Source organism: Bubalus kerabau, chromosome 17 (assembly GCF_029407905.1).
Source record: "Bubalus kerabau isolate K-KA32 ecotype Philippines breed swamp buffalo chromosome 17, PCC_UOA_SB_1v2, whole genome shotgun sequence".
NCBI classification, from domain to species: Eukaryota; Metazoa; Chordata; class Mammalia; order Artiodactyla; family Bovidae; genus Bubalus; species Bubalus kerabau.
The window spans coordinates 48,914,722-48,980,326 of NC_073640.1; the positions used below are offsets into that span (position 1 = coordinate 48,914,722).

The window sequence follows — 65,605 nt, forward strand, 5'->3', positions numbered from 1 at the left end:
GATCTCCTGGAGGAGGGCACAGCAACCCACTCCAGTATTCTTGCCTGGAGAATACCATGGATAGAGGAGCCTGGCAGGCTATGGTCCATAGGGTTGCAAAGAGTCAGACACAACTGAAGTGGCTTAGTATGCATCTTTTCTTACACCAGGTCTTGGGTTCCCCTTCTAGTTTTCAGGGTGGGAATAAAGTATATAAAATTAGAAGGTAGAAGGGGAGAATGGATACATGTATATGTATGGCTGAGTCTATCTGCAGTCCACCTGAAACTATCACAACTTTGTTAATTGTCTATACTCCAATACAAAATAAAAAGTTAAAAAAAAAAGCAAACAGAAAAGAATTCCAAAAAAATAAAAAAAAAAAAACTATTTAGAAGGCAGAACAGAAAAATAGGTGCTAGGCAGGAAGTTGGGAGAAGGAAGAAACCCTTGGGAGGCCCAGTCCTTAAGGCTCTAGTTGACAAAACATAAAATGTCCATCTTCTTCCTTCCTATCTTGTCCTTGTCAAGGTTCTGATTCCTTGGGAACTCAAGGTCCACCAAGCTTCCTCCCAGATAAACCCAAGTTTAAGGGCAGGAAAGATGTGGGCGTCTTTGCTCTGACAGCAGCAGCACCAACACGACCCAAGATGGTGGCAAGACAAAGCAGAAGTGCAAGAGAAAGAGATGCTCCGACACAGTGTGGGAAGTCAGGCAGAGGGCGGCTGGGAGGGACTGTCCAGCCTGCCCCACAGATGACCAGTTAGCACCTCTTTTGTTGAAATGCAGCTCAGTCTAGCCCAAAGGGAGAACTCTCGATATGCAAACAAAGAACTGAAGGGGAGAAGACCAGATACTTTGGGACTCTCCAGGGTGGAGGCTGTGGGAAGGAATTTGTTAAAATCTCACACACTTGGGGGAAGATACCCTGCATATACAGAGGGAGTGGGTGAGATTTGGTGAGAAGTCAAAACTTAACTAGACCCACGTGGATACACTCAGAGAAGAAACCCGAAGTCACGGTTCATTGGAAAGAGTTGGGAAATCCTGAAGTATTTGGGGAACAAAAATATCACTTAATTGCTTATTATGTGTCAGAAACATGCAAGCCTCAGAACAACTAAGCCTGCTCACTGAAGCCTGCATTCTCCAGAGCTCGTGCTCTTTAACAAGAGAAGCCCACCAACTGCAACTAGAGAAAGCTTACACACTGCAACAGAGACCCAGCACAGCCAAAAAAAAAAAAAATTTTTTTTTTAAATCCACTTTTTTTTTAAAAAAAGAAACAAGTGATTTTCAACCCACAGTGTTTTTCCAATGGGGAAACACAGGGACCTTCACATGGGAGCCTCATGTGGGGTGTTCTTAGGAAACCCTGATCTGTTTGAGATTTCACTTCTGTACGCCAGCCCTTCCTGTGTTTCCAAGGACATTAGGTGCTAATGAGTTTCCTTCTCCCCACAGTCTGAACACCAGCCATGAACTTCCCTCAGAGACCTGTCTGCAAAAGCAGAGATCAGAAAAGATAAAGCCCAGGTCCCCCACATTACTCAACCCCAAAGAGGGAATGTGGGTCAAGCTCAGTGTTTTCTGAAGACAGTGATCTTGTGCAGGAAGAGAGGCTGAGTTCCGGGACCAGATGCACCAGGGGAGTGGAGGGACATTTTGATGCCAGGTGTCTTGGGGTGGGTGATCACATCACATGCTGGGGACTCCCCGGGCCAGCCCTGAGCTGTTTGTCAGCTGCCCACTGGACTTCCCCATTAGGAGCGTCCATAGGCATCACCAACAAGTTGTCCTAAATAGAATTCTTGATGTTTTTCTGCAAAGCCTTTTCTTATTTTGGTCATCCTCTGCCCCCTCAGTTGTTAAACCACAGGCTGATCCCCACTTCTAAATATGAAACAAGGATAATGCACATTTGAGGAAAGCCTCTAACATGAAAAGCCAAGAGACGCTTAGAGAAGAGCAAAGTGGGAAGATTTACCATCCCAGATATCAAGACTAGTTGTAAAACTACACATGTGTATATATATATATATATATATATATATATATGTGTGTGTGTGTGTGTGTGTGTATATATATATTTAGTATTTTTGTATGTGTTTAGGGATTTACAAATGGACCAATGAAGTGCTCATGGATGGAGAGATGGACAGATGGGGATGGGTGGATAGATAGACACTTGCTGTGTGACAGAGAGGAACACAAAAACACATGTAAAAAAGTATTCACAGCAGTGCTATTAAAAACACATTTATTTATTTGGCTGCACCAGGTCTTAGCTGCAGCATGGGAACTCTTAGTCATGGCATGTGGGATCTAGTTCCCTGACCAAGGATTGAACCCCCGGGCCTCCTGCATGGGGAGCATGGAGTCTGAGCCGTTGGACCATGAGGGAAGTCCCAGTAGCACTATTTTTAACAGTCCAAACTGGGAAGCCCAGAGACACAGTTTCAATCCCTGGGTTGCATGGCAACCCACTACAGTATTCTTGCTTGGAGAATCCTATGGACAGAGGAGACTGGCTAGCTAAGCTCTTTGCCCACAGGGTCGCAAGGAGTTGGATACGACTGAAGTGACTCAGCGCCCACACACATACACACACATGCACACATACACACACATGCACACACACACACACACTGGGAAGCCCTCAAATACCCATCAACATAATCAATAAGTAAATAGTAGTATTTATCTCCAATTTATTTCATCAGTGGAATACTGTACAATAGTAAAAATGAACAAATTTCAGCCACACACATTAAAGTAGATGATTTGCAAACAAAATGTTAAAAGGAAAAAGCCAAACACAAAAGACTTTGAAGTGTGCGATTCTATTTATATGACATTCAGAAACAGGCAAAACTAAATGAGGATTTTGGAGAATATGTGCTCAGGTAATAAAACAGCAAAGAAAAACAAAAGGAAAGAATTAACTTAGAAATAAGGGCATATTTATCTTTGGAGCGGAGAGAGATTTGGTTGGGAAGCACTCGGTGGCATCTGATGGGGATGAGATTGGGTGGGGGGAACAACATGCTTTTTCTTGACCTGGGTGGTGGGTCCATGGGAGTTTCCTTTATAATTATATTAAGTCATTTATATTTTATGCCATTTCTTGTGAGTAATATCTGTCACAGAAAGATTTTTAAAAACATAAAATACCAAAGGAAAAAAATCTAGGAAAAGATTTAAAAGAACTTTACATGAAACATTATTATTATTATTATTATTTTGGCCACTCTGCATGGTATGCAAGATCTAAGTTCCCCAACCAGGGATTGAACCCACCCCTCTACAGTGGAAGCATGAAGTCTAAAACACTGGGCCGCAGGGAAGTCCCAAGAAACATTATGTTTCCAAAGTACCTTAACATATGGTAGTTGTGTTTGCAGAACAATGTGAATGAAAATGATACTGTATACTAAGACTGACAGTAACTTTTATGTGCATTTTGCCACAACTTAAAAAAAAGAACCTAAACACTCAGAGAGGAACATTAAGACATACCTAAATACATTCAGTGTAACCCCGTGTGAAAATTTTGGAAAACTCAGTGTTGTAAAGATATCAATTGTTGGTTGCTGCTGCTGCTAAGTCCCGTCAGTCGTGTCCGACTCTGTGCAACCCCATAGAAGGCAGCCCACCAGGCTCCCGTCCCTGGGATTCTCCAGGCAAGCATACTGGAGTGGGTTGCCATTTCCTTCTCCAGTGCAGGAAAGTGAAGTTGCTCAGTCGTGTCTGACTCTTCACGACCCCATGGACTGTAGCCTGCCAGGCTCCTCCATTAGAGCATAACAATTAAACTCCCATTGTTGATTTTTTCCCCTTGGAATCTGACAAGCCAACTCTGATAGAAGAAGGACCAGATAGAAAGACTTGCTTCACCACATATCAAGACTTACTTTAAAGATGAAGCAATTGAGGGAATACCTCATAGATTCAGAGTTAGGCAGATCCACAGAACCAGCCTGGGCATTTAGAGGCAGAGCCACACAGGTGAGGCACAGATGGCCAGGCAATCGGAGGGATGCTGGCTACCCACAAGATACCCAAGAAGCATATCCAGGAACATTTAGGGTAGCTCAGCTGCTCCTTAGAGCAGAGAGCTGGAAACAACTCAGGGTCTATGGACAGGAAAACTGGATAAATATATTGTGGTGTTAATTCCACAAGGGACCCTTGTGCAGCAGCAAATATAACTACCTACTTCCCTGGGAGGAATCTTAGAAATAAAGCTGAGGGAGAAAAGCTAGTCATAGAAGATGACACACAGATGGTTGGATGGCATCACCAATTCAATGGACCTGAACTTGAGCAAACTCCAGGAGATGGTGAGGGACAGGGAAGCCTGGCATGCTGCAGTGCATGGGGTTGAGAAGAGTCACGATTTGGCGACTGAACAAAGAATGTTCCATTTTATAAAGCTCAAAATCGAGTAAAGCTAAAATTATAATAGTTAGGAATGCATGTCGATCTGATTTAAAAAATAAACTATTAAAAGAGGGACTGATAACTGATAAATGAGGGGTGATGGAGACTTCTGGAAGGGAGGCAGGGTGGGACTCACAGTGACATGCTGGCTCTCAAACTGGGTCTGAGGGGTTCGTTTTACTGTTAAACTTGCTACCTCACAACTAGGCTCCAGACAGCCTTTAGCATGTGTCAATTATCATGTAACGAAATTGAAAAAGAGCTAAGCTGTGGGGAATGCCAGCTTTTACCAAGCGGGTGGAGAAGACAGAGCTGTGCGGAGTGAGAAGGAGCTGTCAGTGGGGTGCCCTGGAGTGCCAAGAGAACCCACCAGAAGGAAGGAATTGGAGTCTCGAAGGTTCCCAGCGCTAAGAGCAGGATGGGAGGATGAGGATGGGGAAGAGTATCAGACCTGGCCGCCCGGGGGTGACGTCTGGGCTTGGAGGAGCAGTGCTGGGGGAGAAATGGGGACAGAAGCTACAGTGACTGGCTGCAGCCAACAGGAAAGATGGAGCCGCAGAGCCCCAGAACAGAGTCAAGAGGGAAGGGCCTCCTCTGAGGTCGGAACACCCCCACCCCCACTCAGCCCTTTCTCCCTGGAACAGTTGGCCAGAGGGGAATCTGACTCCAGCCGGATACTCTATTCCGCCTGACAAGGTCGTGACTCCCTGGCCCAGCCAGGACTCCCGGGGGGGAAAGAATAGGGCCTGGTCACCTGCCCTAACCACACGCTGTGAGGACAGGACGAGGAAGCCATAAGGTAGGGGCATTGGGGTGTCTGGGAAGGCCTCTGGGGTCCCAGCCTGGCCTGTAAGGCTCAGGTTCTTCCCAAACCAGGGGAAACCCTCTCTGGGTCCCATGGGTCATCCTTCCCTGTCCCCACCTCCTCAGCAGTGGGGTGCCAAGAAGCTCTCACCGTGTCCTGCGGTGAGGACAGACAGACACTAATCTCATCTCCCCAGACCCATGTGGCCTCCAGTATCATAATCACAACGGCAGGAACTGGCCTCGTTCCCTCCCTTTGTTTGTCTTGGGAGGGGCAACTGCTGAGCAAAGAGAGAAGGGAAATCCTGGCCTTAATCAGCCGTTACTCAGGCCCCTGGGCCTCTGGGGCCCTCTCAGACCTGGCTCCTTCCTGGCCCTGTGTATGGGGAAGGGAGCTGGGGTGGCGGGTGTATAGAGAACCCAGGGCTTGACCGCAGTGCATTCACGCTAGAAAAAAATAAACCTCAGTCCAGGGGCACGAACAGACCACTTGCCGTGTGCCAGACCCCGGGCTAGCCCTCCACTTGTCAGAGCTCCCTGACACTGCCCGGCCACCCTCGGAGGTCGCTATCAGGCCCTCCAGCTTCCAGAAGAGGAACCAGGGTCACAAGGGAGGATGTTGGCCGAGATGGGAAACCCACCCAGATCTCTCTGACCCCCATGCTATGCTCTGAAGCTCAGCTGACCCCTCCTCCCACTGGGGAACAGGAGGTGGTGAGGGGCAGGGTCTGCACGGGAAGTCTCCCCTTCACCCCTTCACCTCTTCTTTCTCCCCCAGAGGCCACACCACAGTCCAAGACCCCCGGCTGGGTGGCAGAGCCATCCCCATGGCTGAGTTCCTGCCCCTGCTGCCTTGTACACCCTTGCTGACCCAGGATGCCTGTGCCCAGGACTCACGGGTGCCCCCAGCCGAGGAGCCGAGCCAGGAGGCACAGGGTGGCAGGGTCCAGGGCCTGGCCCCTAAGCGCTGGAAGCTCCTGGAGGTGCCCACCATTCAGATAACACCAGCCAGCAATGAGGAGTCACCCCCTTGCACTCCACCTGCCCAGTGCCTGCAGCTGCCGAGGACCCCATACCGGGAGAGTTCGCCCCAGGACAGGTCAGACCTAGGTGGTGGGATGGGAAAGGGGTTCTCTCTCTCAGGACTCAAGCTCGAGGGTGGGTTCCCTGTGGCTGGCACTGTCCTGTTTGGGGGTTGAAGGTCAGTTAGAATGTGGCTTTAGCCCCACAGGGGCCTGACTGGAAGTTGTAAAATATATGCAGATAAAAACTGGAATATGTGTTGGGATAATCAGCTATGCTCAGCTGAGCACTGCTTACGAAGACCAGAGGCAAATACTCACCAACTGGTGTTTTTCAAACTTTGGGTCATGACCCATTTAAGGGCCATGAAACCGATGTAGTACACTGCAGTGAACACTTTTTCCCCCAAATAGAATCAGGAGAGAACTGAACATAACACAGTGTAAAAAAAAATAATAATAATAAAAAAAATAAATAAAAAGAATAAGAAAATAACACAGTGTAGCAGGCAGTGAACAAGTGTGGTTTCCTAGCAATTTTGTGACATTACATATACAGCAGACCCTCCATACCTATGGGAGTATTCTAAGACCCCTGTGGATAAACTCTGCAGATGCTCAAATCTCTTACATAAAATGGTGTCGTATTTGCATATTAAACTACTCACACTCTCCTGTTTCGAATACCTCTAGGTTACTTACAGGTTTCTGTGCTGTGCTGTGCTGTGCTCAGTCGCTTCAGTAGTGTCCAACTCTTTGCGTGTGGCCCCGACCGTGTGGCCTGTAGCCCGCCAGGCTCCTCGGCCCACAGAATTTTCCAGGCAAGAATTCTGGAGGAGGCTGCCATTTCCTACTCCAGGGGAATCTTGCCAACAAAGGGATTGAACCCCTGTCTCTTGCGTCTCCTGCTTTGTTGGCAAATTCTTTACTGTCTGAGCCACCAGGGAAGTTCCAAATACAATGTAAACAGTTGCCAGGCAGCAAACTCAAGTTTGCTTTCTGAAAAAAATTTTTTTAATTGAAGCACAGTTGATTTATAATGTGTTAGTTTCAGGTGTACAACAAAGTGATTCAATTATACATACATATATATATCTATTCTTTTTCAGATTATTTTCTACTACAGGTTATTTATCTTAAGATGTTGAATATAGCTTCTTGTGCTATACAGTACATCCTTGCCATTTATCTTTTTTCTTTTTGGCTAAGCCACAGGGCTTTCGAGATCTCAGTTCCTCAACCAAGGACTGAACCCAGTACCAGCAGTGAAAGCGTGGGGTCCTAACTGGACTGCCAGGGAAATCTTAGACTCCTAATTTATTGCTTTCCTGTTCTGGAAAATTTTTATACAAAAATTATTATGCTATACACCTGAAATTAATATAATATTATCTATCCAGTTTTTAAAAACTGAAGTATAGTTAATTTACAATGTTGTCTTAGTTTCAAGTGTATTCCTCCCAGAATTAAAAAAAATTCTGTTCTGATCTTTGATTGGTTGAATCCATGGACGTGGAACCTGCAGATATGAGGGCCTATTCTATTTCTAATTGTGTACTTGGAGACCAATATACAAGGTATTTCCTGTTGCAGCTTATGGGCAAAAAAAAAAGTTTAAACAAAACTTCTACAAAGAAACACTACCTCTGGCACAAGGAGACAGAACAAGGAGGTTGAAGGCTGTAGGAGGAAAGAACTACATTGGCCTTTAACAGAAATGTCCATTGTGGCTTTTTCCAACAAAGAACATTTGGATAAGAGTTAAAGTTTATGAAGTAGGGCTCTGTGTGTTAATGTGGAGAAATCTCAGAAATAAAGATGATGAAGAAAAACAGGTTGCAAAATGATAGTAGGAGCCTAATTCTGTATCTTTTTAAAAGATTTTGAACAGGATATATTGTTAGTGGATGCATCTTGATGGAGAAAAAGGATAGAAAAATGTACAAAAATGGTAAAATATCCACATCTATTATATATGCTTGGTGGGGACCAAGATAACTCTTGTATTTTTCTTGTTTGAAATAAACATTCCCTAATTAAAAATTTTTTAAGTATTTCATAAGAAGAAACAGGCCAAGAGAAATACAAAGAAAGAGAACAGTGAGACAGAGGGAGATGGTGGGAGGAGGGCCTCACTGGGATCTGACCCTGAGATCTGACCTTGAGAGGCAGTTGTCCAAGAACTGAGCTTTCCTACGGAGGGAAAGGCCTGGGGGCAGGAACAGGAACTGGGGAGTCAGAGTAACAGCAGGGAGGCTGGGTAAGCTAGAGGCAGTGAACAAAAGGGAGCCAGAGAAGTTTAGAGTGGAGTCTTTGGCAACTTTGCTTTTAGCTGGACTGAGGTGCAGCCAGAAGACTCTGTACAGGAGGGCTTCGACCTGACAGGCTCCTTCAGGCTGTGTGTGGGGGGGTAGCAGGCTGTAGGGGTTGGGAGGGAGCAGGGAGACCAGGGAGGAGGCTGTGTGATGGTCCAGGAGGGAGAGGATGGAGGCTGGGCCAGGGTTGGGGCAGTGAGGGAAAAGAGTTTAAACTGGATAGATTTTGTAGGAGGAGCCTACTGGGTTTGCTGAGAGACTAGAGGGAAAGAGAGGGGTCAAGAAAGGCTGAAATTTGGGGCATTCCACCCACCAAAATGGGCATCCCAGGCAGAGATGTTGATCAAGTCTCTACCTGCCAATGCAGGAGATGCAAGAGTCGTGGGTTCGATCCCTGGGTCGGGAAGATCCCCTGGAGAAGGGAATGGCTACCAATTCCAGTGTTCTTGCCTGGAGAATCCAATGGACAGAGGAGCCTGTCCGGCTACAGTCCACAGGGTTGCAAAGAATTGGACAGGACTGAGTGACTGAGCACACACCCACCAAAATGGAGAAGTCAGTGGATGTTTTAGGAGGGAAAGGGTGTAAGTGTGGAAGAGCCGTGGGAATGGAGTTTTTTTCAAGAGGTAGGAACAGCCTGTCCTGGAGAGGGCTGGGGAGCAAGTTTGAGCTGGGGGGCCTGTGGCCAGGAGCTGTGAGGTTCTGCGCACATATCTGTGTTCTCGGGGGAGGAGTCCAGGGCACCGAGAGACCCGGGCAGCTGCTCCAGAGATAAAGGTGGGTTAGGACATCAGTGGAGGATTGCGTCCACCAACAGTGACCCTGGCGACTCACTTTCCATCTTTGAGGCCGGGGCTTCCCCTTCTATAAAAGGGGAGCACTCCCACCTCCCCCGCTCCCAATCCAGTCCTGTGGGAAAACCCTGATCACAGAGTTAGTGGGGTTCCCAGGACTGGGTTGACTTGCTCGACGTCATGGTTGACTGGGGCTGGCACTGAAAGGGGTCCCCAGAGACGCCGCTCAGAGATGCTGAGAGGGAGGCGGCCTAGGGCCCCACCTCCTTCCCGCCAGCTGCTGTTCCCCGCGTCCCCACTGCCCCAACACCTCCGTTTCCCCGAATTTCCCTCCCATCCTCAGCTCCGCCTCCTCTCTCAGTTTCCGCCCCGGGTGGGGAGTAGGGGTACGTAGAGCGCCCGGCCAGAGGCTTCATTGGAGCGGAGGACCCCTCTCTGGGTACCAGGCGAGCGCGTCCGGCCTGTGCCCAGGCTACCACGGCGGAGTTGTGTTTCTGATAGAGTCCGTCTCTGTGTTTTTCCGTTTCGGTCTTTCCCCCTCCCCGGTCCATTTCTCTGTCTCTCTCCTTAGATCCTCCGTCTCTCTCTTTCTCTTCGCCCCTCTTCTTGCTCTCTCCGGGCCCTGACGACCCCGCCGGCCCCTCTCGACCTCTGTCTCGCTCCTCCTGCTCCTGCGCCGCGTCGCTCCATCTCTAATTCTCCCTCCAGCATCGGATTCCTCCCTGGGGTCTCGCTCGGTCCCCGCCGTCCCTCCCTCGCCTCTGACCAGCACCCGCCCCCCCCGCCCCCCCCCAGGTCTCCCTCTAGTTCTCACCTCCTTTCCCGCCTCCCCTCCGGTACCTTTCTCCCTCCGGGGATCTGAGTCTCTGCCTCGAGGCCCAGCCGCCCCTCCCCGCCAGGGCCGATCCCTCCAGGCCACTCGTCCCCTGCAGGGCCGATCCCTCCCTTCTCGCCCCCTCCCGCGGGCGGGGGGGCGGTGCCGTGACGCGCGGGGCGGAGGCAGGAAAGCGGAGCTGACGCCGCGGCGGCGTCCCGCGGCCCCGGCCTTTTGTGCGGGCGAGGGCGGCGGGGTTGGGGCGGGGGTCGGGGGCACTGCAGCCAAAGAAGGAGAGGCGGCTGACCGGCGGGGACGCCCAACGCCGCCCAGCCCAGCACAGCCCGGCCCGGCCCTGCCCTGCGGCTGGGCGCGCCCGCCGCGCCGCATCCATGTTCGAGTGAGGACCGCGGCGGGGGCGGGGGCGCGGGGAGGTACTGAGGGGTCGCTCGGGCGGGGGCTCCACGGGCTCGGCCCGGCGTGGCGCGATCGCAGCCGAAGTCCAGGAGCTTGGGCACCGGGGTCAGCCGGAGGGGAGGGGAGGGAAGCCTCGGGGGCCCAGGGGTGCACTCGGGGATGGGGCGCTGACGGCGGGGTAGCCCCCCGGGTCTGCTCGGCACTGCCCGGACGCGATGTGCCAGCCTGGCGGAGCTTTGGCTCGGGGTCCGGGGCTCATCGCGCTAGGAGCGCGGCCTGCCAGGAGCGCCCCCGGCCTCCTTTGCAGCTGCTTGGGAGATGAGGAGTGGGCGCGAGGCTGACCCGGGTCTTCAGGCCTGCGGTCAAGGCTGGGCGGAGACGAGCCCCCGCCGACCAGGCTCCCAGGCCCGTGAGTCCGGGGCAGGCCCGGGAGCAGCCTCTCCAGGTCTGAGCCCCCCTCTGTTCTGGTCTGTCTCAAGTCTCGAGGTTGCTCGGATGGGGTCTTCTACGTGGCCGGCCGACCGCGTGTCTCAGATCCTCTGGGGTCCTGAGCACGGAATTGACCTAGTAGTCCCTGTCCGGGCCCAGAGTATTCTAGATCATGCATTATAGGTGTCTTGGACGTGTATGCGTATCTGTGTTCCTGGTGTGCAAGCAGATGTGATCCTCTTTGGCTCTGTGGTGTGTGTGGCTTCATGTGGTATTGTAAGCTCCGTGTGTGTGTCTGATTGGGATCGTAGTGTGTGTCTGGGGCTTTGTGTGTGTGGCTGTGACTTTCCGTGGTTGTGTTTGTGTACTGTACCTCATTCCATCAGACATCCGCGTGTCTAGCTGTGACTCTGGAGTATGTGTGCATGTGTCTAAGCCTCCTAGTGTGCAACAACAGCTGTGGTCCTCCTTGGCCGTGTGCCTGTGTGTGTGAATTTATTATCTAGGATTCCATCTGTGGCTCCAAGTGTCACTGTAAATTGCCTGTGTGTTCAGTTGTGACTTTGTAGTGTGTGTATGCCTGTGTCAGGGGCTCTTTGTTTGCTGCTGTGACCTTTCACCTCTGTGTGTGCTTGTAATTTACCTCTGTACCTATTAGCATAGTGTGCAAATATAAGTCACCAGTGTGCCCATGTGTGACATTATTGTCTGGCCCCGGCCTTGGTGAGTATGAGTGAAACCCTCTGGGGGTGTACCTTAAATCTACGTCTGATTCCATCTTTGTAGGAAAGTTCCTGTGTGTGTCCCTTTATGTCATTGTTGTATGCCCCTGGCTTCCATGTGAGCAGCTGGGACCCTCTGGGGCTTTGTGTGTGTGAAGGGTGTGTGAAGAATACGAGAGAGAGACCCCTTGTGGCTCTTAGTGAGCCTGGGACCCTCCCTTTCGAGACCTTGGGTGTATCCTTGACAATCTAGAGCAATAATAATAGCTGACATTATTATGAAAGTTCTCCTGTGTATAAGACGTGTCCCACGCATGATTTCAAATTCAGTCCCTGGCCACTGTGTGGTCGAGGTGTGTCCACAGCCTTCCAGGGCTGCGCTGTTCCTGAGTCCTTCACGGCTGTGTGTGTGTAGGACTCTCAGTCACTCGTCAACAGCATTTGCAACAGCATTTGCCACGTCCATCTCGTGCCACGTAAGAGCAGGTCTTCGCTCTGTCTTCCGCTCCTGATGGGAAGTGCCATGAGAACTGAGCTGAGCCTGGACTTAATTTACCTGGGTGGTGCCTGTGTTAGCTGGGGGCCTCTGGGACTGTTCTTTCACTGTGTGGCCCTCTCTGTCACTGTGGAAATGTTACTTTCAAGTCTCCTCCAAAACTTCCCTGGAGCTGTATGTGTGAACGTACCTGGGACTTTTCTGTTTCTGTCACCCTCTGCTTCATGTCTTTGTCTTGCATGCAGGTGTGTGTGTGACTTCTGGGGCATTGTGTGTGACTGTAATATACCTGTGATATTACTGCTGGGTGTGTAGGGGTGAGGGGTGGAGGAGATGTCTTACAACTGTGGGGAACTGCGGTTTGCCTGGGACCCTGGCTATGTGTGACCCACGTGGAGGGTCCCTTTTGTGCACACCCGTGCACAAAATGCCTCTGCCCCACTCTGCCCAGAGGGAGCTGTTGGCTCATTTAGGCCCAGGAGGCCGGAGGTGAGGTGTCTGCAGTGAAAGAACCCCATTCTCGTCCAAGTCCCTCCAGCCTTGTCACCATGGCAAGGCCTCTCCACTCCACTGCTGCAGCCTGCCTGGTGGGGCAGCCGCATGGTGTCAGCACTTCCTCTTTGTACTGCCGAGAGCAAGATCTGGGGGTACAGGCCGTGCCCTGGCTGCATGTGCTGGACCTGTCTGCAGGAACCCTCCCCAGACCTGCGGCTGCAGGAGTATAGGAGGGGTGGAGGTCTTGAGCTCAGTCACTTCAGTCATGTCTGACTCCTTGCAGCCCCATGGACTCTAGCCCACCAGGCTCCTCTGTCCATGGGATTCTCCAGGCAAGAATACTAGAGTGGATAGCCATTTTCTCCAGGGGGATCATTTCAGGCTGGAGAGGCAGGAAGATGAGGCAAGAGGGGAATGTGATCACCTCTCCTTCAAACCCTTCCCCCGGCCCATAAGGGCTCTCAGGGTGAAGCCCAGACTCCTGCCCAGGGCCCACAGGGCCTGTGGGTAGGCCTGGGGCCTCCCATCCTCCTTCCCCAGCACCTCCTGGCCACCTCACTCCTCCTTAGCCTTGCCAAGCTCAGTCCTGTTCCAGAATTCACTGTTCCTGCCCCTAAAACAGCCTTCCCCGGCCTTTTGCCAGATCCGTGTCCTTGGGGCTCAGCTCAAGTATGCCCTGAACACTGCCCTGCCCCCACCAACTTAGTCCTCCTTTATCTCTGGGGTCCTCCAACTTGAACTTGCATTAGAGTCTCCTGGGTCCCGCCCCCACTTCCTGATTCAGGAGGTCTGCAGTGGGTCCCGGACTCTGCATTTCTAACCACTTCTGGGCACTTCCTCTGAGCAGCGCTGCTTGGTAGCACTGACCAGTGTCTGAGGTCATCCTCCTCATTTACCTTTTCTCTTATTGATCATCCCTGTTCCCTAGTCAGAATGCCAGGTCCCTGCGGGCAGGTGGTACATCTGTCTTGCCCCCTTCTGTGTCCCCAGTGCCTGGTGCAGGGCAGGGGCTCTGTGTGCACTCAGAGAGTGAATGGCTGGAGTTGGGGTCAGTTGGGTTAGGCTGAGGTGTTTGTGCGATACCTGTTGGAGTCAACATGGCACTTTGGCAGCAAATGGGCTGGCTACGTGACAGCCTGGCTGTGTGCTCCATTTCAGTCTGACAGTTCTTAATAAAGGTGCCTTCCAAGTGGTGGGCTTTATGTATATATGTCCTCCTCCAGACAACCCTGTGAGGTGGATGTTGCTATTAGTCCCATTATACTCGAGAAGAAACCGAGGCCCAGAAAAGTTCAGACACGTGCCCAAGGTCACACAATGCAGGGGCCCAACTGAGATCTGCAAGGGTCTCAGGTTGCCAAGGGTTGGGCAAGTCATACACTTGGTGGAATACAAGTTTGGGGGTGGGGTAGGTGGGGGTAGGTGGACTGAATCACTCATTCAGTGAGTGATTCAGTCCACCAAGGCAGAAGCTTGCGGAGCACCCGCTGTATGCCAGGCCTCCTAGGCAGGGGGGTGCACCTGGGGATGAAACCCCCTCCCCCTGTGAGGTGCACCTGCTGGTGTGGGAGGATTTGAAACAAGAAAATACAGAAATGCAGGAGAAGTGATGAGAATGGTGGAGAGGGAAGGGGCTTGGGAGGAGGAATGTGCTTTACATGGAGAGGCGAGGGGAGGCATCTTAGAGAAGTGAGCCCTGAGCAGGGGACGGGCTGAGGACCTTGCCTTCCCCTGGAGTAAAGTGCAGCGGTGGGGAGAGCTTAGACAGGAGGGCCCTGACCTGACTGGGGAGGAGGCTGCTGAGATGTCCAGGATGGAGAGCCTGGAGGCTGGGCCAGGGTCCTGGTGCAGGAGGAAGTAGGCAACATAAAAACAATGGAAATAGATCTTAGAGCTGGAGCAGGGGAACCTGCTAACAGATTAAAAATGAAGAGTAAATAGGAAAGAAGCAGCAGCTTAGGTTTTTAGCTCAGGCAACTGAGTGGAAAGTATTTGTTCAATAAATATTTATTATATGAATGAATGAATATGTTAGTTTGAAAAACAACACAGGCGTGACTGAGAGCTCACTTCGTGCCAGGCTGTGTTAGAAGCCCTTTACACGTATGGACTTGTTTAACCCTCCAAACAAGAAGATGACATGTGTTTCTTACCCCTGGGTTATAGATGAACTCACCAAGGACAGGGAGCTGGGGGGCCTGCTCTGGATCATTCTGCGAAGAGGTGGAACAGGGTGGGTGGGTGAGAATCAGTGGGCTGAAGCGGGACCCCCCATACAGGCCCATCGCCATCCCCCAGCCTACCTCCCCTCATAAGAACCCTCTTCCTCTCCCCCCAGCACAACCCCCCACTCTGGCCGGAGCACTCCAAGCAGCTCTCCGTCCCTCCGTAAGCGCCTGCAGCTCTTGCCCCCAAGCCGACCCCCGCCTGAGCCAGAACCGGGCACCATGGTGGAGAAGGGGTCAGATAGCTCCTCAGAGAAGGGTGGGGTGCCTGGGACACCCAGCACCCAGAGCCTGGGCAGCCGGAACTTCATCCGCAACAGCAAGGTTGGTGCCAGCTCAGGTGGGGTGGGGGCAGGGTGGGAGGACAGGGGGATTCAGGGGATCCTTCTGACTCCTTTCCTTTCTCTTGCAGAAGATGCAGAGCTGGTACAGTGTAAGTATCTGGGCAGGGGGCCTTGCCGGAGGGATGAGGGAGGGGGACAGGTACTGGGCCCAGGGGCCGCTGGCTGCCACTGTCAGAGAGTGGGCGCTGGGGTCAGGAGACCTTGGGGGGTGGTCTCATCCCAGGCTGCTACTTACATGCTCTGTGACCTTGAGTGAGTTGCTTAAACTCTCTGGGCTGCTCTGTCCTTGAGAAACAGTACCCACCTTACTAGACTGAAGGGAACGCTCCCTGAGAGTCAGTGATGCTGGTGGGTACCGGACACAGCACCTGGCTTCTGTAGCAATCAGTAAATGGCTCTCATCATGGTTACTCTTGTGTTATGGGCAGTGGGAGCCAGAAGTGAGCTAGACACTGAAGCCTCAGGCTGTCCCGGGCTGAGACTGAGGGGTGCTGGGAGCTTTGGGGGGCAGAATTTTAGGGGTGTGAAAATCCGTCCCAGTTCTTACCTCCCAAACGTCCCCCAGATGCTGAGCCCCACATACAAACAGCGGAACGAAGACTTCCGGAAACTGTTCAGCAAACTCCCTGAAGCAGAACGCCTCATTGTGGGTGAGTCGTCCCCCCACCGCCCCCAGCCAGACCCTGAGCCCCCAGCTCTGCCCTCCTGACCCTCCCCGCGTGCGCCGGCCAGGCCAGCCTGTGACTCGGGTGTCTGCCCGTCTCTCCTCTCGGCCGCCTCAGATTACTCCTGTGCCTTGCAGCGCGAGATCCTCCTCCAGGGCCGCCTCTATCTCTCCGAGAACTGGATCTGCTTCTACAGCAACATCTTCCGCTGGGAGACAACCGTGAGCCGACCCAGCCGGGACGAGAAGGGGCCCCAGGGCGGGCAGTGGCCTGGCCCCTTCTGACCCACCTTTCATTCTCAGATCTCCATCCAGTTGAAGGAAGTGACGTGTCTGAAGAAGGAAAAGACGGCCAAGCTGATCCCCAATGCCATCCAGATCTGCACGGAGAACGAGAAGGTGAGCAAGAGGAGAGGCGAACAGGGGTCCCGGGTCCCCGATCTTCACTGACTCCTCTCTCCTCCCCGCCACCCAGAGCCCTGTTCACTTTGCACCCAACTTCTCACAGGGAATACCCATTCTCTTTACCCAGCCTGGGCTCCCATCATCTCTAGCCTGGACCCCTGAACCTGCCCCTGACTCAGGCCCTGCAGTCTCCCCTCACACAGCTGCTCAGGGATAGTCTTAATAGACAAATTCTATCAGCTCAGAGGCCTTTTCTGCCAGGAAGCCTTCCTTGATGCTCTGTCTATCGTGATTGTTGCCTCATGGTCCAAGATGGCTGCCTCACACCAGTGGCCCAGACAGGAGAAAGAAATAGGGAGGGAAAGCTTCACAGCAGACTTCTCTTTGTGTTTTCTTGGCTAAAAGGGGATCTGTTAGCCACTCCTAAGTGGGCGTCAGAGACTGGGTATGTGCCCTGGGCTTCCCCCGAGCAGCCCAGCCACTCTAGGCTGACCCTGTCTCCTGCCCTGGACTTTGAGTCCCGGGGCAGGGCTAAGGTCATCTCCTCATCACTGGGACTCCAGAGTTGACCATTGCTGGACTGGCCACAGAACTGACATTCTGTTGGGTGAGCGAGGAGATGACTGAATAGCTACCTCGGGCTGGGGAGCCAGGAACACAGTGTGTGCACAGGTAGAGCTTCCCCCTCCCTCTGGCCTGGTGTCTCCCCCACCGTTCATACTCCTCTCCCTCCTGCAGCATTTCTTCACCTCCTTTGGGGCCCGAGATCGCTGCTTCCTCCTCATCTTCCGCCTCTGGCAGAACGCGCTGCTTGAAAAGGTAGGCCTGGGCGAGTCCTGGACAAGGGGGCTAGAGGCCGGGCGGGGGAAGGGGGACCATGGAGCCAGGGATGCTAGGACTCGGGGAACCCCTCCAGCTCTTCCTCATGGGCAGCAGGTCCAACGTACCTGTAGCTTCTCCATAGGCCACTCCCCACTGCCCAGAGGGCCTCCACGGGCTCCAGTGCCATAGCCCACCCGCAAGAAATGCATACCCATGGCCCCTTAGTAACCACCAATGAATCAGAAATGCTCTGAAGGGACTTCCCTGGCAGTCCAGTGGTTAAGACTCTGAGCTTCTAATGCAGGGAACGTGGGTTCAATCCCTGGTCAGGGAACTAAGATCCCATATGCTGCATGGCCAAAAAGAAATAAAGCTCTGAAAATGGGGAGACTTGGGGTATGTTTGGCAACAAAACCTGACTTGAGCTAACATGGAGATTTACAATCCCTGTCAGCACCGTCTGACCGAACTTGGTGCTATGCTGTCTGATATGGTAGCCACTGACAACACGTGCCCGTTGAACTCTTGGCTAGTGTGACTGAGGAACTGTATTTTTAATTTAATTTCAGTTTGAATTAATTTAAACTTAAAAAATCCTGTGTGCTTCTTATATAACACAGGTCTGTATTTATCTCAATTAATGGGCCACAAAATATTTATGTGTATGACTGGGGTCAATCTTAAATATAACTGTGATTCAACATAAAATTATAGTAACCAGTATAGAATATACCAGTGATTCTCAAACCAGAGTTTCAGGAACCTTTTACACTCTTTAATTATAGACTCCAAGGAGGTTTTGTTTAAGTGCAGTATATCTGTCAATATAAACTGGTTTAGAAATTGAAACTGGGAGCTTTTTAAACATAAGATACACAAATACACTTGGATTAGCCACCAGAACAATGATAATATCACAGTCTCTGGGAAAACCCAACTCTACAGTCATAAAATAATAAAAGTGAAAAAGGCAAGTAATATCTTATGCTACTAACACTTATCATATTTAATGGAAATAATTTTTCCCTCATGCATTCCCTAAAAGGGTCTAGGGGACACCCAGAAATTGGACCACACTTTGAGAACCTCTGGATACTAATATAATACAGATATTTGGGGTATTACAGTATAGGCACTGTAAAATGTTTCTTATATCCCCAAATTTCTTAATTTTGAATCAAGTTTTACCCCCAAAGATTTTGAATAAGGGATTTCAGACCTTTACTTATCACATTCTGATAGTCTATTATGGGCCAGCTTTGAGTGGGCTGTCCTGGAATGACCATTATGGTTGAATGGGTTTATGTAGCATGAATTTGGCAGCAAGCAGCTAAAAACCCAAGCAGACAATGGTTTAAGCAAACAGATGCTGAAGTACTTCAGGTAGTAATAAGGATAGCTAACACTTAACAGAGCTACTGGGTGCCAAGAACTGTTCTGAGCTTTCCATGAATTAACTTACTTAATCATCACAGCCACCCTTTGAGGCAATATGGTTATCTTTATTCCACCAAGGAGGCACAGAGGGAAAGCCTTGCCCATGGTCACATATGCTTTTCTGTGGCTGAGTGGGGTTCTGACCCATTGTAGTCAGGTTCTGGAGTCCACTTAATCACACTGATGCCCATGTAACAAGAGGTATGGAGGTAGGCAATCCTGGGAGAGGGGAGTGGTTGGGGGCTCCCTGCATCATTCAGGATCCAAACTCTTACCCATTATTTCACACCATCATCCTGCTGTTGATGTTTTTTGTCCACATGCTTATTGCCTCATGGTTGCAGTATGGCTGCTACAGCTCCAGATGTCGTGCCCTCACTTAACTATCCCAAACGTGAAGGAAGAAAGGGATGGATGGAAAGTGGGCATTCCTTTATCAGGAAGGGAAAGCCTCTTTCAGCAAACTTTTCCTTACATTTCTTTGGCTAAAACTTGGTCACATGATCACCTGTGGTTGCAGAGTTATATGGGTTATATGGCAAATGAAAAAATGAATTGGTATAAGCCACTTTTAATTCGCTGGGGCTGGGGAAGATTTTCACCTCAGACATATCAGGGTCCTGCTGGCAGGAAGGAAGGGTGGATAGATGTTGGGGTCTGCTGCTGCTGGCATGCAGCACCTCAGAAGGCCCAAACACACTCCTCTAGCAGGGCTTACTCACATCCTGTCCTCCAAGGGGGCTGCAGCTGTGGCCATCCTCAGGGGCAAGAGTCCTAGAGCAGGAGCCTGAGGGAGGGACAAGGTAGCATCAAAGTCTTCAGGGAGGCTGAGGGCAGCCAGACTGCTGGGGATGGAGTTCAGCCCTATCACTGAGTGCGAGTCACTGAACCCCATCCATCAGATGGGTACCATTCCTTCCTTGTAGCACCTGAGCTGGCCCCAGAATAAGTGCTCCATCACGTCAGCTCTTGGGAGGTAGTGCAGTCCAATAGTTAGCTCCAGGGCTAAACCAACACTCTGGGATCACCTCAGTACCTCCACTTTCTAATTGAATGATGTTACGCCACCTCTGTGGGGCTTCCCAGGTAGTGCCAGTGCTAAAGGACCCGCCCGCCAGTGCAGGAGATGAAAGAGATGTGGGTTCAATCCGTGGGTCAGGAAGATCCCCTGGAGTCGGAAATGGCAGCCCACTCCAGTTTTCTTGCCTGGAGAATCCCATGGACAGAGGAGCCTGGCTGGCTACAATCCATGGGGTGGCAAAGAGTTACACGACTGAGCACACACACACGCACCTTTGTGCCTCATTGTTATTATCTTAAAATGATGATAATATTAGCACCTACTTGACAGAATTGTTTTGAAGACTTATTAAGTTGGCACACATGAAGAGTTAGAAGAATGCCTGGCATATGGTAACAACTCAGTGAATGTCAGTTGCTGCTGCTGCTACTATTATTAATATTACTATCTCATCAGTCTCATCTAGCCACTCTAGTCGTGGGTACCTCCTGAGGACGCCTGGGAGAAGTATTGATAGTTGGGGGCATGACTGCATGGTGGGTGGGAGCATTGGCTCTGGAGTCTGGCTGGGTTTGAACTTCTCCGCTCTGGGCCTCTTATTCTCCTCTATAAAACTGGGAAGTTTAACCTGTAGCTGTGAAAGTATTGTGAGGACCTAAGGGAAAATTCCCCAGTACACTGGCTCCCTACCCAGTGGGTTGAGAGATGTCTGCTATGGGAAGTCATGCTCCCCCTTGTGGACACCGGCGGAACTGCTGAAGCTGAGCCCGGTGAAGGGCTCTGACTCTTAAGGTAGAGGCCAACCCAATGTCCTGCCCATCCAGACGCTGAGTCCGCGCGAGCTCTGGCACCTGGTGCATCAGTGCTATGGCTCAGAGCTGGGCCTCACCAGCGAGGACGAGGACTATGTCTGCCCCTTACAGCTGAATGGCCTAGGGTGAGTCGATGGTTGGTGGCTGGTTCTGGGGGGTTGGGAGGAGACACAAGGGACTGTGTCCATAGCTCTGGAATCCTGGGTGGACCGAGATGGGTGTACAAAAGTTTGGGAGACCAGGAGGGTGTGTGGAATCTCAAAGATCACAGTGGTCTCACTCCCTCTCTTTCTCTGCAGGAGCCCCAAGGACGTGGGCGATGTAATCGCCCTGAGCGACATCACCCCCTCGGGGGCAGCTGACCACAGCCAGGAGCCAAGCCCCGCAGGTTCACGCCGTGGCCGCATCACCCCCAACCTGTCCCGGGCCAGCAGTGATGCAGACCATGGGGTGAGCAGGCGGGTAGAGGAGAGAGGAGGGTGCTGGGTGGGGCTGGGGAGATGAACGGACTCACAGATTGAGGGCACCAGCGGGGAATGGACAGAGAAGAGGTGGCTGGAGGGGTGAGTGAGCGAATGGATGGAGGAATGGGATGGAGCTGGGAAGATGGGTGTGGAAAACAAGCACAGGTAGAGAAAGAGAGATACAGACAGAGATGGGACAGGTAGATACATGAAAAGGGGGAGAGACAGAAGAGCCAAGAGAGAAATGGATAGATGGATGGACGAGGTGGGTGCAGTCAGATGAGGCCTGGACAGGACAGGCATAAGAAAGCTTACGACCCAGGCATCCAAGACACGCCTGACTGAGAAGCTGAGAGGAGTCCTCCTCCGGGTGGCCCCAGCACCTCTTGCCAGTCAGCTATGAGCGGTACACACAACCTCCCCAGCATTGGTTTTCCTACAGTCTTGAAGCCTTCTGATGGATGTGGGCACCCAAGGGACAAGCTTGGATTAAGCTTTTCTCTGCAGGCAGAGGAGGACAAGGAGGAGCAGACAGACAGCCAGCCAGATGCCTCCTCCAGCCAGACAGTGACCCCGGTGGCTGAACCCCCGAGCGCAGAGCCCACCCCACCTGACGGGCCCACCTCCCTGGGTCCCTTGGATCTGCTGCCCAGTGAGGAGCTGTTGACAGACACAAGTAACTCCTCCTCGTCCACGGGGGAGGAAGGTGAGGCAGGTGGCCCATCTCGCTTGCTTTGGCTATACGAGACAGACTTTACTCAGACGGGCTGACCAAGGCAGTTGCTGGCTCACAGGACTGAAAAATCCACAGCACAGGCAGATAAGGCATTCACGTATTCTTGTTAGAAATCTGTCCGTATTTCGCTCTGCTTTGAAGGCAGCTTAGCAAGGTGGATAGGGGCATAGATGGAGCCCCATAGATGGCTGGGGCTCAAATCCTGGCCACGCCACTTCCCAGCTGTGTGATGTGGGCAAATTATTCAACCTCTGAGCCTCATTTTCCTTATCTGAAAAATGGGTTGACAGTAATAATGCCTACTTCATAGGGTTGTCGTGAAGAGACAACTGTTATACATAAGCTGCTGCTGCTAAGTCGCTTCAGTCGTGTCCAACTCTGTGCGACCCCAGAGACAGCAGCCCACCAGGCTCCCCCGTCCCTGGGATTCTCCAGGCAAGAACACTGGAGTGGGTTGCCATTTCCTTCTCCAATGCATGAAAGTGAAAAGTGAAAGTGAAGTCACTCAGTCGTGGCTGACTCTTAGCGACCCCATGGACTGCAGCCTACCAGGCTTCTCCATCCATGGGATTTTCCAGGCAAGAGTACTGGAGTGGGTTGCCATTGCCTTCTCCTATACATAAGCTATTATGTATTAAATGGCTTAATACATGTAGAATGCTTGGGCCAGTCCATAAGTGTTGGCTTATTTCCATTGGCAGCAGCAGCATTTCCATTTTCTCCATGCCAACTTCCTTCTCAGGTAGCTTCTACTCTTATGGGGGCAGAAAGAGCTCCAGCCCTGCCCCGGATAAGCCTAGTGGAAAGAAAGCCTGCTTTTCCCAGTGATTGCACCAAGCTCTAGGGTTGTTTCTGATTGGAGAGCTGGCCTACTCCTGAGCCCACCACTGTGGCTAGTGGCCTGGCCTAGGTCACATACATATATGCACATATACACACACCCTGAACCAATCACTGTGGCTGGTCTGGGACACACATGTATGCGTGCACACACACCCCCACCCGAGTCCCATCACTGTGGCTGATGGCTTGTCCTGGATTACACACACTTGTGCATGCCCACACGCACACACCCTGAACCAATCACCATGGCCAAAGACTCAAGGTTATGAGCTTGAGGGTGGGCTTATGACAGGTCCACCCCCGTCGTCACTGGGACTGCAAGCATGTAGGTCTAGGTGTGTGCTCCACCTTCAGCGCACAGCGATGGCTCTGATTGTCTGGCTTGGGGCGCACGCCCACCCTAAAGCCATCCCGTGGTGGAGGGAGCGGAGTTGCTCCATGTCGGTGTCCACTCTGGTCCAGGAGGACAGGGCTGCCCAACCACCCCACAAAGCCTGGGAGTGGGGAGGCATGCCCCTCCTCCACCGAGGGAACCCGAGGAACGCAGGCAGCCCCATGCACTGTCCTTCTCTGTCACCCAGCCGACCTGGCGGCCCTGCTGCCTGACCTCTCCGGCCGTCTCCTCATCAACTCCGTCTTCCACGTGGGTGCTGAGCGGCTCCAGCAGATGCTCTTCTCAGACTCGCCCTTCCTGCAGGACTTCCTGCAGCAGTGCAAGTTCACAGGTCAGGGGCTGAGGTGGCTGGGGTACAAGGGGAGGGCGCGGGGAGGAGCAGGCCAGGAGACCGGCAGGAACCGCCATGCAAATTGGGTGCGGTGGGTCAGGGAGTGAAAAGCAGCGATTGTGAGACAGAGGGGCTCCACCTCCTACCAGCTGAGTGGCCTTGGGCCAGGCGCAGACCTCCTCTGTGCCTCAGTTTCTTCCGTGTGGGGCGGGTGTGATGCTACCTGCCTTGTCAGGTTCTCGTGAAAACTAAATGAGTCAGTACTGGGGAAGTACCTAGAACAGGAGCAGATAGGAAGCCACTTAATAAATATGAATTAAAGACTGCTCTGTCAGGCCAGTGCAGAGCCCAGGACAGATGAACTTGAGTCCTGTGGGAACAGCAGTGAAGAGATACTGACACAGATAAGCATGTGTATCAGAGGGGTGTGATCTAGGGGGTGTCAGGAAAGGGTGCTGGAAGGATGTAAATTGAAACTAAGGCCTGAAGGAGGAACTTTCCTAGGGAAATGGGAGGGGGTAGGAGAGAGGAAGTCCAGGGAGGCCAGCAGGGTACCTGCAAAGGTCCTGATGCTGGAGGCAGGCATTGGGAGAAGGCCCCTGGGGTTGGGCCCCCAAGGCCAGGTGTGGAGGGGGGAAGCCACAGCACCAGGGGAGGCGGAAGGGCTGACCAGGAGACCAGCAGGGAGCTCGGGAGGCTACGAAAGAGGTTCAAGCAGGGGAGAGGCCTGTGTCTTTTCTTGATTGATGAAAACGAACCATGCAGCATCCTCTGCAGAATGGGTAAGACTGTGCCTTAGGTTGGGAGCTCTCGAATCCTCCCAAACTATGCTTATATTCTGGAGAGAGGGGCACATCAGACTGAGAAGCTCAGACTCTGTCCAGCAGTACTGGGGAGTCATAAAGTGTTGTAGGGAGGGACAGGGTCAGCCTTGGCTGTTAGAAGCTCCCCCTGGACCAGAGCTGGAGATGGAGGCCAGAACCTCAGGGGGAAGCTGGAGAGGTGCCCTGGAATGGCAAGGATGGGATGAACAAGGACAGTGCCCAGGCAGTCAGTGAATAGATAGTGTCCAGGATGAGGCCTAAGGCTCTGCAGGGAGCCTGAAGGATGGTGGGGCCCAGCAAAGAGGGGCATGTTTCAGGGGTTGGGGAGGCCAGTGGCTGTGCGGGATCCTGACGACTTCCAGGGGAGGTTTTCAAGAGGTCGCAGGACCCTAGGTCTCAGGCTCAGGGGAGAAACCAGGACTGGTAGCATGGAGACAGGGCTGCAGAGTGGATGCAGAGGCCCAGGAGGGCTGAGAAGTATGGGCAGGAGAGAGGTCCTGGCTCCAAGGGTCATCAGCATCTAAAGTTTCAGGCATCTAGAAGGAAGATGGGGCAGACACCGGGGTGGGGGCAGGGAGGAGGTGCGGGTTTAGGAGCCAGTCTCCAGAGAACTGGAACCTTCCCCAAAAGGCTGGGTCTCCTACTGCCCGAGGGCAGAGGACTGGAGAATGGTGTCTTCACTCTGCTCCTCCATCCCCCAGACGTGACCTTGAGCCCCTGGAGCGGGGACAGCAAATGCCACCAGCGCCGAGTGCTGACTTACACCATTCCTATCAGCAACCCGCTGGGGCCCAAGAGCGCCTCTGTGGTGGAGACACAGGTGAGCCGGGCAGGGTTTCCGGTGGGTGGGGGGGGGCCAAGGGTCGGGGTAGGGAGGATGGTGCTGACTCCTGGCTCCCCCTTTGACCCTGCAGACGCTGTTCCGGCATGGACCCCAGGCGGGAGGGTGTGTGGTAGACTCCGAGGTGCTGACGCAGGGCATCCCTTACCAAGACTACTTCTACACTGCCCACCGCTACTGCATCCTGGGCCTTGCCCGGAACAAGGCCCGCCTCCGGTAAGCTGCACCCTGGCCCCGCCACCTGACACCCGGGTGGTCCCAGGGTCCCCTGCCACATTCTCCCTGTCTCGAGTCACCCGCAGAATGCTGGTTGCCACCCTGGCAGATGAGCAGAAGTCAGGAACACCCCGAGGTGGTTGACCTGAGCCACCAGAAGGGCGGAGTCACCACTGACCAGGAGGGGAAGGTGGGGAGGGCTTGGGAGAAGACCAGGAGCTCAGCTTGGGACATGCTGAGGTGTCTCTCAGACCCCCACGTAGGGGTGGACACAGCCGCAGGGTGGAAGGGGTTCAAGGGTGAGGTGCGGGCTAGGATGGCAGTCTGGGTGGGCAATGCACTGAAGATCTGCCACAGTCACGGGTGTGGACAGAGAAGGGGCTGCGGGCTAAGTGGGGTGTTGTGTGGGGATCACGGGGAACCCTTGCGGGGGATGTCTATTTTGTGTGTGGGTGACACGGGGCCCTCTCTGAATTAGAAGAGGGCACGCACCCCCTGGGGAATGGGACAGCAAGGCTGCAGTCAGCCCCTGACCCCTTCCCCCGGCTCTGCTCCCAGGGTGTCCTCCGAGATCCGCTACCGGAAGCAGCCCTGGAGCCTCGTGAAGTCCCTCATTGAGAAGAACTCATGGAGCGGCATCGAAGATTACTTCCACCACCTGGGTAGGGGGCAGGGGCCCGGACGGGCCGCAGCTGGGGTCAGGGCCAGGCTGGGGCAGCCATGCAGAGCCCTTTCCTGTGTCCGCAGAGCGAGAGCTCGCCAAGGCCGAGAAGCTGTCCCTGGAGGAAGGCGGGAAGGACGCGCGGGGCTTGCTGTCTGGCCTGCGCCGGCGGAAGCGGCCTCTGAGCTGGAGGGCTCACGGTGATGGGACCCCACACCCAGACCCTGACCCCTGTGCCCGGACTGGCATGCACACCTCGGGTGGGTTCTGTCAGGCCTGGTGGGGGGCTGGGGAGGAGCTGGGGGCCTGGCTGGGTTAAGTAGAGATGAGTCCTTCTGACTTGGAGTTGCTCCCCCACAGGCTCCCTCAGCTCCCGCTTCTCAGAACCGTCTATGGACCAGGGCCCCGGGGCAGGCACCCCCAGCGCCCTGGTTCTCATCAGCATTGTGTGAGTAAGGGGGCTGGGCTTGGGGGGATCAGACAGGCCTGGATCTGCACCCTGGCTGTGCAACCCTGGGCCAGTGCTTAGCCTGTCTGGGCCTCTGCTTACCTGGGAGCGTGGGCTCACCCCACAGCAAGGGTTAAGGAGGCGATATTTGGGATGCACCCAGGAGGGCTCCTCAGCTTGTATCGCTCAGTCTGTCATGGAGAGGTAGTCCCCGCAGGGAGATGGAAACCCTGGGGCTCTGGGGGCAGTGGTCAGAGGGGGTGTGGCCTCGCCCAGGGAGCTGGAGGAGCAGGCTCCCAGGAGAGGTGGAGTTAGGTAAGCCAGGAGAGGTTTACGCATGGAGGTTTCAGGTTTTCTGTGCTCAGCCCTGAGCTGTGTGACACGAGGGACACAGTAGTGACCAGCAGTCCTGGGGCAAGACAGGTCTGGGATGATGGATGAGGGATGTGATGGAGGGAATGGGCGAGGCTGACAGAGAAGCCTTGGGAGGCTGGGGAAGGCTTCCTCCAGGCCAGCCAGTGGGTCATTGGGGAAGGCATCCTGGGAAAGCAGAGGACTCAGAGCTGAGACCACCCCCCACCCACAGTGGGTTTAGGCTGAAGGACCCACCTTCACAGAGGCCTGAGCTGGGGGACCCACCTGCACACAGGCCTTGCCTGGGGGTATCCTGGCCTGGTGAGGGGTGGGCTCCCACATGTACAGAGGCCTGGGCTGGGAGCAGGGCACTCTGAGGAAATGGAAATGAGATCCATGCTCCTGCCAGATCATGGCCAGTGAGAGATTGGTCTCGTGCTCAGCCTCTGGGCCTCAGTTGGCCAGTAACAGCGGTCCATGAGGGGCTGTGTGGCATGCTCAGCTTGGGGCTGCTGGGGTTGGGGGTCAAGGTGTGGCCAGGACAGGCTGGGCAGCTCTCATCTCTTTGTCTCCCCCTCTCTCTGCCTTCTCAGGATCTGTGTGAGGTAGGGTCCTGCGTCCTGCCCTCCCTTCCCCTGTGTCTCGGCCCCTAGCTGCAACCCCTTCTCCTTACTCCATGCTCCCGTCTCCCCCAGCGAGGTGACCGGAGCAGCAGTTAATGGCTCAGGCATCAGGCTAGCCTGGATTTGAACCCTGACTTTGGCTTGTGTGATCCCAGGCACGTCACTCACCCTGTCTGAGTCTTGGTTTCCTCCTCTGGAAAGAGAGCTAGTCATGGTGCCCCTTCAAGGCATGGTCAAGTGGGTGCCCACCACTTGTGGGAGCGTTGGTATCCTGACCTCTGACCTTGCCTCCCCAGCCTCATCATCCTCATTGCCCTCAACGTCCTCCTCTTTTACCGCCTCTGGTCCCTGGAGAGGACAGCTCACACTTTTGAGTCCTGGCACAGTCTGGCCCTGGCCAAGGGGTGAGTGGGTAGCCCCAGGGGGTTGGGAGCTTGGGGAGGTGCGGGGGAGGCCAAGACCCCACTTGGGCCCTGTCTTCCCCACAGTAAGTTCCCCCAGACGGCCACGGAGTGGGCGGAGATCCTGGCCCTGCAGAAGCAGTTCCACAGCGTCGAGGTGCACAAGTGGAGGCAGATCCTGCGGGCTTCCGTGGAGCTCCTGGATGAGGTGTGGCGTGGGCTGTGGGGTCCTACAGTCATGTCCCGAGATGCAGCATAATGCATCCGGGCCTCGCTTTCCTCCTGTGTTAAATGAGGAAGCCATTCATAGTCCTCACCTCCCAGGGTTGCTAGAAATCAGTGAGATGGAAGATAGAATTGATTGCTTCTCATCCTAGGGAAGAAGTCCAGGATGTCTTGACTTCAAGCATGGCTGGATCCAGCCACCCAACAGTAATAAGAATCAGTCTCTCTTACCTTCTGTTGACTCTGCCCACCCCCAGGGCTGGCTTTGTTTCGGGGGCATCCCAGGTGGACCGAGATGGTACCTGCAGCTCCAAGGTAGCAGCCAAAGGAAGGAGCTCATTCTCACTGGCTACTGGGCCACGTGCCCATCCCCCAACCAGGCACAGAAGCCAGGGGTAGACACAGCTTGGTCCCTGAACCCCTTCCTGCCTGTAAGGTGACGAAGGGATCATGTGAGGGTGGGAAAAAGGTTCTCCAAAAGTCAGGGATCTCATTTCCAGGAGGGGTTGCCCCAGACACCCGCTGTAGTTTGCTGGCAGTGTCTATTCAGACAGCCAGGTTCAAATTCTGACCTGTGACCTTGTGCCAATGACTTCACTGCTGGGGCCTTGGTTTCCTCCTCTGAGAATGGGATGATAATCAGAGTTACTCCAAAGGCTGCCAGGAGGATTGAAGGAGTTAGCATCCAGGACTTCCCTGGCGGTCCAATGGTTAAGACTCCAAGCTTCCACTGCAGGGGCTGTGGGTCCGATCCCTGGTCAGGGAACTAAGGCCCCACATGCTGTGGAGTGTGGCCAGAATATAGTTTTAACTAGAAAGGAGTTAGCCTGTGAGTAGCGTCCAGCTCACGTAAACACCTCGCCTATGTTTGCTGTTATTAGTGGGATCCTGCAAAGCAGGTGCTCAGTAAATGTGGTGGTGCGTCAGCACAGGTGCCAGGCGCTGGGGAGCATCTGGCCTTGACTGGGTGCCCAAGGGCATCATAGCCCACATTGCTGGGTGATGCTAAAAGTCCTTTCTGGTCACTCTGAACCGTAATGCTGAGGTCCACCTTTAGGGGCCTCACTGCACCCTGAAATCATGCTAGGAGGAAGGGGAAGGGCTGTGCAGGACAGGGAGGGGGGATCATCGAGGCTGGTGTGCCATCACTCAGAGATAGGAGGTCAGGGCCTTCCCGTCCTGAATTCAGTTCTGATTATATTCCTCTGCCAAGGGCATGGAATTGACTACACAAAGTAACTCTAACAGCAGACGTTGATTGAGCCAGACAGTTCTAAGAGCTAAAATGACCAACTGATTTGTTTCTCATGGCCAACCTTCGAGGGGGATGCTTTTGTTACCACTCCACACCTCCCACCCCCTGCCATGTAACAGACAGGAACAGAGACATTCCCAAGGTCGCATGGCAGGGAGTAAGACTCGCTAACATGCACCCAGCACTCTGTGTGCCAGGTCCTAGGCATACACCCGGGAGATCCCTGAAGTAATCCTGTGATGTAGGAATATTACTGACTAGTGTCTCAGCCGAGGGACCCGGGATGGTTAAGGGGCTTGCCCAAGGTTACCCCATAAAATGGCTTGAACCCAGGCCGTCTGGGCCCCTTCCACATGCTGCCTTGGTTGTTGTTTGTTGTTCAGTCGCTCAGTCATGTCCAACTCTTTGCGACCCCATGGACTGCAGCAGGCCAGGCTTCCCTGTCCTTCATTATCTCCTGGAGTTTGCTCAAACTCATGTCCATTGAGTCGGTGATACCATCCCACCATCTTGCTCTCTGCCTGTGAGAAGTCAGACTGGATGCGGAAAGGCTCCTCTCTCAGCACAGGCTGACCTTGGCCTCTCTGGACCTTGCCCAGTTCCTCAGCTGCAGGATGGTTGGGGTGTATCACCCCTACCAGCACTCACCCCCCACCTCTCCCCGCAGATGAAGTTCTCACTGGAGAAGCTACATCAAGGCATCACCGTCTCAGACCCTCCCTTCGACTCCCAGCCACAGCCTGATGACAGCTTCTCCTGAGGACACACGGCCATCCTCCTAAATGGACAGATAGACACAGAGGCTCGGTGGCCACTGCTGGCACAGTGTGAGCACCGGGAGCCTCCCGCCCAACCCTCCCGGTGGCCTGGCCAGGGGCCACACAGACACGGGGACCACAGAACCGAGATGCACTTTAGACCAGCGTGTGCGAGTCCAGCTGCCGTCGCCTGCCCTGCCAGGGAGCTGGCCCAGCCTTTGGCAGGCCCCCCACTAACTTATTGTGCCCATCTGGGGTTGTGGGGCGCCTCCTGGGGTACACGATTCCTTCAGCTCTGGGTTTAATGTATTATATTTATTTGGGGCTGACAGCCCCAATAAAAGGTTGGAAATGGCTGTGATTGTCCTTGCAGGGCCCTGGGAGTGGTGAGAGCCTCCTGTTACCCTTGATCCCGCCGCGGTAGGAGGGGCGTACGATCCATTTTCTGGGGCCACAGACACCGACGTGACCTGGGATTCCTAAGCAGCTTTGCACCATCAGGATCCAGTGTGGGGGCTCCAAGGACAAACTGGTGGCCTGGCTCTATCCTACCTCTGATACTTAGCAGGCATGTCGCCCGGAGAAGTTCAGCCTCTCTGAGCTTCAGTTTCTTCTGTGCAATGAGCATAAGAATAGCACCAGTCAGGGACTTACCTGGTGGTCCAGTGGCTAAGATTCCATGCTTCCACTGCAGAGGGTGCAGGTTGGAGCCCAGGTCAGGGAACAAAGATTCTGCATGCCTTACAGAGTGGCCAAGAAAAACAATAGCACCGGTCTTTTAGGATTGTTAGAAGTGAGTTTTCTTGAACTTTAGCTGCATCAGAATCTCCTGGAGGACTCTTGAAAAGCAGAAAGCTGGACTCCACCCTCAGTTTGAGACTCAGCCCACCTGCCATGAGTCTGCTGAGGTCTTGCGCTGCCAACAAGTTCCCAGGTGATGCTCTGCTGAATGTCCAGGGACCTCACTTTGAGAACCACTCTATAAGGATTCAAGGAATTAATAAAGGTGGCTACTTGAAACAGGGCCTGCACAGAGTAAATATTCAATAAAGGTTACTATTATGGCAGAAAAAAAAAATCAGGGGAGAAAAAAAGTAAGTCATATAGTGACGACCAAGTACATACCAGACTCTGTGCCAAGGTCTGAAGTATTAGTCGCTCAGTTGTGTCTGACTCTGCAACCCCAGGGACTGTAGCCCACCAGGCTCCTCTGCCCATTGGATTTCCCAGGCAAGAATACTGGAGTAGCTTGCCATTTCCTTTTCCAGGGGATCTTCCTGACCCAGGGATCAAACCCCCGTCTCGTGCATTGCCGTCTGAGTCACCAGCAAACCCAAATGTTCATTTAATTCTCAGTTTCACCATGAGATGGAGACAAATAGTTACATGTCTGGCACCACTCAGCAGAGAGGCAAGGCCTAGCCCCTGGTGTCTCCACCTTCAGATACAAAGGCCCCCCACACCAGAAGTTGAGGCCGCTGGACCCTATCTTACCGATTCAGAAATGAGCCTAGAGGCAAAACCTCTGGTCCAGGTAGAACCCAGATCTGTCTCACTCAAATCCTGTTCTGGTTCCACAGTGAATGAGGAAGGGTAAAAAGAGACCTCTGACAGGTCACAGGCTGTAAGAATCTTAATTGATGGTTTGGGGCAGAGGACTGAAGGAGGGGCTGGATGGGGCAGGATGGACCACAAGTGGTAAACTACAGAGCCAGCCTCTCCTATCCTCTAGCTAGCGATTGAGGCAAATTACCCATCCTGTGCCTCAGTTTCTGCCCCACCCCCCACCCCTGTAAAATGGGAATAATGTTAACACCCATCTTGTAGGAAGAATTAAATGAGTTAATAGTAAAGTGCTTAGAATGGCACCAGCCCATAGTGGGTGCTCAGCGAACATCAATTTGCAGGTGCCCCTGTGTGGTGCCTAAGGCCTGTCCTTACTGTGCCTCTGCCTGCCACCCCTGACAGGAGGGACCGGAACAGCAAGAGAGTTATTTTTTGCAGGGGAATTTCACAGCCCAGGAAGTGCTGGCACAAAGGCCCAGACCACAAAGGTGTCTGGTGTCCCTGGCTTCCTCTCCCTCTGCCCTGGGCCAGCCCCACCCTTGATTCCTCTTGCCTGGCAAAGTTGGGCTGGGGAGATTCTGGAACTTCACCCTATCTAGAACTGGAGGTCAGGACCTGAAGAGCAACCCTCAGCCAAAAGTCCCCCACTGTGGTCCCGAAAGAGCCCCTATCCTCATCCTTTTCATTTAGCAGACAAGTTACCTGCCATTCGGGCAGAATTCCAGACCCACCTGAGGCTGGCTGCGTGACCCTAGGCAAGGGAATGGCCCTCTCCCAGCCTCAGTTTCCCAGTTTGTAAAATGCAGATTAATAACAGAACTTGCTATATACATGCTTGTGGAGGTAGAAGTGGACCCAGCATACAGCAGGGCTCTAGCACTGGTACTTATTCACTTGACAAATATTTATTGAGCACCTGCAAGGTGACAAAGGGCTTCCCTGGGTGGCTCAGATGGTCAAGAATCTTCCCGCAGTGCAAGAGACCCAGGTTCGACCCCTGGGTTGGGAAGATCCCCTGGAGAAGGGAATGGCAAACCACTCCAGTAGTCTTGCCTGGGAAATCTCATGAGACAGAGGAGCCTGGCGGGCTCCAGGCCATGGAGTCACAAAGAGTCGGACACGACTGAGCGACTAAAACAACACTATGAGGTGCCAGGCACAGGTGACGGTGCTGGAGACGCAGTGATGCATACGACAGTGTTCTCACCTTGAGGGAGCTTGTTTTCCAGGGCTGGAAGGACAAGAGGTGAATGGAGGAACCATATAAAGAAGAGTATAATGTCAGGTAGTGACAACGGCTGTGAGGAAAAAAAAACTGGTAAAGGAGGTCAAGTAAGGGACGGTGGAGGCAGTTTGTCCTGAGTGGACAGAGGGCCTGATGAAGTTGATGTTCGAGCCAAGAGCTGCAGGAGGAGAGGAAGTCAGCCCTGGGGTCACCTAGGGGAAGAGTGGTCCAAGCAGAGGTGAGGAAGGACCAAGGCTCTGAGGTGGGAAGGAGCTTGGTGTGCAGGAAACAGCACGGGCCTCGACGGCAGCAAGGCGGAGGCGGGGCGGGGGCGCAAGGGGCGGAGTAGAAGATGACGTCAGAGACAGAGGATAGCGGGGTCACGAAGGGTCCTCTTCTAGAAACGTGGCACCTCTAGTACCCAGAGCAGAGCAGCCTCTATGGTTTGGATCCAGGGTGTCCCTCCTGCTTGGGAGGGGTCTGGAGTATTATGGGTAGCCCTAGCCTGACACCCCCCAAGCCCACTTGGGTTCCAACACAGTGACCTCCAGGCCCGAGTGCCCGGGGTCCGAGGGGGAGGTCACCAGGAGATTCCTGCCAGGTTCCCCTGGAGATTCCAGGGGGATGACCTCCATAATTTAAAGTCCGGAGCCCTGCCCTCAAACCGCCCTCCAAGCCCTCTTGTGACTCTAGGGGGGGGGGGGGGTCACCTTTCCCAGATGCCGCATCTGGGGGTCCCCGGAGTCTGGAGGGGCCCAGACCACGCGCCCCACGCCCGAAGCCGCGGTCCCTGCGCCACCACCGGGAGAGGCCGGTGCGGCGGGCGCCTCCCGGGCCGCTGCGGCAAAGGCTGGGCAGCCGCGCCCTCCCCCCGCGGTGATTCATCCCGCCCCCTCCCTCTCCCTCCTCCCTGCCGTGGCCGCCGCCGCCGCCGCCGCTGCAGTGCGCAGGAGACCGCGGCCCGCGCCCTAGCGCGCCCGAGCCGGAGCGGGGCCGGGGTCCGCGCACCTGGCGGATGTGTCCGGCTGCGCGCGCCAACGCAGCAGCCCGAGCAGCGGCCGCCGCCCGCGCGGCGGGGATGCCCGGACGCCGGGCCCCGGGGCTGGGCCCCCGGCGGTAACCGGAGCGGGGGGGCCGCGCCCCCCCTCCCCCCTCGCCGGTCCCAGAGCCGCAGCTGCTGCGCCCGCGCGCTCCCGGGGACATTCTAACCGCCGCCGGGTCCCGCCGCCTCTCGCCCCGCTATTAATACCGGCAGCCCGGGAGGGGGGCGCGGCGTGCTCAGCGCAGCCATGGGGACGCTGCTGGCCTTTGTGGTCGGCGCCGCACTGGGTGAGTGCGCGGGGGGCGCGCGCGGCGGGGGCACAGCCGGCACACTGGCCGGGCCGCGGGATTCGCTCTCGGGACTTTGGCCCGCTCGCGGGCGAGGGCCGTCCCCACCTCATCCCCCGGCCCGGCTAAGTCCGCTTCAGAAGTTGTGCGCGCGGGGAGCGGGGCTCGGGAGGGCGCAGAGGTGCGGGTGGGCGCGAGCGGGCGAGGGCCGGGCTGGCACGGCTCGGCGGCTGCGGGCGCCCAGCCGGGGGCGAGGAAACGCGGAGTCAGCTGCTCCCGGAGAGCCCCGCAGGCTGCAATGTGACACCTACAGTCGCGGGAGGTGGGAGGGGGGAGGCGGCGCCCGGAGATTGGGACGGAGAGACCGAGAGAGAGAGACGGAAGGGAAGCAGCGGCGAGAGACACAGAAGTACTCCTGAGTGCTCCGCTGGGAGACTGGGGAGCTGGAAAGTGAGGGGGGAGATAGAGAAGGATGTAGAGTATGCCAGAGTTAGGGATCTGAGCGGTGGAGAGAGAAAAACTTGAGCGAGGCAGGAAGAGATAGAGACACAGGTAGACACAGGGAGAGATGGAGTTTTAAAAGGACAGGGAAAGGTGCAGGGCGAGATGGAGAGCAGGAGAGGGTGTCTGAGCCTGAGATCAAGATACAAAGTGGGGCCTTCGGAGAGATCCCTGAGAGAAATAAAGAGGGGGCGGCAAAGACTGAGGCGCTCAGGGGGATAGAAAGAGACAGCAGAGGAGGAGGGCAGAAAACCCCGATTAATAGAGGAAAGGATGGGGGGCAAAGGAAAAGCCTCGGAGCTGGAAAGACAGCACGAGCTAGTGAGCAGGAAGGAGGAGGCAGGTAAGAATGAGGATGAGGGACTCAAAGGGACTGGAATCTGCTGGGGATGCGAAGGCCCTGTGGCGGGAAAGAGCTCAGAGAGTTTTGAGAAGATGATGGGGGTGGGATTGGCTTCAGGAAGTGAGGAGCCTGGGAGCAGAGGGGACTGAGGCAGGAGAAGATAGGAAGGGGTGGATGTCGGGAACTTACGGGACTGGGGAGCAGGGCTGAGGTGTTTTTCTGCTCTGGATCCAGTGCCCACCTCCCTCTCTGAGGCCTTGGCTTCTCCCAACCCATTTGTCTGGGGCTGGTTGGTCTTAGAGAGCAATCAATGCTGGTAGAACTGATGCTGCCACCTTGAATTTCTAACGCCACTGGAATTCTGGTCCCACCACCTAGACATTGCAATACCTTGGACAAGTGGCCTCCTGAGAAAGGGGTACTTGGGTAGCACAGACTCTAAGTTACTGACCACAGTAACAGCCCTGTTGATTGGGGGCATCCAGTATACCATGGGCTTCCCTAGTGGCTCAGACAGTAAAGAATTCGCCTGCAATGCAGGAGACCTGAGTTCAATCCCTAGGTCAGGAATAGCCCCTGGAGAAGGGCATGGCTACCCACTCCAGTATTTTTGCCTGGAGAATCCCATGGACAGAGGAGCCTGGTGGGCTACAGTCCATGGGGTTGCAAAGAGTCGGACACGACTGAGTGCACACACAAGGTATCAGGTCCCCTGCAGCCTTACCTGCCTTAAAGAACCTGCCCAGCCACCTCCAGAAGAAAGACGATCATTTCCCTCACTATTCACAGGGGCAATCAGAGAGGATGAGGGACTCACCAAGGGCATGTAGCTGGTGGCAGGGCCAAGCTCGGAGCCTGGTTCTGGCTATTCCTGATCGTAATCAAGGGGAACCAGATGGCTTCCAAGGGGCCTGAGAGCTGTCAGCCAGTGAGCCTGGCATTGCCAAGGGTGATGGGTGCCCCGGCTCGACCTGAGCCCACTGTCCCTGCAGTGTCCTCAGCCTGGGGGGGCTGCGTGGAGGTGGACTCGGAGACCGAGGCCGTGTATGGGATGACCTTCAAAATCCTGTGCATCTCCTGCAAGCGCCGCAGTGAGACCAACGCCGAGACCTTCACCGAGTGGACTTTCCGCCAGAAGGGCACAGAGGAGTTTGTCAAGGTGGGTGGGCTCCTGGCACAGGAGGGTGGGCATCTGTGTGGGAGCTAGTGACGGGGAGCAGGGTTCCAGTTGGGGTTGCGAGTTTGTTTGCACCCAGGTGCCATTTCTGATGACCTGGATCCACATGCCAGCTCCACCAGGACCGGCTGGTGACCTTGGGCAAGCCGTTGAACCTCTCTGAACCTTCATTGCCTCCTCTGTAAAGAAGGGGGAGCGGGTAGTCTCCAGCTGTGAGGCTGGTGTGAGAATTGAGTTCCTGCACCTGGCACACGGTTGTCACAAAATATACGTCATCGGAATTATTTTATACCAGCAAAAAATGCCTTAGATTGTTATCGTGGAAGGAAACAGAACTTTTTGACCTCCTTTTCACTCTCTGTGTTTTGAATTGCATAGGAGGGGGTTCCATAAACTTTTTGAGGGCCTTCCAGAGAATTGAAGTCTACAGCAGCCAGAACTGGGCTGTCTCTCGCCCTGCCTGGGGAGTGTGTCTGGGGGCCGGGCAAGATGGTAGAGAATGAAGACCAGAAAGGCTGAATGGGGGCTCCGGAGGATGGCCACGGAACACGTGCAGTGGCATGTGTGTGTCAGGGCTCGGGCACAGTCTGGGTCCTTCTGTGTCTGTGCGTCAGGGCGAGGGGCAGAATAGAGGTCTCAGTGGGGTGGGGGTAGCTGGCAGTGACCCCACGCCCACTGCCCCCAGATCCTGCGCTATGAGAACGAGGTGCTGCAACTGGAAGAGGATGAACGCTTTGAGGGCCGCGTGGTGTGGAACGGCAGCCGGGGCACCAAAGACCTGCAGGACCTGTCCATCTTCATCACCAACGTCACCTACAACCACTCGGGCGACTACGAGTGCCACGTGTACCGCCTGCTCTTCTTTGACAACTACGAGCACAACACCAGCGTCGTCAAAAAGATCCACCTTGAGGTGGTGGACAAAGGTGAGTCGGGCCCCTGGGCAGCCAGATGGAGGGACAGATGGCGGAAGCAGGGGGGATGGACGGGCTGGCTCAGCGCCTGGGCAGCAGGGGGTGGAGGCAACACCTCCCGCCTGGAGTCCAGCTCCAGCCCCCACTTCCCTTCAGCCATGGAGAGGTCATGGCGGGCCTGTCCCAGGGAAGTGCTGAGTGCAGAGCTGAGCTCTGCCTCCTGCGCTGTGAACCCCAGCGGGTGCCTCCCTGTCTCTGAGCCTGAGTATCGTCCTGTAGGAAACAGGTGATAATGGTGTCTCTCTCTCGGTGTGTCGTTGGAGCCATTCTGATGTGGGGCAGGTGGTGAGGATGGAGTGAGATGCTGGGTGTCCGAGGCTGGTGCGTCTGTCACAGCAGGGCCTCGGCACACGGGGGCCACGGTCGTGGTGCTTCTGATTGTCAACAACCTTAGTCCTGCCCCCCTGTGTCACCTGGGGCAGGAAATCAGTGGTGTCACCTGTGGCGGGGCTCCTCAAATTCTACCATATGCGGTCGTCCTATTGTTTGGATCTTGACTCAACAGATCCGTGTTGGGCGCAGGATTCTGTCTCAGATGAGGCCAAGGCTGCAGGTCTGGGGCCACGCTGAGCAGCAAAGATCTAAGGTGTGTTTTGAATCATTTTTCATCATTTCGGCTTCAACTGCTTTGGACTCCTTCCCTGAACCATCTTCTGATTGGGTGTAAATTGGAATTTTCCAGGGCCCCAGGGGCCATTGGCCTAGAGAGTCAGGGAGATATCCCAGACCTTGGGCTTCCAAAGAGCACGGCAGGTGAATCCCGAGGGGCCATCAGTACATGCGACCATCACGGGCCATGTGCATTGGTGCCCTCCTTCCCCAAGACTGGGGCTGGCCTCATCGTCCTGTATGAAGTCCCTCACTGAATCCTCCCACCCACCATCTGGTGGCTCAGACAGTAAAGAATCTACCTGCAATGCAGGAGATGCAGGTTCGATCCCTGGGTCAGGAAGATCCCCTGTAGAAGGAAATGGCAACCCACTCCAGTATTCTTGCCTGGGAAATCCCACGGACAGAGGAGCCTGGCAGGCCACAGTCTACAGGGTCGCAAAGAGTCGGACATGACTTAACAACGAAAAAACAACCCACCTTCTGGCGTAGAGGTTCTTCTTATCCCCATTTAGCAGGTGGGGAAACTGAGGCTCAGGGAGGTAAGATTACAAGGCGAAGGTCACAGAGTTGCGACCTGGATTTGAACCCAGCCAAACCTGTATGATTGTTGTTTTTATTCTTGGCATGATTCACTATACTCTGCTGTCAGCCAGAGCCTGTGGGTTCCTGTTGGTACTTAGCATTTTTACGGGTATTAGCAAAGTGATCTAGCAGAATTCAATTCAGGAGACATGTCTGAGCGACTCTTTGGTGTAGGTCACGATGCTGGGTGGGTGGCCACCCACAGATGTCGGTGATGGAGCCCTGCCCTGGTGAGCTGGCTGACGGTGGAGGAGTTGTAAAAAAGACACCCCCGAATACTGTGGCTTAACAAAGTCTGGGTCAGTCCCGTCTCCCAAATCTGTGCTCAGGTGAAGGGTCAGGGGGTAGGAAGTTTCCTGGATGCCCTTTGGGCACCCAAGTTCTTTCCATCTTGTGGCTCAGCCCTTGCTCATGATGCTGTCTTCCCTAGCATGGTGGAGCCTGGGCTCAGGCACGCCCAGGTCCCAGAAGAGCCTCTATTTTTTTTTTTAACATTATCTACCACATTATACTGCTTCCCAGTATATGTGGGAGGCTTATATTTATGTGATGCAGGACTTATATTTAATTGGGCTTGCCAGGTGGCACTAATAGTAAAGAACCCGCTTGCCAATGCAGGAGACATAAGAGACTCAGGTTCCATCCCTGGGTTGGGAAGATCCCCTGGAGAAGAGAATAACGCTCTCCAGTATTCTTGTCTGGGATATCCCATGGACAGAGAGCCTGGTGGACTACAGCCCATAGGGTCACAAAGAGTTGGACACGACTGAAGTGACTTAGCACGCATGGACTTATATTTATGTAATATAGGACTATTTCTGTTATCTTCCCAGAGCCTGTATTTTTTGCACCATCCACCATACCCCAGTGGTTTTTAATCCACCATGTTATAATCCTGCTTTTTTAACCTTACCCACTGTGATATAGTATGTTATGTTATCCTGTATGCTACAGTGTTTTCACATTACCAAACACCAAACATAACAATATTTTTTTAAATTATAATCCATCATCCCAGAGTATTTTTAATATTATCCACCATATTATCATTTTTTTAATCCTTAGCCACCATGCTATATGTTCTAAAATATTATCAGTCATGTCATAGTATTTAAAAAATTTTTATTTGGTATGTATTCGGCATCCTTGCTCATTTTGTAGTATTTTTAACATTATGTGTCACTCTATGGCATTTCATTCCCCGTGGTGTTATTGTATTGTTAGCATCAGTAGCCATTGCTGTCTTCTTTACCATAAGCCACTGTCTTACTGCCATTTCAACATTACCTATCAGTCGATATTGCCTCCTGGTCATGACCCCGCAGTAATGAACTGAGTCGTTTCCAAAGAGGGGAGCAGTGGGTGCTGGAGATGAGGCCTTCACTGAGCTGGGAGGGGTGCAGAAGATGGTAGGAAGCATCTGGGTGTCTCCCACCAGGGGTGGGGCTGGCATCTGGGGACAGGAAGGCTTATTCTGTCTGGACACACCCAGTAAGAGGGGAGCAGGTGGGGAGGTGCAGTGGTGACTGAGGCTGGCGAGACACGCGGCCCGTAGATGTGCAGGCTGGGGCTTCAGATCTGCCCCTGGGGGCAGGCAGGTGAAGCTCTCGGAAGATTCAGGGATTTTGAAGAAATCAAACGCCCCTCAGAGAAACTGCCTCTGCTCCCGGGTGTGACTGCTCTCTCTCAGTTTCTCATCTGTGAAGTGTGGTGGGGGGGATGACAGCCCCGCCTCCTGAGATGTCTGTGGGTTGATGGAGACTGCCCTGGACATACCACGGCCATTTCCAAGTCTCTCTTTGGCTGCGGGAGCTTTTAAAAGTAGATAAGAGCTCAGACCCTGCAGTCAGTTCCACTTGGAGTTGATTCCTGGCTTTGAGTGCAATCCTGGCTGTGCATCCTTGCCTGGCACTTTCTCCTCTCTGAAGTGAAGTGAAGTGAAAGTTGCTCAGTTGTGTCTGACTGCAACACCGTGGACTGTAGCCCGCCAGGCTCCTTTGTTTGTGAAATTCTCCAGACAAGAATACTGGAGTGGGTAGCCATTCACAGGGGATCTTCCGTTCCAGGGATTGAGCCCAAGTCTCCTGCATTGCAGGCAGATACTTTACCATCTGAGCCACCAGGGAAGTCCTCAGTAAATTTGTCCTGCAGATGGCCTAGAGAGCCGTACCTGCCACTGTCCTAATCTGATTGGGAGAGCAGGATACCAGTTTACTTAATCCATTTGGTTGGTGAGTTGCAGGAGCAGGGGTTAGAATTCTGATGACTGAGTTTTATCCATGCTTGCTTGTGTGTGTGTTCAGTCATGTCTGACTCTTTGTGACCCCATGGACTGTAGCCCAACCACCAGGCTCTTCTGTCCATGAAATTTCCCAGACAAGAATACTAGAGTGGGTTGCCATTTCCTACTCCAGGGAATCTTCCCAACCCAGGGATCGAACCCACATCCCTTGTGTCTCCTGCACCGGGAGGCAGATTCTTTACCACTGAGCTTTATCCAACATGTTTTCAACTCTGTGCTTCTGGAGGTCAGCTGACATGGAAAGCCTGGACGCTCTGTATCCTTGGGGTTGTTTCAGAGTCAGGGAGATGTTCAGGTAAAGAACTCAGGACAGAGCCTGGGCGAGAGCATGCTTTCACCTCAGGAGACACATTCAGGGTATCTCTGGAGTGAAGGAACAAGCGAACAAACAAATGGGTGAGGTGTGGAGTCCTGTCCCCAGCTCCTCCTGCTGGGAAGCAGGGGAGAAGCATCGGACCCTGCACCCCCCTTCCTGTGGCCCAGAAAGCCTTGGTACCATCTGCCTCGGGTGGAGCAGCAGAAAGTGCCCACTCCCAGGGGAGGAGGAAATGGCAACCCGCTCCAGTGTTCTTGCCTGGAAAATCCCATGGACGGAGGAGCCTGGCGAGCTACAGTTCATAGGGTTGCAAAGAGTCGGACATGACTAAGCAACTGAGCACACACCTAGGGGAGGAAGACCACATGGGAATAGCGGGGAAAATGATGTCCCGGCCATCCGGGAGGAGGGGCTGGGGATGCGGGGTGGACATTTGCGAAATCCGGCCAAGGACGCCACCATGGGCTTGCGTTCTAGTCCCCCGGCTGAACATGCTCCTTTTACAGTTTAAATTTAGGCTCCATGAAAGGAAGCTGACATTGGCAAGAGCCAGGGTTGTGGAAAGGAGAGAGGGTTTCCGGAAAATGTCAGCGAATAGCCAGCGCTTAGGCAGTGCTGACTGTGGGCACATCCACACATGTTACAGATGTTAACTCATTTCCTCTTCTCAGCAACCCTGTGAGAAGGCATGAGTATTATCATCCTTATTTTACGGCAGGGGAATAGAGGCTCAGAGAGGTGGAATCATTTGCCTGTGGACCCTAACAGTCTGGCTCCAGAGCCCTGCTATTAACTACTATGCTGTTTCGCCCCAATAATAACAGTGATGATATTGATAATAGTAAATATGTATAAAGTGCTCTCTGTCAAGCACAATTATAAGGGTGTTAAAAGCTTATTTAATTCTCACAATACTCCCATGAAGGAGACACTGTGATTATCAACTTTTTACAGGTGGGGAAATTGAGACACAGAGAGGCTGAGTCACTTGCCCAAGGTCACGCAGCTGGCAAGTGGCAGAGCCAGGATTTGAACCTGAGCCTTCTCATTGCAGAGCTTCAGCTCTGGGGCACTTACAATCACCTGTATGACATGGAGGCACCCTCGAGTTACACAGGGAGACAGGTTCAGGGCGATCCAAAAGCTCTTCCAAGGCGGATTATTAAGAACCACAGTAACAATGATGCCTCTAGGGGGAGAGCGTGGCCTCATTTGCAGACAAGGCCCAGGGAGGTCAAGCCTCTTGCCCAGGCTTGCACAGCAAACTCAGGACACACTCAGGCTGCCACCTGACCCTGCCTGGCCCCTGCAGCCAACAGAGACATGGCGTCCATCGTGTCCGAGATCATGATGTACGTGCTCATCGTGGTGTTGACCATCTGGCTCGTGGCAGAGATGGTTTACTGCTACAAGAAGATTGCCGCTGCCACGGAGGCTGCCGCACAAGAAAATGCGTGAGTGGGGTCCTGAGGAGGGGAGAAACAGCCCAAGATGCCTAGTGCTTCCCAGAGGGGAGCATGGGCTGAGTGGGGAGGCGGGTGGGGAAGTGACCCAAGCACCATCTGCCAGTCCTCCCCAGAGGGGACTGTTTGGTGCCTGAGATGGGGTAAGGCTGCGATTGGGTCCCTGCCCCTCGGTGCTCAGACTCTTTTAGCCCCCACTTCTGTTAGGATCCAGAGCTCAGGCCTGGCATCCTCCGCCCCAGCGATACACGACTCCAGGCCCTAGCCCTTTTTATCTGCCAGGACCCAGGAGTCTGAGCCCCCCACTCGCTGCTTCCTCAGACTCAGACCCCAACCCCTTGGTGACCTAGGAGTCTAGGCCCCAAGAACCCCTCCTACCCCACATTCAGGACTCCAGACCTCCAGCCTGGGCTCCTCTTGGATCCCTAGGATCCAGCCTGCCACTTCCTCTTCTCTCTGACCCCTGTGCCCCTGGGGAACAGAGACCTCAACCCTCATCAGTCTCCATGGGGGGATGACCCAGACTGATGATGGGGTCACTGGACACCTGGCTTTTGCCCCCACAGCTCGGAATACTTGGCCATCACCTCAGAAAGCAAAGAGAACTGTACGGGTGTCCAGGTGGCCGAATAGCCCCGGTAAGGTGGACAGGCAGGCGGGCAGGGGGCTGGAGAACCTGGGAGGTGCCAGCTAGCTGTGAGGTTCATCATACCCTGTCTCTCATCTTTCAGGCCCTGGGCTCCGCCTCAAGGAAGAGCCAGCCCTAATGGGGGAACATCCAGGCGAGGTCTGCCCCCGATGGGGGTTGGCCATTCCTGGGCCTCCACAAGCCTCAGAGTCCTGCCAACGGAGCCTCCAGGGTGGGAGGGGGCAGGGGGCTTGGCTCACACCCCTAATCCAGCCTTCTTCCTCCTGCCCCATCACCCACCTGCGCCATGCATGATGGCTAAAGCAATACTGCCGCTGCCCCCTACCCCTGCTTCTGCTGCCTGTTTGGGGGGGGGGGTGAGGTGGGGGCAGCGGCTCCGCACCCCTCCTTCTTGCTGATTTGCACACACTGGCCGCTTCGGACACGCACTAACAGGGGCCCAGCGCCTCCCTGCCCCCTCCCCGCCCAGTGGGGCTTGTGATGGCTGGAACGGTTCGGGGCAGGGGGTTCCTGGACCCCGCCCCCCCACTCCCCTCCAACCCCTGGTGCCATTTCCCCTCCTGCTTCCTCTGGCTGGACCTGGGGTCTCCTCTCCCTGCGACGCGCTCTCACCCAAGCCCAACCCACCCTCTCTCACCAGCCTTGGATTGTGGCCACTTAGAAAGGGGCCCATTCAGCCTCGTCTCTCTTTACACAAGTAGTTTTGTTCATGAAATAAAGATTCTTGGACTTGATTCACAGTCTCTCTCGTGAGCCCAGTCACCTTCTACACCCCCTCCAAATCTGAGAGAGCCTCCTGGTGTTTCCGGGGACCCGCCCTCCTGGGCTGGTGACAGGGCCTCTGTGCACACGTTCAGTGGGGGATGGAAGGGGAAGGACAGACGAGAGAGCTGCATCTCAGGCTCGGCACCTGCCTGAAGTCTCAGCGGGTGCAGCCACTTGATACTTGATTAGTGTTGGGGTTCAGGGAGTCATTAGCTCAGCGGGGACAAGGAGTTTCAAGGGAGCCAGACTGGAGCGGAGGAAGCTGACTGGTAGTGGAGGTGGGAGGTGATTAGGGAAGGAGAAAGAGGGCAATGAATGGAGGGGAAGGAGAAGGGACTGGGGACCCTGCACCGGCCTGTCCCCCAGGTGAGCCATGGCTCTGAGTGCAGGGGTGCGTCGGGCCAGGGGCTGGGTCTGATGGCATAGGGGCGGCCTGTCTGGGGTGAGCAGCTGTGGCCTGAGTCTGGGTGGCGGCTGTCCACAGTAGTGACCCTATGTGTCTGGGTGTTTATCCGGCCCTGGGGTCTGACGTCAATGACTCCTGGGCTGCTGGCGGGACAGTGCATATTTGCCTGTGGACACTTCCGGCCGCTTGGCCTGGGCCTCAGCACTCCGTGCTGCCTTTTCTGGGCCAAGTCCCCATCCCCCTTGTCTAGGACTTCCTAGCTCCAGAGGTCATTGCTACAGGCGGCAGAGAGGCTGCCAAAGCAAACCAGCCCCCGTGACTTGTAGGAAAGTGGCTGGGGGGAGGGGGCTGGGGGGAGGGTGAATAAAGGTGGGGGCCGGAGTCAGGACCAGGGACACCGGAAGGGGCAGAGGCTGGGGCAGGAGTTGGGGTGCAGGAGGGGTCTGGGGCCAGGGCTGGGCTGAGGCCCAGTCTGGAGCTGGGAATGCCTTGTTCAGGAGATGGACAACGGGTGCAGAAAATGGCAGGGGCAGCGGTAGGCAGGGGGCTGGGCAGGGGGCAGAGGAGATGCAGGGGCAGGGCGGCCTTGGGACAGCTGGGGCAACCCTCCATCTGTGCCTCTCCACTTTATACCTCCTTCCTGGGGGCCCTGTCAGCACTCCCCAGCCTGGCCTGTCTCCCCAGACTCTGGGCCCTCAGGCCAGATCTGTCCCAACTCCACATACCCTCGCACCGGCACACCTGGGGCCCGTCCAGGCTGGAGGCAGGTTGCTGGGCGCCCCGGTCCAGCCCCTTGCAAACCCTGTCCCACCAGCCAGGTGGCCTCCAGCTCTGCCAATCCCTTGGCCCGGCCCCTCCCCGCCCCTTCCCCCGCCCCCTCCTCCTCAGGTGAGGCAGCCAGGCCTAGCAGGCCCCTCGCGCTGCCGCTGCCTCTGCCTCCGGGGCCCACCTGCCGCTGCGGGGCCACCATGCTCCTGCCCAGGCCTGGAGACTGACCCTAAACCGGCACCATCTCTCAGCTCCACCCCCACCTGCCGGACCCCAGGGTAAGGACTAGGGTCCTCAGGTTCCCGTCCCCAGGACATGGGTCCCCTCACCCCTACCCACCCTAATGCCCACTTCCCATTAGAGGTGCTCCGAGAGGGGCCAGTCAGACTTCTCTCCAAGGACCTCAGAGTTCTAGCCCCCACTTCTTCAGACTCCCAAGATCGGGTCCCAGTCTCCTCCTCCCTCCAACCCAGGAGTCCAGCCCCTGTGCTGCCCCTCCCTCATAAGAAGCAGTCCTGGTCCCCAAACCTCTCTTTCCCCAGGATCCGGGAGTTGAGGCCTCCAGCTCACCTTCCTCAGACCCGGCAATTCAGACCCCCAGTCCCCTCTCCACCCCAGCCCAGGCCCAGGGTCCCCCGGCGCTGTAAATCCCATCATCCCCCTATCTGCTGGTCACACACTGACCCCATCCTTGAACCCAGCCCAGTCTGTGTCCGTGATCACGGCGTGCTCTGGCCGGGGCCCAGTCCCTCAGCCTCCCTGGATGGGCGCCTGGGACTGGGGGCACAGGGGCCGGGCTGGGCTCCCCCAGGCCCTGCCTCCCCCTCGTTCATCTCCCCACAGGTCCTGCCCCGGCCCCGGAGGTCAGCCGGGGAATCATTAACTAGAGGCTGTGACATGGCGGAGAAGGAGGGTGAGTCCCCCTGTCCCGGAGACCTGAGCTCTGCCTGGCGCCCCTCCCCTCCCTCTGTGCTGTCTTCCCAACCCTCCGCTCCCTTGGAGCCCCCTCTCTCTGGACCCCCCTCGTGGGCCCACCCCCACCCCCTTCCGAAGCCTCCTCCACCTAATTAACTATTAACCAAATTCTCTGTGGAGCTGGAACACCACCTGCCTCCCGGCCACCCCATATGACCTTCCTGGCTCCCTGCCTCAGTTTCCCCTCACCCCCCAGTGACTTCCCAGCTACATCTGGACCTGTCCTTTACTTGGGGTCAAGGCGGGGAAACTAGCTATCACTGTTCAGGACATAGACTCTGGAATAGAATGCACAGGCCTGCCTTTAAAATATATATATAATTTTATTTATTCATTTATTCATTTTTGACTGTGCTGGGTCTTCATTGCTGCATGCAGGCTTTTCTCTAGTTGCGGTGCGAGGGCTTCTCGTTGCAACGGCTTCTCTTGTTGCAGAGCACGGGCTCTAGGGTGCTCAGGCTTCAGTAGTTGGGACACATGGGCTCATTAGTTGCGCTTCCCGGGCTCTAGGGTACAGACTCCATAGTTCTGGTACACGGGCTTGGTTGCTCTACGGTATGTGGGATCCTCACATGGAACCCAAGTCTCCTGAGTTGACAGGCAGACTCTTAACCACTGAGCCAACAGGGAAGCCCCACCGGGCTGCCTTCAAACCTTCCTCTGCCACTGATTATTACTGTGCAATCTGGCGAAGTGTCGTCGTTCCTCTGGGCTTCATTTCCCCCTGTGTCAAGCGTGGGTTCTAATGCCACCTCCCTACCTACATGAGGTTGTTGGGAGCATAGGACACGCACAAGGCAACAGCTTGGGGGCTTCATGCATAAAACACACGGGGTGCCCCAGATGGGGGGTGCCCCAGAGCTGTCATGGCAGAGGTCAGCCAACTTGGAGACCCGGGGCCCAAGACCTCCACCGATCCCAGATGTTCCTCCCACCTCCTCACTCTGTGGGCAGAGCAGAGGGAGGACTTTGGACCCGGTCTGGATGGATGAAGAGAGGAGAAACAACAGCGAAACCACCCTAGGGATGGTGGGGAGAAACCACACCTCCGGTTTGACAGACACTCAAGGGCTTATGGAAGCCCCTGGCAGGGGCTCCAGACACCCTGACTCCCTCTTAACCTCCTCCACACTTGAGAGCCAACTGGAGGAGACCAGTTAGGGGTGGCTCTTTCTTCCTGCCCTCCCCAGCTGGGGCTGACTCTCTCTCTTCTTCCTGGAACCAGGCTAGTTGGTCTTGGTCCCAGGCAGTATCACTCTCTAGCTGTGAGGCCCTGGACAAGTGGCTCACCCTCTCTGGGCCTCATTTCTTCCTCTGTAAAAAAAAAAAAAAGCAGTACTAATGTCCACCCTATAGGATGGTGTGAGGATTTAAATGCCGTGATAGGCAGGGAGCACTGAGTGTGTTGGCTGAAATGATGGGTATGGATCGCTGGCCTCCTTGCATCTCAGCACAGCTAGAAAATCAGAGCCCAAACCATCCAGCTGTGAAGTGCTAGTTGTGTCCGACTCTTTGCGATCCCAGGGACTGTAGCCCACCAGGCTCCTCTGTCCATGGAATTTTCCAGGAAAGAATACTGGAGTGGATAGCCATTCCCTTCTTCAGAGGATCTTCCCAATGCAGGGATTGAACCTGGGTTTCCTGCATTGCAGGTAGATTCTTTACCTTCGGAGCCACTAGGCTCCCAGTGGCCTGGGAGACAGCACTGCACCCTTGTTGAGGGGGTGGGTGGCAGAGCCTTGCACCTTTGGAAACCTTCCTTCCTGGAGCCCACTGAAGGGACTCACCAGGCCTGGGGCCTATGGGTGAATGAACCAGAGAAGCACAGCAGGGTGTGTCCAGAAGGACGGCCAGGGACTGGTCTGAGGACAGACAGCCAAGGCACAGTGAGCTTCAGTACATCTTCAGGCAGCTCAGTCCTAGTCTTGGGAGGGGAGTCCTACCGTCATGGCAAACCTGGGCTTACTTGCTGGGTTGCTTGATGTGGGTGGCTGAACCGCTCTGGGCTTCCTTTCCTCATCTGTACAACGGGGGTGGTGATAATGATACGTTCCTCATTGATGGTTTGCAAGGATTTCAGGAAACTGCAAGATGGGGTTGGGCTCCCTAGGTGGCGCTAGTGGTAACGCCTGCCAATGCAGGAGACATAGAGACGCGGATTAGATCCCTGGGTGGGGAAGATCCCCTGGAGGAGGGCATGGCAACCCTCTCCAGTATTCTTGCCTGGAGAATCCCATACGCAGAGGAGCCTGGCAGACTGAAGTCCATAGGGTCACAAAGAGTCGGCCACAACTGAAGCAACTTGTCACTGACACACATCCTCGCAGGATTGGGTTAGGACAGGCCTAGGGTTGGTGTGTCTTCTGAGAGCTGCAGTTATGCTAACATTTGTGTTACCATTCTGCTGGTGAAGTGCGCCCAAGGTGAGGTTCTTGGTGCTCCCTGGGGACTCCGAATCAGAGGCAGTGATATCTGAGTTGACGCTCAGAATGAGGCAGGAGTAAGTAGGTGTGCCAGGCAGAGAGACGAGCAAGGCTAACCGCTGGGGGTGACAATCTGCCAGGTGTATGGTGGCATGTAGCTAATTCGGGATTTCTGGAGGTAAAGTTGGAAATGGAGCTGGGCGGGTGATGAGACACGCAGGCTGGACCAAGTTTTGTTAGGACTCTGGTAAGAAGCTGGCCCATGCCCGGGCAAGGCCGGCTCTCTCCACAAGATGGAGCTGGTGGTTATTCTTCGTTTCTTTCTTTCTTTCTTTTTTTTTTTTTTTAACCTTGTATAAGTCCTGTCATTTTGGTTGCCTTTTGGAAGCTCTATCAATTGTCTGGTAAGGACCCTTATGGCTGTCTGGGGATTGGGGAAAACATGTGCAACCTCCAAATCTCTGATAGCTGTGCTTACATCCTAGAGGGCCTGGCACCTTGGGCTGAGGGCCTTAGACTCTGTCCTGAGAGGCACTGGGGAGCCATGGAGGGTTCTAGGGACAGGTTGGATTTGCTGTTTGGGAAGACCCCCCAGGTTTCCATGTGGAGGCTGGACCAGAAGGAGAGACTGAGCCCAGGGGTTGGAGGGGGTTGGGGCAGGGAAGGAGAGAGTGGGCAGGAGACCCTCAGGAGGCCTGAGCCGTGGGGAGAGGGAGGTGTTCTGCACACAGGGACAGACCTGTGGGTGAGGACCTCTGAGATGGGACCTGGGGACTTAGGGAGACGTGGAGGCCAGTATGGAACCTGGGAGGTGTGACGGAGTGTGGTAATTCCAGGGGGAGGCATCTAAGAGGCTGCAGGACCCCCAACCTAGGACTAAGCACAGTCCAGAGCTGGGGAGAGAAGAGCAACACAGTCTGTGGGGGTGGAGCGGGGAGGCATGAGGGGAAGGAGGCCCGGGCCACCCTGTGAACCCCAGATTTCAGAAAGCATGTGGAGGGTCAGGAGATTGAGAAGTAGTAAGCAAATCGGACAAGGGTGGTGTCCCCGAAATCAGATGGGGAGAGAATTTTGTTCAGGAAGTTGGAGTTGGATACACGAGGACAGACACAGAGCTGTTTGAGTGGAGTTTCAGAGATAAGGAACCAAGGACATCAGTTGGGAGGGTTTTGCAGCCAAATGGTGGAGGCAACGGAACTGCCTTGTGAGGAGACAAGGACAACCTAGCGTCCCTGAAGGAACAGGGAGCGGAGCCTCAGGAGGATGCTCAGAGGTCCTGACTTACCAGGCTCTATTGCCCCGAGGAATCACACCAGGATGCTGCCTCTCGTGCAGTGAGGACACTTCCTGCCTTGGCAAAGATATGCAGTCAGGATGTCTCTCTGAAGAACCTGGGTGAGGACGCTTTCTGTCCCACCAGAGGCACTGTTTGGGGGTTGTCTGAAGTCTCCTGAATCACAGGGCATGGAGCAAGTTTCTCCTCTCACCTTAAGTGACACAAGGTGGCCATGCTTCCTGCCCCGGCAGTCATGCCAGGGCCTCTAGCCTGGGCTCTGAGTGGCCCAAAGCTCCGCAGGCATGTCTGAAAACAAAGGACCCAGGACCAGCCTGATGGCTTTGGGAGCCAAGACTTCCCGCTGAAACCAGGAATATGGTTGGGGACCACGGTGGGGACGGGGTCCTCCCTGGTGGCTTAGTGGTTAAGAATCCGCCTGCAGTGCAGGAGACCTGGGTTCAATCCCCGGGTTGGAAAGATGCCCTGTAGAAAGGAATGACAATCCATTCCAGTATTCTTGTCTGGAGAATCCCATGGACAGCGGAGCCTGGAGGGCTACAGTTCAGAGGGTCACACAGAGTCGAACACAACTGCAGTGACAAAGCAGCGGCAGCAGCAAGGTGGGGACGGGGCCTGAGAGGCCCCCTCAGGGAGACATGGAGGGGTCAGCCAGCCGGAGCAGGGCTGGGCTGGTCCGCCGGGGCCTCTTTGGAGGGAGGCGCACCTGGACAAGAATGGCTGGGTTCTCAAATTCTTAAGACACTCAGACAATAGCCATTACAGGAAGGTCCTGGACCACTCCCCGCTCCTTTCTGGGTGCTGGTCTGGCCCTGTGCCCATTAGCCATACTGCCGTGACCCAGATGGCAGAACTGGAAGGTCCTGCAGATGCCAGGGGCAGTCGGGCACACGCCAGGCCCAGCAAAGGCTTTCAGCTGCCTTTTCTCTTTGGTTCCCCCCATCCCTAGCCAAAGATGGCTTTTCAGCCCCAGGGTCCCTGTTGCACTGGGAATAAAATTCCTCTTCTCCTCAGGCTGCCAGGCCTCTCCATCTGGCCCCAGCCTTGGCCCCAGTGCCTTCCCCAAGCTCATGCCATTCTGGCCACATCAGTGGCCTCTCTTGCCCTCTCACCCACCATGCTTGTTCTGGCCTCAAGGCCCTGACCTGTGCTCTTCTCTGCCCACTGTGCCCTTCCATGAGAGCTCTTTGCTTGGCTGGCCTCAGCCCTCAGGTCTCAGCTCAAAAGCCCCTTCTTGGGGAGGCTCTTCTTGACTACTCCACAAAAGAACCTGCTGCCTCTTCTGCTGTCATTTTCTTTATAGACTTGGCCATGTTCTGAACATGATCGAGTTCATTTACTTGTTTGTTTGTTTTGGTTCCCCTCACTTTACACACATGAGAATGTGAGCTCTGTGAGAGCATCTCTGCTGTCTTGTTTAGGGATGTGTCCCCAGAGCCTAGAATGGTGCCAGGTACACAGTGGATGCTCCATAGGACCACAAGTGAATAAACCCCCATTTTACTGATAAGAAAACTGAGGCCCAGAGAGGTGAAGGGAGTTGTCCAAGACCACACAGCTATAATGATTTAAAAACATTTATTGACCAATAAAAATGAAAAAGAAAAAAAGCATTTATTGAGAACCTGTTCTGCGCCAGCCACTATAGCACAGAGAGGGTGGCAAGGCTTAGTGGTTATACGCCTGGATCCCAGTGCCAAATCAGTACCACCTCTTCCTGGCTGAGTCACCTTGGGCAGGTGGCTCCACTTCTGTGAGCCTCCGTTTCCCCTGTCTGAAAAATAGGAATCATAACTGAGACAAGGACTGAATAATTTAATACATTCAGAGCAGTGCTTGGCACATAAGGCTATGATAAGAGTACAGCTCTTAATTATTTGAAAGAAACTTCAAGTATTATTTTTAGAGGTGAGTGCTAGGTGGATGCCCATTAAATAGATGAAGAAGTTGAGGCTTAAAAAGGTGATAGCACCTGCCCAAGGTCCCATATATAGCAGTGGGTAAGGCCAATGTATGTATTTTTTAATTTGGCTGGGCCACGCAGTTTGCGGGATCTTAGTTCCGCGACCAAGGATCAACCCTGCGCCCTCAGCGGTGAAAGCATGGAGTCCTAACCACAGGACCACCAGGGAATTCCCAAGGCCAATATTTTTAAGTGAGGCTGACAAAATTCCAAATGTAGGTTCTCAACCTCTGGGGTCAATTTGACGTTGGAGCTGGGTCCTTCGGGAAAGGTCTGGTTTTGGGGGGTTCCCAGGGACAGAGGATCTGGAACAGCAGAGAGAAATGAGGCAGTGAGGAAATGACAAACAGCAGGGAAGAGAGCTGCCAAGAGGACAAAAGTCAGGGGTCACAGCCTCCAAGAGGCTCCAAGAACCTCTGGGAAAGTTAGCAGAAGTGAGAGGTCCAAGCAGGAGATACAGAGCGCAGTGTCATTGGGAAGGAGAAGTCCCTTCAGTGCCAGGAGTGTGGGCAGGGAGGGCGACAACTGTCCCAGCCACACCCCTTCCCAGCTGGAAGCCCTGGGGGCTGGGCACCCTCCCTGCAGGGGAGGGACAGGCCTGCCAACTGCTTGCCCCAAGAAACTGGACCCAGGGCAGGGCAGGCTCGGGCGTGCTAAGTTAACCGTGGGGGGCAGGGCAGAGCTGGCCCCTTGCCACAGTGAGGACAGACCTGGCAGTGGCCCCAGCATGGTGTCTATTGCAGGTGGCCGGACTGTGCCATGCTGCTCCGGACCCAAGGTGGCCGCTCTCACTGTGGGGACCGTCCTGCTCCTGACAGGCATCGGGGCAGCATCCTGGGCCATTGGTGAGAGTGGACAGACCCCTGCATTTCTACCCTCCCCTGCCCCTGGCAGCCCCCAGCCTGCCTGCCCTCACTTCTGCCTTCTCTGCAGTGACTGTTCTACTCAGGAGTGATCAGGAGCCGCTGTATCCAGGTGAGTAGAGCGGGCTGAGACCCTCTGGGGAGCCCTGGAGGAAACTCGCACCTGGGGGGAACTCAGTGAAAGGATTTTTTAAATGAATGCCCGAATGCCTGCAGGAATGCTGGTGGTGCTTATGTACATGTGTGGCTGATCTAATGCCGTGTTCTTCAGACTCTAAACATGTTATCCATTAAGTGCATCATGAAATCAGTGAGTTGAAAACCACATATAAAAAAGTATGAAACAGATTTGATTAAAAAAATCAGAGTGCATCTGTTTCCGTAAGAAAAAGTTCTGTTAATCTTTCTTTGGGGTTTTATGAAGGTGGGACTGTTATTCCCTCCATTTTACAGATGGGGAAACTGAGGCTTGGAGCAATGCTGTAGTTCACCCTAGGAAACGGAAGTTCTGGGCTACATCATAATGTAAACATGAGTTTCTTATTGTGAAACATGGTCAATACATGTTTGAGAGGTAGAGGTGCTGTATGAATTCAGCCAACCTTTTTCTGTCGCTTCTTGGTGGTAGCTACTGTTGTTATTCCCATTTTACAGATGTAGAAAGTGAGGACTAGAGAGGACACACTGTGCGCACATGATGGCTCCAGGAATAGCACTTAGGCTTGACTGGAAGAGATGTGGAGGCAGGAATGGTCACGCAAATAAATACCAGGGTGGCCAAAAAGTTCATTTTAGTTTTTCCATAGGTGGAAAAACGAATAGATATAGAAACTAATTGTGGAATGAATGAATAAATGAATGGATCTTTCTAAATGCCAACCCCAGGCTGCCATTCAATGGCCCAGGGCAGCAGGAAGAAAGGGGAAGTTGGATGATGGGACACATTTTTCACGTGTCCCACATTTTTCATTTTCCCACGAGGCCCATCTAGTTCCATAAAGGACTCAGCTCACATTAAGAGCAGAAATGAACATCTAGACAGGAAGGCCATCAAGGTCAACCACCACAGTTGACACTTGCAGAGCATTTACCTGTGCCAGGCACAGGCCTCAGGGCTTTGCAAATATTAATTCATTAAATCCTTCCCACGGCCTATTTTAATATGGGGAAATGAGGTGTGGAGAGACCAAGTGACTTGCCCCAGGTCACAGGGATCGGAACTCAGATAGCCTGGATCCAGAGCTTGTGTAGAACTACTATACTCTATTGTTTCTCAAGAAACAGCCCAGTGAGTTGCCATGTCGATGGCTAATGTATGCCAGGCCCTGGCTGCAGCCTTTGCACAAGACCCCTGTGAAGTTGGGGCCGTTCATCATCACTCCCATTTTGCACATGGGTGAAACTGAGGCCCAGTGACTTGTACTAACTTGAACATTGAATAAATGGCAGGGCAGAGGGGTCATGCACCTACCAGATGCGGCTCTATGACTCGCTACTGCTGCTGGGCTAAAATCCCAACACTTGGCGGACTCCAAGGCTCCTCAGGTGCCGCCGCTCTCCACCCTCACCTCATGCTTGCTCTCAGCACTCTTCAGGCCCCAGCCCACAGGCTGCTCTCACTCTCAAAGGACCCTCCTAGCACCACAGTCTTTGCTCACCTCCTCTTTATGCTCACACCCACAGGCAGGTTTCTGGGTCCTGTCCCATCATGGCTGAGCTGAGGCTCCCACCTGGCCTGCCCTCTTTGATTCTCAGCATCCTTATCTAGAAATTGGTGAGAATTAGTGGAGGTGATGATCCGTGCAATGCTTGACTTTCAGCCAACTTGGTTAACATGGACTTCTGTGTCTCAGGCTTTAGGCTTTAACTTTCCTGAGCGACCTTTCTGCTCCCAGGCTCCATACCCTCCGCCCCCCACAACCACTCTGCATACCACCACCACCCCCTCTGTGACCCTCCTCACATGGCTCATGATTTACTCCTGGTGAATTTCAGAAGGGCAGGGGCATTTTGTTTACTGCCCTAGACAGTGTCTGGTGCATAGAAGGTGCTTAGGAAACCTTTGTTTAATGAATAAGCATGAGGACAAATCTCAGAGGTGAACTAACTTGTCCTGGGCTTCAGCTGGAAAGTAATGAGGCCACAATTCAGACCTGACTCTGGCCATCGCCAGCACTGTGCCCTCCCATTACACTTGGGTTTTTCAAAAACGTTGGGAAATTACAAAATGAACAAACAGAAACAACCCAGAAATGATATCCTCACCTCACTTTTCTGGGATTTTTCACACCTCTAAATATATCAGACAATTTGGTAAGCAAACCAGGTGACCCAGAACGTACTTTCTGCATGGCTTAAAATAACACAAACAAGAATAAAGAGTTTAAAAGTGAGAAACAGTGGCACAGAATATAGCTTTAAAAATACTTGGAGGGGGCATTTGATATTCCTTCCTCCCTCCCTCCTCCTCCTCCTTCCGCTCCTCCCTCCAAATACATCCATAAAATGATAATTTCTTTTTTCCTAAAACCTCACACTTTCTGGAAATCACAATCTCTGGAGCACTGAGAAGTCATTTAAAAATAAGAATTCACTCCCATCCCCAGCTGGTGTTTAGAACCCCAAGTCTTGGTCTGGGAACTCAAGGGGTGGTACCCAGTGGAGGTACCAGATATTCTGGGCCCCATCCCAGAACAAGAAGCCATGATTAAGGTCAGTTAACCAGGAAGCTCCTAGTACAGGCCTACATGAGTATATTTGGGGAAAAGGGGCTGATAAGGGTCCATATGACAGCCACAGAAGGAGCAGAGAGTATGCAGGTAGGCAGGTCTGGATTCAAATCCTGACTGCCAGTTCTTAGCTATATTCTCAGGGGCAAGTATGTCCTCTCTAAGGCTCAGTTTTCTCGTCTGTAAGATGGGCATAGAGATGGTCTCTCCCTCCCAGGATGATTGTGGGATAGAACCCCCCAGATATGACACATAGCATGGGGTCAGCCCATCCCCAGGAAATGTAGTCAGTGTTACTATTTTTAAAATTCATTTTTTAATTGGAGGATAATTTCTTTACAATTTAATATTGGTTTCTGCTGTATAAGAACATGAATCAGCTATATATCCCCTCCCTCTTGAACCTCTCTCCCACTCCCTACCCCATCCCACACCTCTAGATCGTCACAGAGCACCAGGTTGAGCTCCTTGTTACACAGTCACTTCCCACTAGCTATTGGTTTTATGTATAGTAATGTATATGTTTCAGTGCTACTCTCTCAGTTTGTCCCACCCACTCCTTCACCAGTGCTATTACTGTGCCTTTTTTGTTTAACCCTTAGGAGGAAAGTTGCTTGACTGGCTGTTCAGTTGCTCAGTCGTGTCTGACTCTTTGTGATCCCATGGACTGCAGCACACCAGGCTTCCCTGTCCTTCACCAACTCTTGACGTTTGCTCAAACTCATGTCCATTGAGTCAGTGATGCCATCCAACCAACTCATCCTCTGTTGTCTTCTTCTCCTCTGGCCCTCAATCTTTCCTAGCATCAGGGTCTTTTCCAATGAGTCAGCTTTTCGCATCAGGCAGCCAAAGTATTGGAGCTTTAGCATCAGTCCTTCCAATGAACATTCAGGGTTGATTTTTCAGGGTTGATTTCCTTTAGGATTGATTGGTTTGATCTCCTTAACGTTCAAGGGACACTCAAGAGTCTTCTCCAGCCCCACAGTTTGAAAGCATCAGTTCTTTGGTACTCAGCTTTCTTTATGGTCCAACTCTCACATCCATACATGACTACTGGAAAAACCATAGCTTTGACTATACGGACCTCTGTCGGCAAAGTGATGTCTCTGCTTTTTAATATGCTGTCTAGGTTAGTTATAGCTTTTCTTCCAAGGAGCGAGTGTATTTTAGTTTCATGACTGCTGTCACAGGCAACATTAAAAGCTTGGGGTTTGGAGTCACTCAGGCCTGAATACAAATCTTCTCTTTGCCTTTCTCTGTCCTCAGCAGTTCAGGGTTCTCCCCGGAAATTCTGCCTCCCCTTGTCCAGATCTGTGGGGCTGTGGGAAGACTGCTCAGCTTGGGTGTGGCCTCATCAAATTCTTCCTCCAAGGATGCAAAGTTGAGTTTGGACCAGATTCACTGTCCCAGAATGTGCTCTCAGAACACCAGCCATTCAGGAGGCTCCAGAGAAAAGGGATTCACAGCTGATCTTTCCCCAAACCTACTCCTTCCCACCTTGTCCATCTTAGTCAATGGCAGCTCATCCTTCTAGTGGCTCAGATCGCCCACCTTGGAATTGCCCTTGGCCCCTCTTTTCCTTCCACCCACATCCAATCGTAGCCGACCCTGTGGGCTCCACCCACAAATTCTATGCAGAATCCTCCACTGCCCCCACCCTGGCCCCGCCTCCATCCTCTCCCTCCTGGACCATTACACAGCCTCCTCCTTGGTCTCTCTGGTCCCATCCTGCCCCCTACAGTCTGCTCCCTACACACAGCCAGAGGGCGCCTGTGAACCCCTGAGTCAGATCAAGGCCCTCCTGGCTCAACCCTCACTCCTGGTAAAAGTCAAAGTCAGTCTAGTCTTGTCTCCTGCTCCCCCTCCTCTCGCTCACTCTGCCCAGACCCCTTGTTGTTCCTACAACAACCCCGCCCCCACCTTGGGATCTTTGCATTTGCAATTCTCTTGGCCTAGTTCTCTGTTCCCTCACCTGTCTTCTCACCTCCTTCAGATCTCTGCTTGCATACCACCTTCTCAGTGCAGCCTTCCCTGCCCACCTATAGGAAAGTACAATCTCCTGTCTCTCCCCATGTCAGCATTCCCCTGCCTCTCTGTCATGCTCGACTTGTCTCCCAGGCCCCTTCTTTTGTGACACAGCATCTATTTTACTTCTCTCTCCTATTTGTTATCCATCTCACCCATTGGCCTTTGAGCTCTCCACAGCTGGGGGTTTTGTCTGATTTGCTCATCGCTCGAAATAGAGCCTGGCACGGATGGAGTGTTTCCTAAAGCACACCTAAGGGCTGTGACCTGGCTTAGGTGTGGCAAGGGTCCTCTGGCCATGTGTGAGGAGCAGGCTGGAAGGGGCTGAGGGGAGCATCACTTTTCAGTGCATTAAGCAGGCAGGAAGAATCCCCCATAAGCACTGTGCAGCCTTGCTGTGTATCTGCCTCTTGTCACAGTTGGTGAAGCTGTGTTTGATTGGGTGATTTTTTTTTTTTTTTTGCTGTCTGTCTCCCCTATGGATGGACTTTGTGCTTGGTGAGGGTACAGCCCAGAGATGTCTTGGTCATTTTTATGTCCCCCAGCATCACTCCACATAGGAACAGGCATGGAGTATGTGTCTAGTTAACACTTGTCGAATGAATGAATGAATGAATACTGCATCCTCTGCTTGAATAATTATCCTGCAACTTAGTACGTATTCAAGGCTCTGGCAAGTCCTGCAGAAAAAAGATAACTCTTCTTTTTTAAGATTATAGGAAATCTATTTAGATATTTTGGCAATGTGATGTATTGGTCAACGATCTTCAGGCCGTAAAAGAGAAAAAGAAAAACCAAGAAACTGGCTAAATAAAAAGGGAAATTATTAACTCACTTAAGTAACGATTCTGGAGGTTCTTTAAGCCTGATTCCATTAAGGAACTATAAAAATGTTATCAGAATCTCCTGGCTTTTCTTTACATTGGTTTATCACTGCTGCCCCCCATCCCCCCTCCTGCAGGCAAAGATGGACCTTGACAAATCTAGCTTCCAGCTTTTGGGCAACCAGTTTAGGAATCCCGGTTGCAAGAGGAACGCCCCTCCCCCACCTTGCCCGGTTTCCCCATGGCGATGCAGTCAGAGTCTTAGGACCCCCAATCTTTGGTCCCACTTGAGTCCTGAGCCCTTCCAGAGGCAGTCACAAATGTGCGGAGCCCGGGGTGCTCCTATCGGGCCTGCCAGGACTCAGGACTAGACTGGCACGGGCAGAGAAGCGGCCGGGAGGGCTCGGGCGGGAAGGCGACCCAGGCGCTCCTCTTGCTGCCCTGCAGTGCAGGTCGGCCCGGCGGATGCTCGGCTCACGGTGTTCGACCAGACAGAGGGCACGTGGCGCCTGCTTTGCTCCTCGCGCTCCAACGCCAGGGTGGCGGGGCTCAGCTGCGAGGAGATGGGCTTCCTCAGGTACCCGGGGTGCCCCTGGTGGGGGGCTGGGAGGGCGGGGGGCGCAGGTCTGACCGCTGCCCTGCCCAGGGCGTTGGACTTCTCGGAGCTGGACGTGCGGACGGCGGGCGCCAATGGCACGTCGGGCTTCTTCTGCGTGGACGAGGGGAGGCTGCCGCATGCCCGGAGGTTGCTCGAGGTCCTCTCCGTGTGGTGAGGAGGGCGGCGGGCAGGTGGGGCGCATGCCGCGGGCCCCACCACCCCTGGGTACCCACGCTCCCCTGGGTGCCTTCCCTCCGTCTTAATTGGCCTCTTTTTTTTGTCTCTGTGTCTTCGTCCTTGTCCCTCCCACAGCGACTGTCCCAGAGGCCGTTTCCTGGCTACCAGCTGCCAAGGTGAGACCCCAAAACTCAGAGCCCTCTTCTGAGACTCCCTGCCCTTACCGTGGTAGGGCCATGGCCCATCAGATACCCCCAGATAGGCCTTATCCTCTTAGATCCTCCAAGGATGGAGCTGTGTTCTCTCAGACTCCCTCAGGGTGGGGGTTCCACGTCCCCTCAGACCCCCAAAATAGGGCCATGTCCCCCTCGGTCCCCACAGATGGGGCTGTGTCTCCTCAGACAGACCCCTTCCCCCTCCATCAGAGCGATATTCCTCAGACCCCTCAGTTAAGATCGTGACCGCTCATTCTCTCCAGAGTAGGGCATGACCTCTCAGACCCCCAGGGCAGGGAGTCCAGGCCTCCCGCTGCCCTGACTGCCCCTCTCCCCACAGACTGTGGCCACCGAAAATTGCCGGTTGATCGCATTGTGGGCGGCCAGGACACCAGCCTGGGCAGGTGGCCGTGGCAAGTCAGTCTTCGCTATGATGGAGCACATCTCTGTGGGGGGTCCGTGCTCTCCAGGGACTGGGTGCTGACAGCCGCCCACTGCTTCCCTGAGTGAGTGTCCCCCAGGGCACTGAGGGGAGAGGCTGGGGAGCGGTGAGCTGGGGGAGGCTGTGCCCAGACAGGTGGCCACCCTCCCCTCCTTTCCCCGGTAGGCGGAACCGGGTCCTATCACGATGGCGAGTGTTTGCTGGTGCTGTGGCCCAGACTTCACCCCATGGCGTGCAACTGGGGGTGCAGGCTGTCATCTACCATGGGGGCTATCTCCCCTTTCGAGACCCCAACAGCGAGGAGAATAGCAATGACATTGCCCTGGTCCACCTCTCTGGCACCCTGCCCCTCACAGGTACGTCTGGGCCTGGGGACTCCAGGGGCCAGGAGGACAGAGGAGGGGCTGGGGCATAGAATTCATGGTGATGGGGGAAATGATCTCCAGGGGCACTCATTGTGCATTCATTAGGTAGGGGCAGTTAGTGCAGCCACTTTGAAAAACCATGTGTGAGTATTACCATTTGGCCCCGCAATTCCACTCCTAGGTATGTACCCAAAAGAAAAGAAGATACATAGCTCTACAAAAACTAGTGCGTGGGTGTTCATAGCAGCATTATTTACAGTAGCCAAAAGATGGAAACCACCAGATGTCTACCATCTGACATGTAGATAAACAAAAAAGCGTGCTAGATACATACAATGGAATCATATTAGCTTAGAAAGGAATGAAGTGATCCATGGTACACAATGGATGACCCTGGACAGCATTGTGCTCAGAAAGAAGTCAGACCCAAACAGCCACATTCTATATGATTCCATTTCTACAAAATGTCCAGAACAGGTAAACCTGCAGAGATAGAAAGTACATTCGTGGTTCCCGAGGCGTGGGGGTGGCACAGAAACGTTGGGAGGTCAGAGGTAAAGGCAGTGATGAAAATGTTCTGAAATCGATCTTGGTGGTGGTGGTACCTTCCTACTGCCAGGCAGGCTAGTCCCTGAATCTAAAACCTGTCTAAAACCCATTGACTTGTGTACTTTAAGTGGGTGAATTGTGTGGTACAGGAATTATATCTCCAAAAAAGCTATTACCAAAATAAAAGAAAGAAATGAAAAAAAAAATAAGTGTATGAATGAATCAGAAAGTCAGGAGTTATTTATTCCCTTTGTAGTTCTCCAGAGCATTTCCTTGCTGTCAGTGAGAAAGACTTACCTGGGTGTCAGTGTGTCTTTCATACCTCATCTACACATGCCTTTTGAATTAAGAGCAGGCTGTGGGCTTCAGCCTCCAGTACTCTTGCCTGGAAAATCCCATGGATGGAGGAGCCTGGTAGGCTGCAGTCCATGCGGTTGTGAAGAGTTGGACATGACTGAGAAACTTCACTTTCACTTTTCATTTTCATGCATTGGAGAAGGAAATGGCGACCCACTCTAGTGTTCTTGCCTGGAGAATCCCAGGGACGGGGGAGCTTGGTGGGCTGCCGTCTATGGTGTCGCACAGAGTCGGATACAACTGATGCAACTTAGCAGCAGCAGCAGCAGCATTGGGCTTCAGCTATCAGAAGGCCACCAAGTGGTAGTAATAGTAATAATAATAATGTCGATGATAAGGAAGTTATCATAGCAATGATAATGAGCCTTCAGCAGGCATCAGTATGATGATGATAATAATAATGATAAAGAGGGCCTTCCCTGGCAGTCCAGTGGTTAGGACTGTACCTTCCAATGCAGCGGGTGTGGGTTTGATCCCTGGTTGGGACCTAAGACCCACATGCTCTCTCTGCCAAAAAACACCCAAACATAAAACAGAAGCAATTTTGTAGCAAATTCAATAAAGAGTTTAAAAATGGTCCATATTTAAAAAATTAAAAAATCTTGGGCTTCCCTGGTGGTTCATTGGTTAAAAATCTGCCTGCCAATGAAGGAGACATAGATTCAGTCCCTGATTCAGAGCAACTAAGCCCAGGTACCACAACTCCTGAAGCCTGATCGCTGTAGGCCTCTGTTCCACAACAAGAGAAGTCACTGCATTGAGAAGCCCGTGCACCAGAACCAGAGTAGCCCCACTACAGTTCGCACAAATAGTGAGAAGCCCTCACAGCAACAAAGACTCAGCACAGCCTTAAATAGATAAATAAGATTTTAAAACATCTTAAAAAATAAGAATGAAAGAATACGATAATAGTGATGATAGGATGAACTCCTACACTTGCCCGTGCCTTCTGTGGCTCGCCACCGGCCTCAGCTTGTCCCAAGCACGCACTCATTTCATTGTCACCGCAGCCTGGGGAGGGTGGGTTCTCTTATGATCCTGTGTTGTTTGTTTTTTTTTTACAAGAGGAAAATTCCCGACATAGAGAAGATACATAATTCCCCACATTCTCACAACTGGAAAATGGCAACAGTTTGAGCCCAAGTTGCATGGCTCTGGAATCTGTGCCTATAAGCCCCTGGCTGAGCTGCCAGAAAAGTCAGTACTGTTTTGTAGTTTGCATTATTGTCTTTGTTTTTTATAATTTTAAAAAATTGTTTATTTATTTGGCTGCGCTGGGTCTTAGTGGTGGCATGGGGAATCTTTAGTTGCAGCTTGCGAGATCTAGGTCCTTGACCAGGGATTGAACCCCGGGTCCCCTGTGCTGGGAGCTCAGAGTCTTAGCCACTGGTCACCAGGGAAGTCTGCCTTATTCTTATTTTTAATGGTTATTTTCTTTTGAATGGTCCATGATACTAGTTCTTCATTTAAGGGAACAATACATGTGAGCGGCCTGTATTTGGACATGGGGCTGAGGGGAGTGGTGTGGGCTTTGGGGTCAGATACTCAGCAGTTCTGTGGTCTTGGGTATGAGGCTTCACCTCTCCAAACCTCAGTTTCCCTCATCTGTTAAATGACTCCTGAAGGTTATTGAAATGCTGAAAAGGGTTAATCTGAGTCAAAGAGCTTAGAGCAATGCCTGCATTCAGTTAATACTAATAATCATTGCTGTTGTTGTTTATTACTATTCCTAGTTACGTGAGCATTTCCTGTTAGCCAGGCATGCTATTCAACACTTCACCAATTTCTCACGATACACCTCTGGGGGGGAAATGATTATTCTTTCCATTTTGCACCTGAGAGCTCTGAGCTCAGGCAGGTGAAGTCACCAGCAAGGCTTGCTAGCGAGGCTGCCAGGACCACTTGCATGGGTTGTGCACTGAACAAAGATGTCATGTCTCGGGGATGCCATTCTTACAGTGGACAGGATAGACTGGTGTGTTTATGATGATGATTTTTTTGACAGGTGGAAGTCCAATATCTCAAGATAGTGCCTTGTAAAATTTCTTACAGAAGGGACTTCCCTGGTGGTCCAGTAGCTAAATGGGAGGCACTTTCAATGCGGGGGGACACAGATTCGATCCCTATTCTGGGAACTAAGATCCCACATGCCACGGTGGCCAAAAAATTGAAAAAATAAATTAAAATTTCTCAAAGTCACTCTCTAGGTAGGGGGCAGCCACATGGGCCATGGTTAAGAACACAGGCTTAGAAATTGGGCCAACCTGGGTTCAAATTTTGGCTCTGTCATTGACTCAATCTAAGGCTTTGGACAAGTGACATGGTTTTATTTCCCCCTCTTTAAGTGGGGGTAATAATAGCCCCTACCTCTCTGAGCTGATGGGATATTAAGGGAATTCACCCAGAAAGATGCGAGTACATAGTGAGTTCTCAATAGAAGTCAGCTTCCTTTATTTTTAAAAATGTATTGAGGGATGCTATGCTATGCTAAGTCACTTCAGTCGTGTTCAACTCTTTGCAACCCCATGGACTGTAGCTGCCAGGCTCCTCTGTCTATGGGGTTTGCCAGACAAGAATACTGGAATGGGTTGCCATGCCCTGCTCCAGAGAATCTCCCCAACTTAGGGATCAAACCCATGTCTCCTGCATTACAGGTGGATTCTTTACCACTGAGCCACTGGGGAAGCCCTGTATTGAAGTATAGTGATTTACAATGTTGTGTTAATTTCCTCTATACAGTAAAGTGACTCAGTTACACACACACACACACACACACACACACACACACATATATCTTTTTCATATTCTTGTCCATTATGTTTTATCACAGGGTATTGAATACGGTTCCCAGGACTATACAGTGGGACCTTGTTGTTTATAGGAGGCAACTTCTGTTGTGGTGTTTGTGAAAGAACAGAGGGAAGGGTGGGCCGGGGCAGCTGGAGCGGGGTTTGTCCTGGGCGGAGCAGGCTGGCAGAGGCCCAGAGCGGTGTGGTCTCTTGCACAGAGTACATCCAGCCCGTGTGTCTCCCGGCTGCTGGGCAGGCCCTGGTGGATGGCAAGATCTGCACGGTGACTGGCTGGGGCAACACGCAGTACTACGGTGAGTCTTGTCCTCTGCTGGGAAGCTGCCTTAGGGAGACTCTGAGCTGGGCTGGGGAAGGGCAGTTGGGCTACGCCAGTGCCTCTTGGACCCGGGGGTGTAGGGACACTGAGCAGCCCAGGTGGGCACTGGGAAGGGAGGGGAGGGGAGGGGGTGTGCATGCTCCCCAGCTTCGGCCAGCCTTGCCTGCACACCCCCAGGCCAACAGGCTGGGGTGCTCCAGGAGGCCCGAGTCCCCATAATCAGCAATGATGTCTGCAACGGCCCTGACTTCTACGGGAACCAGATCAAGCCCAAGATGTTCTGTGCCGGCTACCCTGAGGGTGGCATTGATGCCTGCCAGGTGAGGGATGCTGAGGGGCAGCCGGGGCCCTGGCCTCCCCAGGGATGGAGACATAGGTCCTTGGACGATTGGGCTCCCTATCTCAGGGCCAGAGGGTTCTATGACCACAGGCCCTGGCCCTCCGAGGAAGGCCTCCCGGCCAGCCATCTCGGCCTTCAGCCAGGCCTTCCATCCCCAACCAGGGCGACAGTGGTGGCCCCTTCGTGTGTGAGGATAGCATCTCTCGGACGCCACGTTGGCGGCTGTGTGGCATTGTGAGCTGGGGCACCGGCTGTGCCCTGGCCCAGAAGCCAGGCGTCTACACCAAAGTCAGTGACTTCCGGGAGTGGATCTTCCAGGCCATAAAGGTGAAATTTGAGCCCAGATGGGAGCCAGAGGGCGGGAGGGTTTGGGACTCTGAGCGGGAAAGGGAGGCAGGGTTTTCTGGAAACCTATAGGGCTTAGAAGGGGTCACCCTAGGGAACAGATGGCTTTCACGGGGCTCCTGGGAAGGGGTGGGCACTTGTGGGACGTTGGGGGAAGCCCCTAGTTGTCTTTCCCCAGACTCACTCCGAAGCCAGCGGCATGGTAACCCAGCTTTGACCTGTGGCTTCTCCTCGCTGTGCACGCCTCCAGGGCCCGAGCTGATCTAAGGGGCCCCAGCCCCACGTGATGGGGTTCACCCTGGGCCAGGGATGGAACATTTTTCTTCTTGGGCCCAGCCCACAGGTCCAAGGATACTCTTCCCTCCAAAGTCCTCCACAGTGGCGGGCCCACTCAGCCCTGGGACCACCCTCCTGCCCCCCATGTAAATATTGTTCTGCCATCTGGGACCCCCCCATCTTGTGCTCCTGATGACAGGATGCTCTTTAAATAATAAAGTTGGTTTTGATTAATGTGGTCTCTGAGTTTGCAGCTGTAAGCAGCAAATGAGGACATTTTGGGCGTATCGAAGAGAGCGATTAGGGCCTGGCATAGATCAAGGCAGGGAGGATAATCCTCCAGTTCCCACTGGCTTAACAGAAAAGATCTTAATTGGTTCACTTAACTGAAAATGCACTGGAGGCTCTGGCTTCTCTTCCCGATCCAGCTGCTCAAACATTTTTCAGGACTGTGCCTTACTTCCTCTCTCACATCTGCTTTTCTCTGTGTCAGCTTCATTTTCAAGCAGTCTCTTCTACAACTAGAGATAGAAATGCGCCCCCCCCCAACCCACAGAAACTCTAAGCTTATATGCTGTGGACCACTTAGCAGCCTCAGTAGAGAAAGAATGCTTCTTTCCCATCAGCTGTAGCAAAGAAGCCCCAGGCCTGGCTCTCCCTGGACAGATTTGGGCCATATGCGCATCCCTAATCAGATCACTGTGCACCTGTGCATGGGGTGGGGAGGAGGTTTGACCCTCAAGAACTACATGACCTGAGAATGAGGGCTTCTCCAGAGGAGAATGAGGGCTTCTCCAGAGGAGAATGAGGTGCTGTTTCAAAAAAAAATGGTTGTAGATACCCAGTGAGAAAAAAAGACATCTACTGTGGATCTCCACAGGAAGCTGGACCCTGTGGACAGAAGGCA

At 53.7% G+C, this 65,605-nt stretch overlaps 3 protein-coding genes across 5 annotated transcripts; all 3 read left to right on the forward strand.

Annotated features, from left to right (window-relative positions):
* The first annotated feature begins 5,187 nt into the window (after window positions 1–5,187).
* On the forward strand, window positions 5,188–30,190 carry GRAMD1A (GRAM domain containing 1A). 3 transcript variants are annotated; one of them, XM_055552212.1, is made up of 20 exons: window positions 5,188–5,221; window positions 6,005–6,325; window positions 15,069–15,279; window positions 15,368–15,388; window positions 15,865–15,949; window positions 16,082–16,185; window positions 16,267–16,362; window positions 17,107–17,187; window positions 20,473–20,585; window positions 20,760–20,910; window positions 21,432–21,630; window positions 23,085–23,228; window positions 24,754–24,872; window positions 24,967–25,109; window positions 25,668–25,771; window positions 25,857–26,030; window positions 26,131–26,218; window positions 27,492–27,599; window positions 27,684–27,804; window positions 29,744–30,190. In XM_055552212.1, the coding sequence occupies exons 2-20, from the start codon at window positions 6,054–6,056 to the stop codon at window positions 29,834–29,836; spliced, it is 2,427 nt and encodes an 808-aa protein (XP_055408187.1). In that variant the 5' UTR covers window positions 5,188–5,221; window positions 6,005–6,053; the 3' UTR covers window positions 29,837–30,190. The 3 variants fall into 3 exon arrangements, with proteins under 3 accessions (XP_055408187.1, XP_055408188.1, XP_055408189.1); XM_055552213.1 differs by having other exon boundaries at window positions 5,203–6,325; XM_055552214.1 differs by lacking the exons at window positions 5,188–5,221; window positions 6,005–6,325 and adding an exon at window positions 10,443–10,571.
* Window positions 30,191–33,555: 3,365 nt separating this feature from the next.
* Window positions 33,556–43,617, forward strand: SCN1B (sodium voltage-gated channel beta subunit 1). Its single transcript, XM_055553112.1, has 6 exons — window positions 33,556–33,954; window positions 35,791–35,957; window positions 36,661–36,901; window positions 42,074–42,215; window positions 42,791–42,862; window positions 42,956–43,617. Exons 1-5 carry the CDS (start codon window positions 33,915–33,917, stop codon window positions 42,855–42,857), a joined length of 657 nt encoding a protein of 218 aa, XP_055409087.1. The 5' UTR covers window positions 33,556–33,914; the 3' UTR covers window positions 42,858–42,862; window positions 42,956–43,617.
* Window positions 43,618–45,709: 2,092 nt separating this feature from the next.
* HPN (hepsin) lies at window positions 45,710–64,908 on the forward strand. The gene is made up of 12 exons (XM_055551137.1): window positions 45,710–45,725; window positions 52,211–52,312; window positions 52,401–52,442; window positions 58,356–58,485; window positions 58,555–58,677; window positions 58,819–58,859; window positions 59,239–59,404; window positions 59,506–59,696; window positions 63,619–63,714; window positions 63,915–64,057; window positions 64,240–64,404; window positions 64,601–64,908. The coding sequence occupies exons 1-12, from the start codon at window positions 45,710–45,712 to the stop codon at window positions 64,637–64,639; spliced, it is 1,254 nt and encodes a 417-aa protein (XP_055407112.1). The 3' UTR covers window positions 64,640–64,908.
* Window positions 64,909–65,605: the final 697 nt, after the last annotated feature.

Excerpts from the sequence above, each read along its gene's own strand:
- HPN (XM_055551137.1), top strand. Across the intron at positions 52,313-52,400 it reads GGCAGCATCCTGGGCCATTG|TGACTGTTCTACTCAGGAGT; the intron begins GTGAGAGTGGAC and ends CCTTCTCTGCAG. Across the intron at positions 64,405-64,600 it reads GGATCTTCCAGGCCATAAAG|ACTCACTCCGAAGCCAGCGG; the intron begins GTGAAATTTGAG and ends GTCTTTCCCCAG.
- GRAMD1A (XM_055552212.1), top strand. The coding sequence starts at position 6,054 with ATGGCTGAGTTCCTGCCCCTGCTGCCTTGTACACCCTTGCTGACCCAG. Across the intron at positions 20,586-20,759 it reads TTACAGCTGAATGGCCTAGG|GAGCCCCAAGGACGTGGGCG; the intron begins GTGAGTCGATGG and ends CTTTCTCTGCAG. Across the intron at positions 25,110-25,667 it reads CGGAACAAGGCCCGCCTCCG|GGTGTCCTCCGAGATCCGCT; the intron begins GTAAGCTGCACC and ends CTCTGCTCCCAG.
- SCN1B (XM_055553112.1), top strand. The coding sequence starts at position 33,915 with ATGGGGACGCTGCTGGCCTTTGTGGTCGGCGCCGCACTGG. Across the intron at positions 35,958-36,660 it reads GCACAGAGGAGTTTGTCAAG|ATCCTGCGCTATGAGAACGA; the intron begins GTGGGTGGGCTC and ends CACTGCCCCCAG. Across the intron at positions 42,216-42,790 it reads GCTGCCGCACAAGAAAATGC|CTCGGAATACTTGGCCATCA; the intron begins GTGAGTGGGGTC and ends TTGCCCCCACAG.